This window comes from Microcebus murinus, chromosome 1 (genome assembly GCF_040939455.1).
Source record: "Microcebus murinus isolate Inina chromosome 1, M.murinus_Inina_mat1.0, whole genome shotgun sequence".
Taxonomy (NCBI): domain Eukaryota; kingdom Metazoa; phylum Chordata; class Mammalia; order Primates; family Cheirogaleidae; genus Microcebus; species Microcebus murinus.
This window is the reverse complement of record NC_134104.1, coordinates 131668649-131740737: the sequence shown is the minus strand read 5'-3', so window position 1 is coordinate 131740737 and position 72089 is coordinate 131668649. Positions and strand designations below refer to the sequence as shown.

The 72089-nt window shown below is 38.2% G+C and overlaps 1 long non-coding RNA gene and 1 pseudogene across 1 annotated transcript; one reads left to right on the top strand and one right to left on the bottom strand.

The window, feature by feature from the left end:
• Nucleotides 1–8117: 8117 nt before the first annotated feature.
• On the bottom strand, nucleotides 8118–8647 carry LOC105860530 (small nuclear ribonucleoprotein Sm D3 pseudogene; annotated as a pseudogene).
• Nucleotides 8648–16573: 7926 nt separating this feature from the next.
• LOC142861120 (uncharacterized) lies at nucleotides 16574–59239 on the top strand. The gene is made up of 3 exons (XR_012912500.1): nucleotides 16574–16785; nucleotides 58648–58708; nucleotides 59183–59239. It is a non-coding gene; the product is annotated as an uncharacterized LOC142861120 (long non-coding RNA).
• Nucleotides 59240–72089: the final 12850 nt, after the last annotated feature.

The following is a 72089-nucleotide window of genomic DNA, read 5'->3' as shown; positions in this document are numbered from 1 at the left end:
TCTTTTTTTCACCATTGTGCAGGCATTCCTCCATTGTATCTAGTGTCCAGCATTGCCTGCTTATAGGAAAATCTGATTCAGTTCACATTACTGCTCTTTTGTATAAAATTATTTCTTTGTATACTGTTGCTTTGTCTCCCTTCTCTTTCCCTTTCTTCCCCTCCCTCTCTTTTTTCCTTCCTTGCTCCCTTCCTTCATTCTTTCCTTCCTCTCTCAGAAAGCTTTCAGAATTCTCACAGCATGGCAGCATTTGCCACATAGGGACATTCTTCATTTAATATGGGACTGGGCTAAATAAGTGGATTCCAGGGGATAAGGATGACTGGAGGCCATCTTGGAAAAATGCTACCACACTGACTTCCAGTTCCGTTTCCTCTTTTTAACCTTATATCTTACTCCTACTTTCTGTTGTAACTTAGTTTCCAATTCCAAGCCTTTCTCCGGTTTTGTCAAGAAGTAAGGCAACTTCGTGTCCTTGTTTCTGTAGCTGCCTCTATGTACATATTTTGCTGTGACTCCTTCCCTAAGCATTGTTCTTTCCATCTTGACTCCTTCCCTAAGCATTGTTCTTTCCATCTTTCAGAATTTTCTTGAAATCTCCTGTCTGCCAATGGATTCCCTTCTGTTCTCTTGCTTGTGATTGGTGTGTGTGTATGTGTTATATTTCTTATATTTCTTCACTATCATAAGTAGGGTCAGGAGGAAGAAGAGGGAAATTTATTCGATCAGTGTGTCATTGTTAACTTGAGCACAGAAATTATACTTTTTAATGCAGCTCCCAGAGTAGGACATAATTTTATTTCATAGACTAGTTTTCTGATTATCTCTATGAATAAATTGCCTTTTCCTAATAGCCAGGAACATCTACTTAATCTAATTGATATTGAGGAATTTTTTAAAACTTCAGTTTTTTTATAAGACATAAATAATAGTATGTGTAGTATGCTACTTGACACTTAAATTTAGTCTTATTTTGATATTAATGTAAAATTAGGACTGCAAGTTATAATGGGTTTTATGCTGCAAGGTTGACACTATATTTTAGAAGCTGGAAAAAAAAAGATGAGTTTGATGACTGGTGATCCTGTCATTTTGTGGCTGAAGCAACTCTATAATATACATTTTTAAAATATATATCATAAGAAACATCTCTGTTCCTCACAAAATACAATTCTCTTATAAATATTTATAGCTCTCCATTCCCCTGGCTTTTTATTACAGAAGCCCTCATTTACCTTGATGCAGAACTCTATCTAGTTTTCTTGGTTAATAAAGGGCACACATTTTTCTTTTGAAAGCAGTAAGAAACCAAATTGAAAAGGGCCAAAAATATCTGATGTTAGAGTTACTTTTACATTAAAAAAACTTTCCTTTTTTTCCCTTAAAAATCCCCCACCAACTACCAAATAATAATTCATGCTTATTGTTTAAAAAATTGGAAAACACATACAGCCAGGAATAAAAGTAATAAATAAAATATCACCCATAATTTCTTGATAATTTCATCAAAATTTTCATAATTCATCATAATTTCAAAATAAAAATCACCCATAATTTCATGACTTCCTCTAGGTATCTATCCCTTTTGATTTGTTTTTTGTACATATATTATTCTGTATTAATTTTGTCATTTAATCATGACTATCTTTCCTTATTAAGAACTATAAGCCTAAATACTCAATTTTAATGTTAGCATACTATTCCAATTTGCAAATATAATATGTTTAACCAGCTCCCTACTAATGGACATTTAGGTTGTTATGAAATTTTTATTATAATAAACAATACTGTGATGAATATTCGTATCTATATATATACACACACACATATATATCTACATACACACACACATATATATACACACATGCTGGTTCATTGACTATTTCTGAATGATAGATCCTTTGAAGTAGAATTCTGGGTCGTAGGATACTGACATTTCATATTGTCAACTTGACCTTCAGAAGGGTGGAACTATTTCCACAACCACAAACATGTATTCAAATCACCAGTTCTCCACACCCTCTCCAGATAAATCATTCTTTTAATATTTGCCAATGACAAGTTTTCCATCTCCACCCCCAGATACACACTCCCCACCCTTCCCCACCCTGCTCTTTGGAGCGCCAGTGGGCCTCTTGCCCTCTGGCTTCCTCCTGAGTCAGCCAGCAGAGCCATTGGCAGGAGGTGGACTGATGGGAGCAGAGTGAGGTCAAGGCCTTTATTCCTCTGCTCCCTCTCTGCAAAGTTGATGGTGGGTGGCCTGCAGCCTTCTACCAAAGGCTATGGCTCCTATCTGGTGGTCTCTATTCATCGTAGGTTCTAGTAACTGCTCCCTACCTAGTGCTTTCTGACCTAGGATGGGAAATGGATCCCTTCTGGGCTGTTGCTAGCCCTGGGGCACTTCACCACTCTTGGTTGATTTCCCTTAGCCTTGTCTACACTTTTGTAAAAAGTCCTTTTATTAAACTCCCCCAGTCATCCTGCTTGAGCTTGCCATCTGTTTTCTGCTAGGACCCTAATAGATGTGACAAACATCTCGTTTATATGGTCACACTTTGCCTCATATATTACAATTTCCCCTGGCTCCATTTTTGATCATTTAATCTTGTTTTCAGCATTGTTGCAGTTCACTGTTAAAACAGCTTTATGCAGTCAGATTTATTGACCTTTTCCAGGTTATGTCATCTTTAGAAAGTTTTTCCCTGCCCTGATTATGGGGAATTTTTTTCCTATATACTTATAATTACATTTTAAATATTTATATCTTTAACTTACTTGGATTTTATTCTGAATGAAGGTATGGATTAGGGTTAAAGTTTTCCATTCCTGTTTAGCTATAGATTATGCTCCAGTTTCCCAGCCACATTTACTGAATACCTACCATCTTACCACTGAGGCACCATCCCCACTCAAATCATCATTAACCACTTATTTATTCTGCTCTGTTTCATTGATTTTCATGTCTGTGCTAGCTCCCTTGTCAAGACCTTTCATTTTTGTTACTTTAAAATATATTTAAAAATCTTGTAGAGTTAGTTTCATCTCATTATTCTTCTTTTTCAGAAAATTTTCAGTATTCATGTTTTTATTCTTCCAAACAAACTAGGGATTATTTTTTTCAAGACCTCTTTCCTCCAAAATTATCTTACGATTTCACTTGGTATATAGTATATTCACATTTTATTTTGTAGAGAATTAGCATCTTTTCAATTTTGAATCTTCCAATCCAGAAATACAGTAAATGTATATTTACAGAAATCATGTAATGTCATAATGTCACAGTAAAATTTCTTCACACATGTCTTGTAAAATTCTTGTATGTGCTTAAAAATAAATTGTCATTGCCATTGTGGAACTTTTATTCTTGTTATAGAAATATATGATGAGGAAGATACAGAATTATTCGTATTTGTATTTTGAAAAATCACTAGCAAATTTAAATTGAAACTCATTATAAGGTACTTTGCAAAGCGTTTCAATTTTTTTTCTAACATTTGTACTCATAGTAACTGAACCAGCAATTTAACATCAATCTATAGTATAATTGTTAATTCATAAATGTATAATGGGCTTCCCCTTCTAAGACCATGTAGTACCTTAATATTTATACTTTAAATCTTACCAAACATTTGTGGCATCCCACAATATCCTTAAGAGGAAAGAAATCCATACATACAAATTAATTATTTGTAAAACTAAAAACTCCACGTACACACATACAGTAGAGCAACACCAATGCTAAAAAGTTGTGTGCAGTTTGAATAGCCCTAGATTTTCCAAAGCTCTCGCTAGATGTGAATATTTTTACTGCAATAAGATGAATACTAAACATTAGCTCTAGAGAATTTAAACACACTTAATATATAACTTTTAAAAAGCTACCTCTAATTCACTTTGAAGATGAATTTAGAATTGTTGTAGAAAATTATTATTACAGACTCTTTATAGATACCCCAAACTAAATTTCTCAGCAGTTTGTTAAGCTTTTTATAGAGCACCTAAATTTTGTACACATTGTTTTGAATTCCTGAATTTAGTTAATGAACTTCTCTTCTTATTGCTAATGCAGGATGGAACATATGTATTCTCAGTATTTGGCAAATTGGTAAACTGAGATATGGGAAGATTAAGTGGCTTCTAATATACATTTGATCATTGCCTTAGTTCAGGTTCTTTACACCTTTGATTTTTACAATTGCGAGAGTCTTCTTGCCAGTCTGTCATCTCTCCAAATCATTGATCTTGGTCCTTTGTGCAGTGACCTCTTTAAGAACATGTCAGAGCATGTCATTCTTGCTCAGAGGTTTCAAAGAAAAATGAGAACCTTCAAAGCTTCTTACCCTTATGGAGTTGAGTTCACAGTGTCTGAATTTGTATTCAGATTCCTTATGTCTGTCCCTTTTGTAACCCCAGGCTTTAGTTGAAACTATCTTTTCTTCTCCTGTTTTCCTATTGTGCACATATCATTCCATCCACTTCTCTACTTTTTGATACCCTACTCAAGGCCTCAGTAGAGGCTCAAACACTCGCTCTTTCATTATGTTTTTGTTCATTTTCCTCATCTGAAATAAACTCTTCAGTTTTTCATAATATTTTCTTTGTGCCACTTTTATATGCTTTATAATTTTTAGTGCATATGTTTTAAGAATCCTTCTACTTAATAAACTACCCGAATGGCAAGTATTAATAGAATGTCTTGTTTATTTTTATATGCCTCACAGTGCCTAGCATAGTTCAGTGCTTATACATAGCAATTTGTAGAACTGAGTGGTGTTTTCCAATGCTAAAATTCATTGTACAATGTTGACATTAACCATAAATGGATTGTTGTATTGAAATTGAACATGTACAAATAAAGTTGTAGGTTAATACGATTAACTTTATTTGGTAGAAGGGTAAAAATGATTTTTCTTTTTTGAGTCAGAGCTTTGCTCTGTCTTGCAGGCTAGAGTGCAGTAGTGTCATCACTCTCCCTGCAACTTTAACCTCCTGGGCTTGAGTGATCCTTCTGCCTCCGCCTCCCAAGTAGATGGATTATAGGCGTGCACCACCATGCCTGGATAATTTTTCTATTTTTTGTAGAGACAGGGTCTCAATTTTGCTCAGGCTGGTCTTGAACTCTTGGCCTCAAGTGATTTTCCCATCTTGGCCTCTGAAAGTGCTAGGATTACTGCTGTGAGCCACCATACCTGGCCTAAAAATGATTTTTTAAAATAAATATTTCATCTTTTACTTAACCACAGTAAATGCTCTTTGAAAATATATGAAATACAAAAAGGTAATTTTCCTGGTTTTCATTTCAGTAGAATAGAATATATTACATAATGTCATTTTATGAGTGTTATTTTTAGTATGTCTGAGTATGGCTGTTATTTCATTTATTTATTATTTAATTTCGGGAAATTATGGGGGTACAAACATTTTGGTTACATGTCATGACTTTGCCACACCCTAACCCTGATTCAAGACATGCTGTTTCCCCTGCTACAACACTCACCACGTCCATTAGTTGTGAGTTTACCCACCCCCAACCCTGCTACCCCCAAAGAATATTACTACTGTGTGAGCACCTTAGTGTTGATCAGTCAGTGCCACTTTGATAGCAAGTATGTGTGGTACCTATTCTTCCATTCTTGTGATACCTCACTTCAGAGGATAGGCTCAACCTCTATCTGGGGAAATATAAGAGGTGCTAAATCACCATCATCATAATTGAGTACTATTCCATTGTATACATATACCATAATTGATTAATCCACTTATGGATTGATGGGCACTTGTGTTGTTTCCACATCTTTGCAAAAGTGAATTGTGCTGCCATAAACATTCGAATGCAGATGTCTTTATTATAGAATGACTTCTGTTCCTTTGGATAGATGCCTAATAGTGGTATTGCTAGTGGATCAAATGGAAGTTCTGCTTGTAGCTCTTTGAGGTATCTCCAAATTCTTTTCTGCAACAGTTGCACTAATTTGCACTCCCACCAGCAGTGTAAGAGTGTTCTTATCTCTCCACATCCTCACCAGCATTTGTTCCTTTGGGATTTTTGATATAGGCCAATCTTACTGGAGTTAGGTGATATCTCATTGTGGTTTTGATTTGCATTTCCCTAATGATTAGAGATGTTGAGCATTTTTTATGTCTGCTGGCCATTATTCTTTTGAAAAGTTTCTGTTCATGTCCTTTGCCCATTTATTGATGGGGTTATTTGATTTTTTTCCTGTTGATTTTTTTTTTTTTTGAGTTCTAGATAGATTCTTGTTATCAGCCCTTTATTGGATTGTAGAGAGAAAATGTTTTCTCCCATTCTGTAAGTTGTCTGTTTGCTCTAATGATAGTTTCCCTGGCTGTACAAAAGCTTTTTAATTTGATCAGGTCCCATTTGTTTATTTTTGTAGCTGCTGTGATTGCTTTGGGGGTCTTTTTCATAAGTTCTTTACCTAGGACAATGTCTGAAAGAGTCTTCCCTACATTTTCTTCTAGGATTCTTAAGGTTTCATGCCTTAGGTTTAAGTCTGTTGTCCATCTAGAATTGATTTTTGTTAAAGGTGAGAGGTGGGGATCCAGTTTCAATCTTCTGCACGTAGCTATCCAGTTTTCCCAGTAAGATTTATTGAAAAGGGATTCTTTTTCCCAGTGTATATTTTTGTCTGATTTGTCAAAGATTAGATGACAATATGCCAATGGTTTTACCTCTGGATTTTCAGTCCTGTTCCAAAGGTCTATGTCTCTATTCTTGTGCCCATACCATGCTGTTTTAAGTATTATAGCCTTGTAGTACAGCTTAAAGTCTGATAGACTGATACCTCACAGTTTGTTCTTTTTGCTTAAGATTGCTCTGGCTATATAAGGTCTTCTCTGGTTACATACAAAGTGTAGAATTATTTTTTCTAAATCTTTAAAGAAAGATGCTGGTACTTTGATGGGGATCGCATTAATTTTATAGATCATTTTAGGTAGTATGCGCATTTTAACAATGTTGATTCTACCAATCCATGAGCAGGGTAGATTTTTCCATCTGTTTACATCTTCTACAATTTCTTTTCTTAGTGTTTCATAGTTCTCCCTGTATGTCTCTCAACTCTTTTGTTAAATATATATTTAGATATTTGATTTTCTTTGAGGCTATTGGAAAAGGTACTGCATTTTTGATTTGAGTTTCAGCTTGACTGTTATTGGTGTATACAAAGCCTCTGATTTGGGTATCCTGAGACTTTTCTGAATTATTAATTTTGTATCCTGAGACTTTTCTGAATTCATTTATCAATTCCAAGAGTCTCTTGGTTGAATCCTTGGGGTTTTCTAGCTATAACAACATATCATCAGCAAACAGTGACAGTTTGATCTCTTCTGCCCCCATTTAGACACCCCTAATTCCCCTCACTAATCTAATTACTCTAGCAAGGACTTCCAGCACTATGTTGAATAGAAGTGGGGATAGTGGACATCCTTGTCTGGTTCCAGATCTAAATGGGAATGGTTTCGATTTTTTTCCCATTCAGAATGATATTGGCTGTGGGTTTGTAATATATGGCTTTGCTAATTTTAAGGTATGTCCTGTCTATGCTTATTTTGCTAAGAGTTTTTATCATAAAGATGTGCTAGACTTTGTCAAATGCTTTTTCTGCATCAGTTGAGAGAATCATATGGTCTTTGTTCTTGCTTTTATCTATGAGGTGAATTGCGTTGATAGATTTGCATATGTTGAGCCAGCCTTGCATCTCTGGTATAAAGCCCACCTGGTCCTGGTGAATTATTTTTTAATGTGCTGTGGTATTCAATTTACTAAAATTTTGTTGAGGTTTTTTTCATCAATATTCATGAGGGATATTGGTCTGTAGTTTTCTTTTTTTGTTGTGTCCTTTCCTGGTTTTGATATCAAGGTGATGTTGGCTTCATATAATGAGTTAGGGAGGATACCATCTTCCTCAATGTTGTGGAAAAATTTCTTTAGGTATGAGTTGTTCTTTGAATGTTTGGTAGAACTCAGAAGTGTAGCTGTCTGGTCCGGGACTTTTCCTTTCTGGAAGGTTTTAAATTTTTAAATATTTTACTCTTTTAATGACAGTTTAATGTTTATTTAGGAGTAGTTTAGCTATTCTAATTAGAGAAGGGAATTTTTTTTATTTACTTTAGTTTAACATTTCCCCTGATCTAAAGAAAAAGATGTCAAAAGAAAACCTAGGGCATACACACAAACATCCATCCCCACAAACCCAGATAACCTAAAAGAAAAAAGGGCAAAGTTCTGTTCAACAGAGAAAATTATCTTCGCTTCTGGAAGATGTTTCCACGTCTCATTCCACGTCCTCTTCCTCTTGCAGCCATTTGGGCCTTCAGAAATAGCAGCTTTACCTCAGCTGGCCCCTGCGCCTTGATATTTATTTTTCATGCTCTTTAACATGGGTGCATTTTTCAGCATGTCAGGCAAGATTAGAAAACGGATCTTGCTGCCATGGATGTACACCTGCTCCAGCTGTGCCACTCGGCCATCTCTGTATGTGACTGTGATGTTGGACATCTAGCAGTTCCTATTATCTTCAGCTTCAATGAGCTTCCCCCAGTATACCTCGCTGGTGTTTGTCTCACATGTTACGATGTGGCCTTCGGCCTTGTGCAGGACTTTAATCGGTACGCCAATAGACATCTTGGCAGGATTAGAGTTTGGTTCTGGCTTTCTCTTTACTCTCTTTGGTGCCACAGAGAACAAGAGAAGGGAATTTTACCAGTTTAAATTTAGTGAAGACACTCACCAAGAATATTTCTGTGGATGAGTGTCATGGGAAATCATCAATGATTTAATTTGGACAATTTTTATTTTTGCATGATTTCAGAAAAGCAAACTTTGTGTAATCATTTGTAGCTGTCATTTCGGAGGATTGACATTGGCTCCAGCTCTTGTGTTCACTAGGGGGAATAATTTTATTGGAGACTTTCCAGTAGGTGATAAAATAATTTGGTTGGTTAATAAATTTTTTTTTCTATTGTGAGAAAAAGGCAATTCTACAAGACAGGATATGACTTATCACTTTTCACATTAAACTTAGTCTAAATGAGGAAGTATCTCCAGAAGGATTCTGAACATGAATTTCATCTACTTTCAGATGGTGTGTGTAAGTGCAAGCATGCTGGAAAGCCCTTAACTGCTAGGCATGGTCCAATTTATTTTCATATAGTAAGAGAGAAAATGATAAAAACACCAAAACTGCAGTGGATCAATAGGAAGGGAACATTCAGGCTTCCTTAGGAGTTAGTGAACATAGAGGAAAATTTTGTCTGTTTTTCAATAAAATTCCACTTGAATGTCTGCCTGATTTCCAAATGATTGAGAAAGAAAAAATGGTGAAATTTAAAAGCCAGATAGCAGTAGAGTATTATCAATATCCTTTTTATCCCAAAGGTAGAAAGCATTCTTTTTAGTAATTTTGCATTTCCCTTACTAGTTTAGTTAAATTGTATGTAATTGTTTTGAATTGATTTAATGATTACAAAACGAATTAAGCCTACTTTTCCATGTCAATGAATACCTAGTTTGTGTGCTGTCAAAAATATCATTTTATATACAAGGCAGAATAGTGTAGAAAATATATACATATTGAAAGTCAGACCTGAGTCCCAAATCTTCCTCTGCCCCTTAATAAATGGGAAGCCTTGGCAAAGTTACTTCACCCAAGCCTCAATTTTCTCTTCTGTAAAATCAGGCTAATGCCTGCTTTCTATACTTGTTCTATGAATAAGAAATACTATACATAGAAAATTCTTACTGCTGCCTGGCACATAGTAGGAGTTTAAAACATGGTAGCATTTACATGGCTAAAAATACTCATATAATTACTATATATTTAAAAAACTAACAACATAGATGTTGTTAGGAAATTTGTTGAGTGAGGAATGGCTGAAGAAAAGCAAGGAAGTAGGCTTACTTCATGTCTTGGGCAAAATGGAGAAATTACAGAAAAGAGAGAGTTTCCTTTGAGCCAAACAAAACAAAACAGCAAGACAACTAAACATTTCTTAGTGGATGGAGGATTTCTGTGTAAGGAGTAGTCCTTGTCTCCATCTTTTGGGTGGTACTAGTTTTACCATCTTCCTGGTTCCACAGGAAATGATTTTCCCATCAACCTTGGATATGTGATATCATTCACTTTTTTCTTGCTCAAATAAATCCTTTTCCAACAGGACAATATGCGTATTGCTCCAAATGCATTTTTCATTCCAAAATTGGCAAGAATTCTCCATGCTCTTGGGTACGATGACATCTGTTAGTATTGATTAGTATCAAGTTGTCTATATTTATGCATCTACTCAAATACTAGACAATCTTTGTAGCAGAATATCTGTATTTATTTTTGCTTTCTACTGTTACCACATTTTCCTGTAAAACACATTCACAGTAGTTTAAATAATGTCCTGGGGGAGTTAATGTGGATAAGTCATCCTTCTTTTTTTGGTGCTTCAGTTTCCCTTTGGCTCTCATGGAATGCCTGCTTTTGCCCTTTGAGTGTTTAAAGACTACATGTTGTACCCCCAGTGTTCTTTCTAATTTAAGAATTGACATAAGAGAAACTAAAAGTGTGTAAGCAGTAGAGAACAGAGTCATAAAGGAGAGACTCTAGAGCAGAGAGATATCAAAGAGTTTAACTGGGTATTCAAGAAAATTAAGGAATAACTTATCAGGACCTTATTGATATGGACTTAAGTGGTAACTGACCAATTGATATAGCACAGACTGAAAAAATTGGCTATATTTGGAAAAAGAATAGTATGGCCAAAACAATGAGGGGGAAAATTATTATAAATACAGCATTCACCATGGTATTCTTGTTAAAAGCCAACCAAGAGAGAAGAAGAACACGCTAGGAAAATTTTAAAAATCTACATGGAAATGTTGAAATGTAAAGAAGAAAGAAAATTTAATGATTAACACAGAGTGAAGAAAGGCATGTAGAATGTCAATGAAAAATGTTGCTGTTTGAGTAAAAAATGTTGCAGTTTGAGTAGAAAATGCTTGCAGCTTGAGAGGAGAAATGACTAATTTTTTTCTCCTGTTGAAATAATAGAGATGATGTAACACATAGAAGAGCTATACTAAAATTGATGCACAATAATTTTTGTAAGTAGAAAGGGGCAGAAAACAAGAGTTTTTAGATGGCATAGTATAAAAAGAGACATTTACTACCGTTAATGAACGAGTAGTCTTAAAAGAGAATGACAATACTTCTTTCACATTCAGAAAACAGAGGCTCCATATATCTGAATTAGTTAAAAATCACTTGAATGCTCAAAGGTAGGAAATTGGTTAGCTTCCATATATTGGAAACCTCTGCTGCATTCAAATGAAGATGAAGATAAGCAATTTCTGCCATAGAAAGATGTTTATGCCATATTTTAGGTGAACACAAGTAGATAATAAAAGTACACATAGTACAATCCTTTTATTTTGATAAAGAACATGTATGTGCTCTCGTAGGAAAAATTCTGAATGCATTCACCAAAAAGTTAAAGTGGCTACTTAGCAAAATTATGCATGCATGCATTCATTCATTCATTTGATGTTTATTGAACGTATATTATATGCCAGGCACTATGCAGGGCTCTGAGTAGGTGTTTATAAATGGAACAGACGTGCTCCCTGTTCCATTGGCACTTCAATTCTAGAGGAAAAAGAAATACTTAAGAAGCAAATAGATAAATAAGAGTAAATAGACATTGGTAAGTGCTCAGAAGGAGATAAGCAGGATATGAGAATGCTATGGCACAGGCTAATGGGGTAGAGGCAGGGGCTGCTTAGGCAGGCTGGTAGGTTGAGCAAAGCCTCTCTCCGGAGGTGATAGTTAACCTGGCACGTGGAAGGGAAGGAGCTAGCCCTTTGAACAGCCAGAAGGAGAATGTGAGAGGTGTGGAAATAAAATGGATATGTACAGACAACAAACATTTTTTTGAACTCAAGGGGCTTAGGGATGTGAATTCAGGGAATAGTTCTGTAAAAATGGAATATACTAGAGTAGGTTTGCGATTTTTTTTTTTTTTAATACTTGCACCACAGAAATCTTAAGAACAGTTATTCTGCTATTTGGACATCATTTTGTAATCAGGAACAAAAAGCAATGAAGGTTAGGAAAAAGACGTCCAAGCTGCAGAATGGCAAAAGGTTGAGGTCTCTAGACTTGGCAAAGCGAAAGTTGTTACAAATACAAAGAAGGCAGTTTTCATACAGAAAACAAGGTGGGAGTTTGAGAAAGTCAAAGGTGGAAATAAACAAGCAGCAATGACACGGTATGTTGTCAGCTCGTAGATTTTGGTGGATGAAAAATATAGAGCAATGGAAAGGTAAGATGCGACTGTGAACTAATGCCAGATTTTCATGAATTACTCATTGAATTCATCTTATCTCATCATTTGAAAATCACATATTACAGAAAAAGAAACAACTCCTCCCCAACCCTGCAAGACTCAGCTCATGTCCCACTCCCTTCATGGAACTGTCCTGATGATTCCAGCACAGTTGGTGTTTATTTTCTGAATTTTCATAGCATTTATAATAAACACTATAATTTACAATGCTGTAGTCAATACTAGCACTTGATTGGAGCTAATGATTTCATTTTCATAAAATTCACCCATTATGTATTATCTATAGTTTTTAATTTCTTAGGCAAGATGCTAAAGACATCATCTGAGAAATATGAGAATGAATTCTTTTAGCATTTTACCCTTTTTCTCTAGTTTTTTAAAAGTTGTTATACCCAGACTGGATTCAACTCTAGTATTTTTAAGAGACTTGTCTTTATTACAACTTTCCAAAAGTATTCAGCTGAGATTTCATAGAAACAACTCTTTATTCTCATACTTATCAGTTGATTATTACATTAAATTACATAATAATAAAAAAAAGTTCAACTTAACTGACTCTGGTTAAAGTATAACTCAATTGGTATAATCCCTGTCATTAAGTAGGGTGTATGTGTGCATACTGGTCACAAGGGCCAGCATAATGTTGGCATCAGTTGGTACATTTTCTGGAGGGATTGGAAGAGCCTCCGTTAATCTGTGATTGGGTGTGTGAGTGGAAGATAGCTTTGAAAGTTCCTTCTATATTAACTTTCTATATTCATTTTTTTTCATTTCAGTCTTCTAGCTTAGATGGTAGTTTGACCATCATGGGTTGTTGAAACAACTACTGCATTCAAGAATAGCCACTAAAGTGTTTACATCAAATAGTAGTGTTTCATAGGAAGGTTAGAATATAGCTGGACATGATGGCTTGCACTTGTAGACCTGGCTACTCAGAAGGTTGAGGCAGGATGATGGCTTGAGCCTAGGAGCTCGAGACCAGCTTGGGCAACATAGCAGGACTGTGTCTCTTTAGAAAAAAAGATATCAGCTAGGGCTGTAGGATTTGCCACCAGGGAATCCCATAAGCTCCTTGTGCCAAGGGTGCTTGAATATCCCTACAACATGGCAGCTAGCTTCTCTCAGAGTGAGTGATCCATGAGAATCCTCCTTGCATTAAATAAGGAAATGCATGTAAAGGGGTTAGCACAGTGTATGGCCCACGATACATGTACAGCTGTTATTAGCTGAATTTTAATATATATATTTTTTTGCAGACTAATGAGAAAGTTAAGGCAGTTTCAGGAGCTAGCTGTCTTTGGGATAATCTATGATGGGGATGGAAGGTGTTCTTTTCCTGAGGGATATTTGGGATCGTTTGTTTTTTTAGGGACAAACATTAACTTTCTGGGATAGAGGGACAGAGTTGGATGTTGTTTTAAAAGAGGGTTCCCTATGCTTTTATCCCTGAGTCCTATCATAGCTGAAAATTGGGAAGGTGAGGCAATTCTCTGTGCATCTCAATGAAAGGTCCAAAGAGATCTTTATCCATTACTGGCTTAAAGAGACAACAGCTGCCACGAGGAAAGTATTTTTTGACCCAGAAAACATTTAGTGCCATGTACTCGATATCTGATTTAGCTCCTGCATAACCATGAGATGACATCAACTCATTTATATCTCTTGTGGCTTTATGTATAGTAATAGTTCTCAGCCTGGGGAGTCCTGGGGAGGGAGTTCCCTGAAATCTTTTCAGGGGGTCCATGACATCAAAACTATTTTCTTAATAATACTAAGGTGTTACTTGCCTTTTCACTTTTGTTTTCTCATGAGTGAACAGTGGGATTTTTTAGAGGCTAAATGATGTGTGATATTGTAACAGAGTGAATATAGAAGTAGATAGGATAATCCAGTTGCCATTGATTGAGCCAAACATTAAAGAGATTTGCAAAAATGTAAAGCAGTGATATTCTCTCATTAATTTTTTTGTTTTGGAAAATATACTATTTATGATAATATAATGAGTTTATTATTATTTATAAATGGATATTTAAAAATTTTCTGTTTTAATTTCAAATATAGATAAATATTGATAAATATCACCCATGTAAACAAAAAGCTCTTTGGGATTTTTGATAACTTTTACAAGCATAAAGAAATCCTGAGACCAAAAAGTTTTAGAACCAGTGATATAGAAGAGAGGAACTGTACCCTAAAAATGGTATAGTCAAGAGATTTAAAATTTCTAATGACCAACTAGAATTTACAGCTTATATTATTATGGATACTTTATTCTAAACATTTTTAAAGGGAAATAAATTTTAAGAGCACTTAAAAGTTTTGCCTCAAAGCTTTGAAGCAAAGCCAGACACAATGTTGAATTAATGAAAAGGAAAAAACAGACAAATATTTCTAAAAGAATCTCCTAGCAGAAGAGGAATTGATGTGAGATAAATAAATTATCATGACTGTGTAATGGCACAGTTTTAAAAAATAAATGGAAAAAGTTAGAATTTAACTAGTGAGCCTTGACACTAAAATATTCCTATTTTTATTTTCTTTATTAAAAAAGGGGGAAAATTTTCTGAAATTGCAGTATAGCTAAATGTTTTAGTCTGCTTGGACTGCTATAACTAAGAACCGTGGACTGGGAAACTTATAAACAATAGGAATTTATTTCTCATAATTCTAGAGGCTGAAAGTCTGAGAGCAGGATGCCAGCATGGTCAGGTCCTGGTGAGGGCCCTCTTCTGGGTTGCATACTGCCAACTTCTCATTGTATCTTCACGTTTTTGAAAGCCAGCTAGCTAGCTCTCTGGCCTCTTCTTATAAGGGCACTAATCCCATTCGTGAGGGCTCCATAGTATTTATGACCTAATTACCTTCCAAAAGCTCTGCCTTCTCACATCATCACACTGGGGGTTAGGAATTTAACATACAAATTTTGGGGGGACAAAAAAGATTCAGTCTACAGTATTAAATTACTCATACTTGGTTAATTTTCTTTATTAATGATGTTCATTGTTACATGTGCTGGCGATTATAATGCATGATTTTAACTGACACAAAGAAGAAATAGCTGCTCAAATGCCAAGCCAATGTAGTAATCATTTGTAAGAAATACTTAGATTCTTAAAATAGTGGGGATAATTTTATATGTAGATCGATAGTATGTTTAACTACAGTCTTTTAGTGGCTTGCATTATATGCTGTGATTCATCTTTGTGAGTCATGATTAACAACATGACCTATTTGTACATATTTAGTTTTTGAGAACTGGGTAACAATAGGTGATATATTTCAGTGATATCATTAAGATTCAAGAGCCGCTACAAAGGCGGGTCCTTGGAATAACATTTCATTAATTGCCCACATAGTTTTCAATCAGTAGCTAACCCCTAATTATTCTGAAAGTTCATCCTTGAGCATGCATTCCTTAAAATAACATTTATCATTTTTTTTCACATTGCAAAAGGAATATGTATTCATGATAGAAACTATAGAGAACATGGAGAAGCAAAAAGAATTAAATAAAAATCATGGGCAAGTTTTTCTCATGAAGATTACTCAACCTGTTTACATTTTGATAAATAGCCTTTCAGTCTTTTTTGATGTGTAAATATATATATATATTTTTTTCTTTTGCAAAAATAGGACCATAGTATAGATACCATTTTGTAATTTGCTTGTTCCCCCAACATTATTTCATAAACATCTCTCTTTCAGATATATATTTTATCGGTATTCACATTCTCTGAAGTTCTCCAGACATTTTTATCAACATTATCTTAGATTATGAGAATATATTATGGTAACTTGAAGGTTGTATTCCTTAAGTTCTTGGCTGCAAATAACAGTAGATGACTGGCTAAATTTCACCAAAAAAGGAGTTTACTGAAAAGTATTGTCAGCTCCCGAATGGAGGAAAGTAGGGGCAGGGGAGAGGGTGGGGAGAAAATGGGCCAACCTGGTTCAGAAAACGGAAAACAAATGCCTACTACAATGAAACACTAGAATTTTCTGCCTAAATATCTGTACATTTAAAAATGAGGCCTGCCTGCTTGACTCTTCAGAATCTATTGCATTCACTTAGATTTGGAGCTAAGAGAAAATAGGTATGGGCTGGAGGCCAAAATGGTAAAAGATTAACAACCCAGACACTGATATAAATCGGAAGGACTCATGCAGCTCAGGACCAGAGGGGTTATTATATAATGAGACTAGCATACTAAAGATCCCTGGGCTTGCTGCGCTGAGATCACATGTAGGACAGGCAGGTTTGCCTTTTTCACTTATTGCTGTTTATGGAGCACACATTTTTGTTATTTATTTGAATGATGGGAAATGACCACAGTGGGCTGCCCTGAGGACTGTGAGAGTCAGCTGGGAACAGAGGCCGGACGCCCCGAATGTGAAACGCTGAGTGTGTGTGGACGTGGAACAACTGCGGAGGTGAGCCCAGGACGTGCAGGAATCCTAAAGATTTAAGGGCTGTGCTATATCATAGTGGCAAATCAAGCCCTTTCATCCCTCTCTCCCCCTTCTCCCTCCCCTAAATTGCTAAATCTGTGACCATGTGTTAATCTGACTGATATAACAGCTTGAAACTAGGCCATTTGAAATATAGGATGACTTGTTGGGGATAAGCGAGAAAATATGCCATTTTGAAAAGCCGTCTTCTACTCAAATCATTGCATAATGGCATTCCGCAGCATTAAAAATGACATGGAGAAGAAATAGAGCTTCGAGAATAGAATTGCTCTTAGCTTTCTTTAGCGTTCTGAGGAGGTTTCACAGAATGTACCCTTGGTTAATTCGGTAAAACTAGATCTCCAGCGACTGTTCCAACTGGGAGAGGCTGGTCTGTGTATAGCACTAGGTGGACTCTTCGTGGTGACACAAAACAATTCTTTGTTGTCCTCTACTCCCCCAACCCCCAAAAGAAAAAGCCCTAGTGGTGTTTGATTCTTAAAAGGTGACATTGCTGAGAAAATTAATGACCCAGTACATGCAACTTTATTTTTTTTCATCCTTGTCTTTTCTCAGAAAATAAGGAGGCAAAGGGTTGGCAAGGGGAGGAAGGGTCAAGGAATGGGAAGTAAAAGGAGAAAGGAAAAGGAGGGAACACCTATCTGTTAGAACCTACCAGTCCTAGTTACTTCACACATATCTTCTCAGTTAATTCTCTCAACCACTCTGTGAGTGACTGTATTAGTATTTCCATCTTACAGAGGAGTTAGCTGAGGCACAGAGAGGATAGGAGATTTGCCCACAACCACAGATGCTAAGTAGAAAAACCATATTCAAACTAATTTCTTCCACTTAATACTTTTTTCATCATAATACTTGAGGGTAAGGAAAAGGAAAGAAGTAAAGGACCTTGCATTGATGGGGAGAGGGGAGAAGGAAAACAAGGCGAGTTTATGACATTTGTTAATGTTGACATCTGTGTTGGTAGTTGATTACAATATAGTATGTAATACAAAAATTATGCAAGTGTGATTTAAATGTAAAGAACTGATTATGAACTCAATTTAAAGACATAGTAGCTAACCACTAATTAATAAGAAAGCTCCGTCTGTTCCTTACATATCCATGTTCTTTGCATTATCAGGAGCATTTTTGTGATAATTCATTCCAATGTATGGCAAGTTTTGTAAATGGCTCTATCTATTGTCCAATCATTCATCCATCCATTTTTTCTCATATGTATACCTACTATATATATTAACATACACATACACAAATATACACTAAGGGTTTTTCTTAGAGCATCTTTAGGTTTTTACATTATTTACAGTAATATGACATTTTCTTATTATAAAAATATTTGCTCATTGAATGAAAATTTTAAAATGTGATGAAAATAAAAATCACCCAAATCTTATAAATCAGTGGAAATGGCTATTGGCATTTTGTTCTATTTCCCTCTATTCTAAACTGCGTATGTATAGAAAAATATTTTCTATTGAGATAATTATAGATATACAGGATGTTACAAAAATAGCAGAGTTGTTCTGTGTATACTTCACCCAGTTATACCCAATGGTTATAATTTATATTACTATAGTACAATATCAGAAGCCAGGAAACTGCCATTAGTACAATGGATGTATATATAATAGTTTTATGTCATTTTTATCACGTGTGTATTTGTGTAACTAGCACCATAATATATTAAAAATTGGGATCATTCTGTACAATTTGCTTTATAATGTTTTTCTTTTAACAATATACCATATTAAGAATGTGTTTCAATACAATTATTATCTCTCGTAAAATGGTAACATTTTTATGTCTGTCTAGTATTCCATTGTATAGACATAAGTCTTTGTGTGTGCATCTCTGATAATTTCTTTAAAGTAAATAGAAAAAAAGTGGAATTAGGCGGTCCTGGCTATGGACATTGTAAAGATTATTTACCATATACTACCCCTGGAATTGCCCCTGGAAATGTATTGGTTTCTACTCATGTGACCAAAGTGAATGATGATGTCCATTAACCAGTGACTTAGCCAACATGGCTGTTAGCATTAAAAAAAAATCAATACGTATTTGATAGGTGAAAAATATTGTATTGTGCTTTAATTCACATATATTTAATTTCTAGTAAGGGTGAATACTTTTTATGTTTGTTGAACATTTATATGTCTTTTTATAAATTTTTTCTTCCTATACGTTACCCCAATTTTTCTATCGGGCATATTTTTCCTTTATTTATTTATAAATGTCTTTTATGTGTGAAGGATAGTATCCTATTGTCCCATATGTAGTGACATTTTTTGTATGTTTGTTCCAGTTTGTTGTTCGGTTTTAAATTTTGTTTATAAAGATTCTTCTTAGTAGAAGTTAAGAATTTTTGTGTTGTCAAACTTATCAATCTTTTTAAAGTAGTTTCTGCCTTTGGAGAGCCCTTTTCTACATTGAAATAATTAGGTTATATTTTCTTTTTTTCTTTTAGGATTTCTTTTTTATATTAACTCTTTAAACCATCTGCTATCTATTTTAGTGTATAGGTAAGCATCTAATTTGATTTTATTCTTACTTGTTAGCTATCCCACCAACAGTTATTAAAAATAAAGCCCTTTTCATTAATTTGAAATATCTTATTTATCATATATTGAAGTCACATGTATACTGCACAAAGGGTAGAAAGTGGATTTGAACTCCTTCATACATTTACTCATTCATTCATTCACTCCTTCATTCTTCCATTCACTCATTCCACAAACATTTGTTTGGTACCCACTGTGTACTTTAGATGCAGTGGTTAAAATAGTGTACAAGATGGACAAGGTGTCCTCATAGGACTTTCTTTCAGGATTGGGTTGGGGAGTGGAAAAAGGTTATAGCAAATAAATAAAAAAGGATGGAAATTTTAGGTAGAAGTTCTGTAAGAAAGAGAAACTATGACTGCTTCTCATGACCTCATATCCTACTGCAAGTCACCACAATCTCTTGCTTGGATTATTGCAGTGGTTTTTTAGCCAGGCTCCTTGATTCAGTGCTTTCTTTTTTATGGTCTATTCTCCATCAGGATTGTCAGACAGTCCTTCTAAAACAAATCAGATCATATCACTCCTCTCCTCTAAAGCCTCCATGTCTCCCTCTTCATTATCTATTGTTAGGTAACAAATTATCGCAAGTTAGTGGTTTAAAACAATACACATTTGTTATCCCACAGTTTCAGTGGGTCAGGAGTTGGGAATAATTGGCTGTCCTCTTAGACTCTATCTGCCATCCCTCACCCCACATCACTGAGATAAGGAGGCAAAGCCCTTAAATGGCCCTGGAAGCTTCAGTAATCCACCCCCTGTCCTTCACATCTCTCTGAACCCAGCTCCCTTTCCCCATCTTCTCCCTCTTTGGGGTCCCTTCACTGCAGCCCAGCGGCCCCTCCGATGTCCTCAAACTGGCCAGGCGCACACTGGCCTGGGTGCTGTTCTCACTGCATGGAGCATTCTTCCTACCCACCGCTCTGACTCCCTTGCCTCCTTCAACTCTTTGTTAAAGTCAATTCTCAGTGTTCATGTACTGCCACCCCTCATATAATGATGCAAACCTCTTCTCCCCACCCATGCTCCTGCACTCCCCATCTCCCTTACTCTGCTCTCTATTTTCTTTCTTCCACAGCACGACTGCTTGTGACATGTTACATTTGCTGTGGTTATTACTTACTGTCTGTCTCACCCCTCTAGAAAGTAACCTCCGTTAAACTCCATGAGGGCAAGAGTCTTTGTTTTCTTCATGACATGTGCTCAGCACCCAAAACAGTACCTGGTGCAAAGCAATGTTTAATAAATATAGAATGAATGAACAGGGTTGGAAACTACTTAATGAAGAGGTGGAGGTGAGGACATTTGAGCCAAGTTCTGAATGATAGGAGGTCTCCTCGGAAAAGATATAGGGGAAGATCATTTTGGGCAGATAATTTAAAGAGAATTTATACAGAAGCTCTTCTGAGCACTTTTCAAACATTAATTCATTTAATCCTCTAACAATCATATGATACAGGTACAGTTATTATTCCTATGATACAGATGAGGAAACTGAGGCACAGGGGAATTAAGTAACTTACCTGAGTATCGTAGCTAATATTTAAACAGGCAGGCAAGAAGCTGCACCATATGAAGCCAGAGTCTGCACACTTAACCACTATGCTACCTTTTAAGGCATAGCCAGTACAAAGGGCCTGAGGCTGGGGCAAACTTGGGGTTTTGGAAGGATGGCAGCAAGACCAGTGTGGCTGGTGTTTATTTAGAGATGAGAAACATGATCACAGGAACAGAGTCCATGGAGGTAGGCAAAGGTGAGAATGGAGAGGCTCTTTCAACCTGGGGAAAAGAGGAGGTATAGATGATTCCCATTGCTGGAGGCTTTCAATAGTAGGGATGGGATCTGTTTTAGGTTTTAAAATTAATTTCTCTGGATCATGGATGGAGAAGGAACTTTATGAGGGTGAAGAAGGAGGAAAATTAAAAAATATCCTCAAAAACAATTCTGTTTCCTAGGGATATATTTTTTATATAGTTATATTAGTTTATATACACCTCTTGGATTCCATGTTTTATTAATTAATGGAATGTCTTTATATTTTTATTATATTATTTTTTGTATAGTGAGCTTTAATTTCTGAAAATGCAGAGGACACAACATTGGAGTTTTTGAGACGACAAACAGAAAGGAATCATGTGCACTGATGTCAAGCTACAACCAATCTGTAATAGCCTGGCTCATTTTCAAAATTCAATCTTATTTTTTTAACAGCTTTATTGAGGCATAATTTACACACCATAAACTTCATCTAGTTTAAGTGAATAACTTTATGGGTTTTAGCATATTTACAGGATTGTGGAACCATTATCACATTCTAATTTTAGAACATGCCCATCACACCAATAAGAAACTTCATACCGATTAGCAGTCACTTCCCATTCTCCTCTCAGCCTTGGCAACCATTAATCTACTTTCTGTCTTTATGAATTTAGCTTTTCTGAACATTTTGTGTAAATGGAATCATACAGTATGTGATTGTTCATGTCCAGTTTCTTTCACTTAGCATAATGTTTTTGAGGCTCATCCAAGTGTTAGTATGTATAAGTACCTCATTGCTTTTTATTGCTTAATAGTATTCCATTGTATGGTTATGCTGTTTTATGTTTTGCTTCTTGTTCAACAGTTGATGGACATGTGAGTTATTTCTACTTTTGGCTGTTATAAATAAGGCTGCTTTAGACATTCTTGTATAAGTCTTTGTGTGGACATATGTTTTAATTTCTCTTGGGTGAACATTTCTTTTGGGAGGAATGCAATTGCTGGTATTTTTTTGGGTAAATCTATATTTACATTAATTTTCAGTCTTATAAACCAGAACAACTTACACTATGACTTTATTTTGATGAATTGTCATCCCCAAATTATTTTGATTATCTTGCTATTAGATATAGATTTATAAAATTAGCTCTTGTGGTATACTTGAAATTTTAGCCTACTTAATAAGGAATGTCTTTGCATTTCATGTTTTAAAATATGGAGACATAATTTCTGTGTGCTCATAGATTTTTCTCTTGGTCCTCAATTTGTGATTTGATTAAAAGTGTCCTTAAAATGAAGATGTTCTCTAAATTTTTGTTTTAGCATGCATAACATATGGAGTTATTTCTCTGTCTTTAAAATTTTCTGTAGAACAGGAGGTTTGAAAATCATGGAGTGAATATCTTTCTTCTTTGTTATTTTAGGTGCTGACATTTTTAATTCAATTTAGCAGTGGCCTTATATTTTTAAAGTTAATGAAGTGGATTTCAGGTTCAGTTAGCAGTAATTTAAGATGACAATTCAATCATTAGTGAAACTAATTATTAAATGGAAAACTCACTGTAATACTCAAGCTCATAATGAAATAAAACCTTAGGTCCACAGTTTTGCTATTCAAAAACTGTGAGCTGGTTGGTGTGTAGCTCTTTTAACAAAGCAGCACAATAGTAAGGTTGAGAGATGGCAGTCTTGTACATGATATTATTTTCAGTGGACTGACATTAAATATTTAGATTCATTTCTAGTCATGGTTTTATTTAGCTAAATCACAGCACATAAAGAACTTTGTTTCATAGTATCTCCAGCAGTGTTTCTAAAAGGAAATGTATTCATTATGTTTATCCCTGTGACAGGTATAGTAATTACCATGTTTATGCAATAAAAACAAAATAGGAATGATGCTATTATGAATACTTTTATAGCTTTATTTTGGTAAGCAAGTGTATGCATTTCTTTTGGTATATACCTGAAGCAAACTTGCTGGATCATAAAAAATGTGGTGTTTAACTTTGATAGTTAAACCATTTTGAGAGCCAAATCATTTTCCAAAGTGTTTGAACTACCTGCTAATCCTACCAGCAGTGCTTGAGAGTGTCTGTGATTCTATCTTATTTGAATAGGTAGAACTGGCAACAGTGCATGTCTATCAAGAGTAAAATGGAAGAATAAGTGGTGATGTCCTAGTCAATTTGGTCTATAGTCAGCTACTATAACAAAAATATTAATACCTAGATTGACTGGCTTTAACAACAGTTATTTGCTTCTCACAGTTTTGGAGTCCATGAAGTCCAAGATTAAGGTACTAGAAGATTTGGTGTCTAGGAAAGTTCCATTTCCTGGTTCATAGATGTCTTCTCACTGCATCTTCACATGGCAGAAGGGGTGAGGGAGCTCTTTGGAATCTCTTTTATAAGGGAGCTAATCCCATTCATCAACATTCTGTGTTCATGACCTATTCACCTCTCAAAGGCCTCTCCTCCTAATAACGTCACATTTTTCCATGGTAGAAATTGGGTTGGGATTTTAACATGTGACTTTTAGGAGGCACAAACAGTCTATAACATGTGGTATATGTATACATTGGAATACCACATAAGAATGAATATGAACTATACTGTTCTGGTAACAACATGAGTGAACCTCAAAGATACAATGTTAAAGAATAAAATATACTATATGACCTCTATTTTTATAAAGTTCAAAGAAGACAAAATTAAGCTGTGGTGTCAGAAGTCAGATAGTGGTTAATTTTGGGGAGTAAAGGGAGCTAGTCATTGGGAAGGGGCACTAGTCATTCTGAGCACTGGTAATGTTCTGTTCCTTCACCTGGATTTCTTCACTTTGTGGTATTTCTTTGAGCTGTGTACTTAATGATCTATATACCTTCTGAATGCATGCTAAACTTCAATAAGAAGTAAAAGACAAACAGGCATTAACTTAAAAAAAATGCTAATTTTATCTTCTTTTGATTTTAATTATAACATTGATTTGGACTTAAACAGAATCATGAAAGTAAAATTTATTTTAAAAATCTCTTTTATAACCAATAAAATTCTTTAATCTATACTTGGAATTTCCTACCCTAACAGAGTATTTTTTGCCCTTTATTTTTGTGGTTTTTTTTCCTATGGCTGTCTTTGTATTTTTGTTCCTTTTCCAAAACCTTAACATTCTGCTGTCTTATAATACATTTTAATTTCTGACAATGTTACTCTTGAATTTGTTTCAAAACAATTTTAACTTTTTCCTAATATAATTATTTAGTAAATTTTCAAAAAACTAACCAGGATTTTGATTTGGATTACTTTAAGCACACAGGTTAACCTAGGAGTCACTGATATCTTTATACATTATATTTTTTTCATCCGGGTCTATGATGCCTTTCCTTTTATTTAAGTCTTTTCTCATGTCATGGAGTATTTATAAATTTTTCTTTTAAAAACTCAGTTATGACCACATAATTAATATAGGAATACATTCTTGTTAAAAAATTAAAGCGTTACAAATCAGTCTGTAATCCCAAATTCAGATATACCTTTTTCCATAGGGCTATCCATAGTTATGAATTTGGAGTGTTTCTCTTCAAACTTTTCTTTGTATCTACATATGTGTAAATATACCCAGAGAAGACATGGTATCTTGATTTTTTTATGACTTTGTTTACATAGATACTGTCATACAATCTGTATTTTTTGGTGTGTGTGTGTGTGCGCTTGTGTGTTTTGTCTCCCCCCTGTCCCCCTGCCAACAATATGACTTAGAGATATTTCCATGCTAGGACATTAGAATTCCCTCATTCTTTTAAATTGCTGATTAGTATGCACTAGCATGCATGTATTATGGGTGGTTTATCTATTCCACTGATGGACATATAGATTGTTTCAATTTTTTGTGATTATAAATAATGCTAAACTACATCTACAAATTCATAATTTATTAATGTACAGGAAATAGGAAGTGTCACAAGGTCCAGACATGCCCTCCCACTGTCACTTTCTGTCTGTGTATATCCAACATCAAAAGCCAAATTATTTGAATGTCAGCTAATCTAAGGTTTTAGAAAATACACTACATGGCAGTCCATTTTTTTATACTTCCAGGTTTTTCTCTAAGTAGATTTTGAGATGTGGAATTGGTCAAAGGGTATGTGCCTATTAAATCTTAATAAATACTGCTTAGTCTTCTCTACAAATATTTTTCCTAATCGGCATTTCCATTAAGAATGTATAAAAGTATCCATCTATACTTCATATATTAAAAACGATGGGATGGTAAAAATGAATGATTACTGCTCTCATGGACATTACAATTGAATGTGATCAAGTATATGAATTGTTGTAATATAAGGCAATAAAGCTAATGCCTTAAAAGTAGCTGAACTTGTAGAAGTAATAGCTTATAGTGCATGGCAATGGGAAGAGGTATTTACCCTACTTCCAGGATGTCTTGGTGAATTCTTCCCAGCTGAAATGGCAGGCTCATAATAAACACAATTTGTTGGCTCACTGAATGCATTCACTTTTTGGAAATAGTTTCACAATAACCAAATGCACAGAACCTGAGGTAAAAAAAACAAAAGCAAAAAAACACAAGAACAAAAAAACCCATTTATTAATGCACAGGAAAAAAGAAGTGCCAGAGGGTCCAGACATGCTCTCCCACTGTCACTTTCTGTGCACGTATATCTGACATTGAAAGCCAAATTATCCTTTGAATGTCAACTAATGTAGGGTTTTAGAAAGTATACTACATGGAAGTCCATTTTTCATGTAGCCTCTGGGTAGCCTTTCAATTGGGAAAACCAATTTATAATCCTGATCAATGAGCATGGAATGAGAGAGGAAAGAGTGGGGTTAGTTGTAGGAGTTACCAACTCCACAATATGGGATTTACCTTCCTATGGTCAGAGAGGAAGTCTCCTAGGCAAAGACACCTTAGCTCTTGGACACTACTGGAATGGGTCCAGCCAATATTTGTACCTAGCATTCTCTCTTTCCTGGACTTTCAAAAATGGATAATTCTCTTGATGGGTACATTATTTGCCATTATAATCAAGTATTATTCTCTGGGAGCGATCTGTGTTATTTAATTCCAATAACAAAATCAATAATTACAGTCAGTTATGTTTATTTAGGGCTTATGATGTGTCAGGCACAGTTCCAAGGGCTTTAAATACATTGACTCATTTAATCCTCTTTAAAGTGTCTTTCTCTATCTCCATTTTTGTCCATCACAGTTAATTTGATAGTTTATCTGTTTGAGGGAGCAAACTCATTAATTTTATTTTTATGTTATTAAAGTAACCCCGTGATACAGGCACAATATATGGAAACATGATTAAAATACCGCAAGAATTCTAAGTAGGAAGAGATTCTTTCTGATTAGGTAAATAAGGGAAACTTCTCATGAAGGAAGAAAAAGAGTTTTAAAGTATGAGTAGAATTTTTATTGGCAGAGGTAGAAGAAAATTCCAACTTTTTAATAACAATTTTCTTCCTTAAAAGGTTAAGTTTCATTTACCAAGACAGTTTGCTTACATGAAATACCTCACTTTCTTAATAATGTCTGATAAAAGAGATATGTTTTATTAATATAAAGAATTTGTTGTGGGGTGGGGTGGGTTCAAAGAGAATATGGATGTTTTCCTATAAAATTTTTGTCTGATTTAACTAAGTGGACATAAAATAAAATTGTCACTGGCTTCATAAGCCTTTTTTCTTCTAATTACATTTTTCACATATTTGTACAATTTATATCTTATTGAATATGAGACTCAAGAGATTTTCTTAAAATCCAGGAGGGGAAATTAGGATGTATTGCCCTTGATTGCAGCATTTGTTATTTTCGAGGCAAAAAGCATTGGTGGTCACTTATAAATTGTGAGTCTGACCTACATTGCAGAACTAGCAAATTTCCCTGGGAACCTGATCAATAACACACTGTTAAAAAAGGACCTTGCTAACAGCCTTTCCTTAGAAAGAGCTAAGGTTGACAGTCAAGAAAACAATTTGTTCAATTTCATCTATTCTCCTAGAATTCCCATCAGGTAAAATTGCTCCCTATTTCATAGTCACAAAGGCATTTTATTTAAAATAATCATGTTGATTTCATTGCATTTTTAATATAAAAGTTATACATAGAAACGTCTGGGTAATTATGGTAGCAGGCTAGTTGTGTCTGATACCCCTTCTCCCAACTTGCACAGAAAAGATCCAATTTGGCAATGGAAGGGGAAGCTGAAGGAAAAACAGCAAGTCAAATTTTGGATAAAATTTCTAGTAACTATTCATTGGTGAAGATGGATTGAGAATCTTATTATTGGACTACACACCACCTGCCCATTTTTTACTCCTCACTGTGTAAAGCAGCTCAAAGATAATAGAAAGAATTTTAAGTCAACCCCTATTTTAAAGGTAGCTATCCTCTTAGGATTCTCAACCCTGGCACTATTGACATTTGGGATCTGATAATTTGTTGTCATAGGGGGGCTGACCTGTGTGTTATGGGATATTTAGCAGCATCCTAGTCTCTACCCACTAGATGCCGGTAGTACTCCCATCCTCACCCCTAGTTGTGACAATCAAAAATGTCTCCAGGCATTGCCACATAGTCCTTGAGGAACAGAATGACCCCCAGTTTATAACCACAGCCCTAAATGACTGGAGTAACTAGAGTCTGGAGCTTTTTTTTTGGTCCCATCTCTCTTTTGTCACCCTTGGACCCTCTCTTCTCACTTTTTATGACATGAAGTCAAGAGGAACCGATTGTAATGCCCTGCAAATTGGGGTACTTTATGCCCCCCAAAATTTAAGAAAGAGTATTAGGACTAAAATTCAATAGTGCTAGAAGTTGAAGTAATGGTTACCTTTGAAGGAGGAGATATCAGAGAAGGGCCATAACACAGACCTCTCCAGTGATAGAAATGTTATACATCTTGATCTATGTGGTGGTTACATATGTGTGTTAAAATTCACAGAGTGGAACTGTTCAGCTGGGTGCACTTGACTAAATTAAAGTTTTATCTCAATTAATAGCAATAAATAAAGAAAGGCTCAGGAGAAAGAGAAACAAACACAGGGTATATTAGAAGGAAAAAGACAAAGGACCTAAAGATGAATAGGAAGAACGTATCTCTTAAAAGATACAAATATGTAAGAATACATGTGCTTGTATCATGGAGTTCAGTCTGGGAAGGCTAAGGGATTCTTGTGTAGCCCATACCAGTGGTCCTCCATAATCCCTAAGAAGCAAAGGGAAAATTAGTATTAAAAGCTGGGGCTGTTATTCAACATATTCCAGAATCTTGGAACTATTTCAGCACTATACGAGGATAATGGATCTGCTTGAAAAATGTAATAGATGGTCCATCCAAGTTGTGCCAGCAGAAACAGCCTCCACATGCTCACTAGAAAGTTGGGGGGTGGGGGGAGAAGCTCCATCCCAGCCACTTATCTGTCTCCTTGAATGCAAGGATCACATGTTAACCAGTGTTCTGTGCAGCTCTTCTACTGCATAGGCACTACTTTTTAAGGCAGAGAGTTCTTTGCTCCCCATCCCCATAGTGACACCAATTCTTCTACTTCTAAATCTGGAGGCAATATCACAAAACGCTATGGTTGGGGGAGGGTGCAAGGGGCCAGTAATGGCTCATTGTTTTGGGGAATGAAGTTCACACAAGTAGGGCATTGTATCCAGAGTAGTAACAGTGAGCAGGAGCTATGCACTGGGTCAGGCTTGATGTGTGTATCGAGCAGTCAGAATTCCAGAATGAGTCAGTGTTACAGTGGCAGATCTGGCATGTGAATCACCTATCATCTATGTAACAATGGTGTGCACACTACGTTTCATGACAATTCCTCTGGTCTCCACTTCTAATCAGGTTTCCACCTCTAATGCTTCCCTGCGTAGTGATTTGGAGGCTGCCACTGCTGTCAAAGCATCGGTATGCCCAGAGTGGTCAGTGCATTGGCACGAGTTCACAGGTTCTGGCAGGTCCGTATTTTGAATGTGATCATTCTGTCCAGAGTGGTAAGTGTGTCTGAAATGGTTAGTGTGTTGAGTGTAATTAATCTCTTAGGCCTTGTGTGTTTGTTCAGGCCAATGGGGTCTGCACTATTTTTTTGTAGTTCTCTATCCTCTCCTCTAAGCCTAGATGAAATCTAGCATTTTTAGGAGGGAAAGTGGTCTGAGGACATACATGGCTGGGATCTGGGGATGGCCTATGGCCAAGAGGCAAATACTCGTGGGAGGAAATCTGGCATCGGGATTTGGGTTCTGGCACTCTGGGATATGGGTTCTCACTGCTCCAGAACTGTTTCCCTGGGTTGGCTGTTCAGCCTCTGAAATAGCTATTTTCTCCCCTTAAAGAAGGTGGAACCATACTTACCCTGCCCCATCCTAGCTCTGGCCACACTCCACCAGGGATATTCAACATTCCATGAGACTGGCTGGTTATATCTTGTCCAAACTTCAGCCTGGGACCCAGAAGGCCTGGGCAGCAGGATTTCTTTCCCCTTAGCCCTTTCTCCAGTCTCTCACTATCACCCAACACTGCCAAGAACTAAAAGACCCCCTGACAATGGCCTCAACATACCTCACCTCCTGGCTTTCTGTAGTAAAAGCCATTATTCATTGATTCGCTCATTTTTTAGTTGATGCATTCATTCAGCAGACTTTTATTTAGCATCTATTGTGTTCTAGGTATTACTTTATGGGTGAGAACTATAGCAGCTCATGAAGTAGACAACATCCTTATTCTCTTAGAGCTTATTTCTCAATGGAGAAAACAGACTAAGTGAATAAACAATCAAACAAGTATATATTAGTCAGTGGTGTAAGTAAAATCAGAACATGACATATTGACTGGGGTGGGTATAAGGAATACTGAGAAGGTATAGTTTTTGCCTATGTAAATGAGAGTGCCAAAGACCTAGGAAAGTCTTAAAATAACCCCAAGGTTATTAAATACAGTGGAGGATTGATGGTCTACTGGCATTCATTTCTCCCTTGTTCCTTCCTAAACAAACCACTTCCCAAGTGTCTGAGTATCTCAGGAAAGGCTGCGTGACCCAGCTTCAAAGCTTGGCCCTGGTTAATATCACCCAGTCATTGTAACACCATCCTTTTGTCAGTGATTGGTCTAAGAATCTGGGCATAAGACAATCAGCACATAGTATTTTCCTGTTGACAAGGATTGGTTCAGGAATGGGCACATGATCTAAATGGCTAATGGGTACATGAGCCAATGAGATATGAGGGCAGTTTTCTGGAAATGCCTGGGAAGTTTTCTGCTCTTAACAGGAAGAGATGGTCTCCCCCACTAGGTGTGAACAAGGAAGCAAGCAGATCTAGTTGTTCCTGGCGGCTGGCCTATGACCAACAGGCAAATACTTGTGAGAGGAAATCTGGCGCTGGGGTAGCTGAGTGTAAAGAAGGAAATTGTCTGGTTGTTGAGGAAGTCAGTGAACCTCTAGACTAACTGATTTTGAAAGCCTGCTCGTGGGCACTCAGCATTCTGGTGCAGGCCACAGCTTGTTTATGCACAGAGCGGGCCAGAGAGCCCCCGGGAACAACCTTAAACCAGTGACAGACAGGAGATGATGGACAGCTACCTCAGCTTACTTGTTCCTTGCTTGAGACAACTCTGAGCATGTTATGTGACAGAGAAGCCCTCCCCACATAGGGAACATTTACACTGAGCTGTGAATAACAACAAGAAGTCATCTGTGAGCAGAGTGTTCACAGCTGCAGCAACAAGTTGGCACAGACCCTAATGTGGTATTTGTTTTGGCATGTCCCGAATCAGAAAAAAAGGAGGACAAGTATGGCTGGCCCCCGGTTAGCAAAAGCTGCAGTTCTAGAACCAGGGAGTCTGGTAAAGTCCTTTTCCTCATCTTGCTTGCAGTTTGGCCTGGAGCAAGTTATTTAATCCTTTGGAGGCTTAGGTTTCTCATCTCTAAATGAGCTTAGTAGTAGCACCCATATGACAGGTTTATAATGAAAATCAAATGAGCTCATGAAAGTGAAGTGTTTATCACAGTCCCTGGCCCACAGTAGTTATTCTCTCATCTAGATTAGGTTTGTTTGCCTAATGTTCAATTTGCTATGGATTTTATGTCTTTTCAGGGTCATTGTCGGAATGAGCAGAATAAAATTATACCCAGCTGAACCTTGGAACAATGAAGTACAAACCACCACTGATAAACCCTGAGGAACCATAGCTAAGCTTTTTTTTTTTTTTTTTTTTTTAATAGAGAGATTATCCAGATCTATTCAGAGCTCTAGTTGCCCCCAGAGTTTATCTCTTTGCCACAAAATCTGGAAGCATGTCTTAAAATCTGGCAAAATGTGAGATAAGTGTATCCTCTCAGTAAGAACATATCTCCTTTCCTGTAGCAGCGTCTGCTGGAAACTATCAAAAGATAATCTGTCAGAATCCATGAAGATTGTGGCCCGCAATAAACACTTTGGCCAATTTGTCCATCAAACAAGATTAAAAACATACTGCAGACATGTTATTGAGAAAAGCTGGACGTGCTAATACGGTTCCACTGGAACACACGTAATTAATTACCTGATAGACCTTGACATATATATTGTGGGCTGCTTTGAAAGCCTGTCTCCAGACCATGAACTCTAATGGGATATTATTACTGCAGGGGAAAATCCTGAAGTAGCTCTTACATTGAGGGCCATTGCAAATACTACTGCCTTTTAGCTCATCTCAGCCTGACAAGAAGCACTGCAAAATTGCGTATGTTAATTGCACAGACAAATCTGTGCAGTGATTCCAGAGCTTATCTGCAAGAGGGAAAGATTCCACCCAGGACAGTTTTAGCAGTGCGTTATTGTAAATCCACAGAGAAAGCCATTGGGTTTAATGATGTGTATTTGCTTACAACAACAAAGACCAAGAAAATGTGTGTCACCTCACCTTTTGGTAGTGCTAGTTCCTTTAGAACTTTCTGTCAGAGCACTCTAATGAAATATTAATAATAGAAAGTGCTGTGTTATTTATCTAGGGCAAGTAATATTTTCCCTACCTTTGGTAAGCTCTTAAAGTAATCAAACTCTTCTATATTTAGTCAAAAGCTATTTAGTGACCATTTCTGTCTGCCGTCATATACTAATTTTCTATAATTAAATACTGTTTAAAATGAAATGGAGAGGAGGAGTCAGTTCCTAGCTTTGATACTTATTCATCCTTTTACATTAATAATAATAGTAATAATGATAGCTAATATTTATGACAGCTTACCAGGTCCCAAGCATTATGTTTAGTTAGTACTTAACTGATAATCATTTCATTTAATATTTTCAAAAAGCCTTTGGGAGGGAGATGTGTTATCATTATATCTTTTTTATAGTTCAGAAATAGAGACTTGAAAAGGTTAAGATACTTGTTGAAGGTCATACTCTTAGTTAGATGACTTGGTTGTATTTCAAACTTGGGCTGCCTGACCTTGTATTCACTGTGCATTTTGCCTCTTCTTGGGCTGATTTCCTCCTTGATATTTGTCTTCCTCTCCTAGGTAACTGGGGAGTCCATGGCTCTGCCCAGACTGTTTCCAGACTTGGTGTGGGAGTGAGCGGGGCTGGCTCACAGCTGAGGACGGGGAGCACAGTGTGAGTGGGGCCAGGGCTGCAGGCCGTGGGAGGGCTGGGCAGGAAGCAGGGGAGGTCTGATGTGCCCAGTCCCAGCCCAGTGATCCAAAGTGAAGGGTCAGCTGCAGAGGACCTACAAGACTAAGCAAGAGAGTTGGGAGATAGACTGGAAAAACTACCAGAGTCTGGGGGGGATGCTAGCAATGGGAACTTATTGGAGGATGTTCAGGACAAAGGATGTTGGTGGGGGTGGAGCCGCAAAAGTGACAAGTGCATTCCTGCCATTGATGAAACGGAGGTGATAACAATATCACTTGTACATGGATCTCTCTAAGATCAAGCAAAATAGCCTATGTGCAAAGTACTGTGCAAACTCTAAGGAAGAGTTTTTATTACGAAGGGTTTTTTTTGTGTGTGTTTACACACATAGTAAAGTGAATCTGTGCATCTGTGTTCCTCCCACGGCAGCCTGACCTAGGACACCTCAGCTGGGTTTAGACTAGAAGGAAAGTAGAAGATCGTTTTGCCAAACAAACAGATTAGGTGACTTTCTAGCTTTGTCACATGTTCTGAGGGGAGGCTATTCAAGTGTATCAAGAGAATCAACACCATTGCAATATGATGCTCTAATGTTACAGCTTCTAGGTGATAATATGTGGTATGTTGACAGACTGAGTACAGGGTATAAAATACATGTGGTGGATTTTATTGTGTAGCTGCTGATCAGCATTGGTTAGTGGCAAAGGGAATCTCCAGGGTTTGTGAGTGCTGTCCCCTATCCTAGGAGGAAAGACAGCGGGGCGGGTCGTGGGGTCACATAGAACACACTATTGGGTTTCTGTTCCACTCCTGCAGCCCAGAGAGCTGAAATTAGCACCCTGGGGAGGCAGCTGGTGTCACAAGGCAGCTACAGGGAATGCATCCAACAGGGTGGTAAGGCTTGTGCCTGATTTGGCTGGCAGCAGAACCAAGAAGGGGGTGGTGGGCAGAGGCACAGCTGTTACCTCGCAAGAAGGCCTGGCAAGCAGTGAACCAGAAGTACAAAGCTGGAGGCTTTGTAGCCTCACCAACACCAGGAAGAAGCTGTGCAAAGACATTTCTCTGCTGGAAATGCCCTTGGCTCCTGCTGCATACCATTTACTGCAGGCAGAGTAGGAAATAGACATTTACATCAACCCGTCTCTGGATCATAATCTGAGAGGAGGATTCCAAGGACAGTCAGGAGAAATAAGTAAACCTAGTCTTTCAGTTTGTGAAGGAAACACTAAGCTAGAGTAAGCCTTGCCTTATTCTAGGATGAGTAGGAAAAACCCAGAGGTGCTAATGAAAAGATTCTGAAGCAGAAAAAATGGAGAACACCCAATTCAGGATGTAGAGAAAAAGGACAGAGTGAAAATAATAACAGAAAGCTGAGGAGCAGAGTGTAGTCATTAAACAGAGATAATTGAGGTTTCTAAATAGGAGACCATAGCAAAAAGGATGACAATGACATTCAAATACGTAGTAGAAGAAAACCTGCCTATGCTGTGGGACATCTGAGTCTGTGTGTAGAAGTAGCTAATCTATCTATATTAATGAAAAAATTCAGACATATCCTGATGATATTTTTAAATTTCAAATACTTCCAAAACATTCATTCAGGGAGCAAATCAAGTGGCCTGCTAAGGGTGTGTGTGTGTGGGATCGTATTTCCCTCTGTATCCTCTCAACAACATTACAATTTAGAAAACATAGATTATAGGGATAGATGGGGAAAAGATTTGGCATAGGAGTGGCACAAGAATTTTATTCCAGTAAAGTTATATCTATATATGAAAAACTTTTCATTTATGAAAGGGTAAGTAAAATAGCTAACAAAAAAATTCCCTGGGGAAAAAAATGGCTCAAAAGTGAGTTCTAGCTGGCCTAGAGATAGAGAACTCAATGATGGGAAAATCAGTTTACAAAAGGGCTTGCACTAAGCACAAGTTGTGCATAAATTTAAAGAATTGTAAATAGGGTTTTAAACCAAAGGAAAATGTCAGGAACAGATTTTGAAAGAAACATACCTAATAATAAAATTGGCAGGGTTGGTTATGTGTGGTTGTCCAAAGTACTTAACACACAGTACATGGTTATAAATATTTGCTGAATGAGGATAGGGCTTTCATCATATATGTAAAAAGAAGTTGAAGAAATGGGGATGGCCAGTACTTAGAAGAAGCTAAGTCATTTCCTCCTTCCAAGGGTAAAGCAGAAAATTTAAGAGAGTAAAGTGGGAGTTTTGTTCCCTTTCTGCTTAAGAAACATATTTTTTTGTTATTGCCGACCAGAATTCAAGTTCATTATTTCCTTGTGGTAATAATTATTGCAGTAATAATTATTATATAGTACAATGGGGCTTGGTAGATTCTCCGAGCAAGTAACTTTTAGGTCATGTATGTAAGAAGTGATGGATATGCTGAGGGAAGACAGGTGCCTTTTACCATATAACAGTAGCCCCATGTCAACAGGCCTAAAGGGACAATGGGCCTCTCCTGGTTTCTGTCAGCTGTGAAATCTAACTCCAAAATGCCACATTCTTCCCTCACCTCCATATTAGTATGATTGACTCTTTCTTAATTTTTCACTTTATTCTCTTGGACTTACATGACTCATTGAATTAAGTTAGCCAGGATTTTCATTTATAGAGAATCGATTGCAGTGATTCATAAGCACAATTCTTTTAAGGCAACTATTTAACAATGAGCCAGCACAATGTTGGCTTTTATAGGTGTCAGCATCTGAAGCTCACTGTTGGGCTGAGCTGTTTCCCCATCTAGAAACAGAGTCTGCTTTAAGACTGCAGGAGACTTAGTTGAAGAATAGATAATGGTTTTGTGTTGTAAATAACACCAAAGTTGTCTGATTCTAGCTATGTTAGAGTGAGTGGAACACTAGCAAGGACGGTTAGAGCAGTTTGTGCCAGAAACCCTGGAATGAATGAGATCTGTTCTGGATTAGGGATTGAGGCCAAGACAGATCCAGGACATTCTAAATAGATAGGCTTATTCTGGATTTGAGTCATTGCAGAATCAATTTTATCACAAATCCTGGTGATGGTAGTATTTCTACCCATGGCCTGATCATAACACACATTTTGGATCATCTTTTAGATAATAAGATGTTCTCTAATTTGGGTGTGAAGTCGAGAGAAAGTATGTATCTTTGCTTTGGGAAATAAGTTTCATAAAGTATCAAGGGTGGATGATTTACTTCTCTCCTGAATTTGACCTTGGCTCATAAAAAATATGGCAGTGGGTTGGGGATTTCCTGGGAATTTCTTTGCCCTGCTCTAAATGTGTCAAAGACATGCAGGCCTGTTCTGTATCCTCCATTGTCTGTTGTATCCACAGAACATTTAATTCTGTTTGAAGAATGCTGAAGCTGGATTATTTTTCCTGCATATTATCTATTTTGTCAATTGTCAGGGATGAATTTTAGACCACTTTTTCCAAGTATAAACATGTGCTAGAAAATGCAAACTCATTTCAATACTAGTAGAAATTAGTATAATACAACTACGGGTTGGCTGCAACATATGATATAATGTGTTTTGAAGCCAAATGAAAATATTTTTATATTATTCATTTCTTTATTGTCAGTGCCTTTATTAAGTGAATAATTTTGACTTTATATTACTACTGCTTAATAGGTAAAATAAAGCACAAACACATGAAGCAGAATTATCCTTTACAAAGATTTCAAATGAAAAGTTTATGTCTGTGTAATTTTAATTCTGATTTATTATATTTTTAATGTTGCTATGACCTAAGAGTTTACAGAATATTCTCACTAACATATATGTATGTATGTGTGTATGTGTGTGTGTATATATATATATATATATATATATATATATATATAAAATATATACGTATATCTTTGAAATATCACCTGGTTTGATTCTGTTATATTAGCACCCAAAGAAACTTAATTTATCATGTATCCCTGGTCCTATTGCAGGTGAATAGTTCATGTAGTGGCAAGGCTGCTAAAAGGAAGAAAAATCGTCAGCTAGTCAATCTGCTAGCTCGTTCTTGGTGCTACTGATGTACATTAGAGTGGTTGGTGGTGGGGTATAAGGAAAAAGGAGACTTAGGTCATAAAAGCAGGGGAGAGAAGAGTCAATGCAGGAAGGTGAGGAGTGGGCAAGGGAAGAATTTTCAGTGGGGGAGGCTGAGGAAGACATGAGAGACACTAAGAGTTTGAGGGCTGGAGGATGGATTTTAAGAAGTGTTGGGGGTCTGTGCCGGATACCCTTTGGCATTCGTTCAGAGTTTCCATTAGGGTTGGAATTTCTCTCTTTGCTTTAGGCTGCTGGTTAGTGTTTCCTCAAGCGGAGCCTGCTCTCACGGAACTTACACATCAGGAGGGGAGCTGGCAGGAACCAGATGACCGCCAGAATACCATTCATCCATTCAAAAACTATTTGTTAAGCATCTACAACGTGCTAGGCAATATTTTAAGTTCTTGGGATTCCGATCCATTAGTAAAACAAACAGATAACATTATCCCTGCCTGTAGTGGCTTTATACTGTGCCAACCTTTCTAAGCTGGAACTGCATTTCCCAGAATTTCCTTCTGTAGAAGGTTGAGGGTTAGGGATGGCCACAAGAGAAATTTGCATATGCTCTGGAAGGCAGGGGCAAAGCAGCAGCCAGGGCAGCAGGCTGATCTGCTGGACCATGTGCTGGGGGTGACCTGCCTGTCCTGCTGGATCTCCCCCTGCTGCTTCTCTGAGGCCTGGGCCTGGTGCAGGGCAACTCCATGGAAAAGGAACCAGCTTCTCCTGGAGGTTCCCTATAGCCGTGAAGCTGGTGTCGCTGAGAGGAAGATTAGGTTCCAGTTTGTCTGCAGTTATCCTTGTATACTCTGCTTTGCCCCTGCTGGAATGGTTGACTTATGGTGACTTCAGGCAACAGCCCATACAGCCTGCCCTACCTGCCCCTCAAACCACATGGTAACCAATCCCTACCATAAATCCTTTACTGTCTCTCTCATAGTGCTTCTGCTGCTCTGACTGAGCCCTGACAGATATGCTGCCCTTGCAGAGTTTACATTCTAGACAGACAGTAGACAGTTGAATAAATACGGTAAGTAAATTGTAAGTATGCTTAAAAGTGAAAGGAGCTATGGAAAAAAAGAAAATTACAGAAGGGAAGGTAAGGGGGCTTAGCTGCCATGCAGGGTGGGGTAGGATGCAGGGTCCTGCATTAACTAGGGTGGCCATGATGGCCCTTACTGAGAAGGAAAGATCTGGACACATACCTGAAGGAGGGGAGGGGTTGGCCCAGGGAAAATGTGCATGGGCAGTGGGAGCAGAGAACACACTGGAGTGTGCCAGGAGCTCCAGGGAGCCCTGTGTGACTGGAAAGGAGACAGCAAGGAGGAGGGCAGGAGTCAGGCTGCAACTGTGGCAGGATCTGATCTGCACCGCAGGGGTTGGCAAACTGTGGCCTGTGGGCCACTTCTAGCCCCTCCGCCTGTTTTTGTGCAGAAAGTCTTACTGGAACATGGCCATACTTCATTTACATATAGACTATGGCTATTCTCCCACTGTAATGGCAGAGTTGATGGTCATGATGGGGACCTTATGGCCTATGTGACCTGATATATTCACTGAAAAATTTGCCAACCCCTGGCATAGAGCCTTGGAGGTTTTGGCTTTTGCTCTGAATGAGATGGGAGCCACCTTAGGGTTCTGAGCATGGAAATAACAGGATTGGCTTTATCTTGTGTGAGAATTACTCCTGTTGCTGTTTTGAGAACAGCGTGCAGGGAGATGGGATAGAAGCAGAGAGATTCATTAGGAAGCTCTTGCAACAATCCAAGCAAGAGATGATAGGGGCTTGCAGTGTGGGTGGTGAGAGCTGGTCAGATTCTTATTATCTTTTTAAGGTTGAGCCAACCTGACAGATTGGATTTGGGGTACGAGAAACATAGAGGAGTCAATAAACGTATAATTACAACCTGTCTTAAGTGCTGGTATAAAAGAATTCCTTAGAGGTATCTCAGGGACCAGTGGAGATGGAAGAGGTGCCAATCTTCCTCCTCACTGGAGTAGCTCTGTTTTATGTATTGGGCTGTCTGCAAATATAGTTGTTCTCAACTTTGCAGATCAGAATCATCTGGGAAGCTTTTGAAAGGTACTGATGCCTGGGTCCCACCCCTCCAAATTCTTCTCCAATTGCTTTGGGTTTTGGCCTGAGTGTTAGGATTCATAAAAGCTCCCCAGGTGATATTTTCATCAGCCAAAGTTGAGAACCACTGCTCTAATATTTTTTTCTTTCTTTTTAAAAATGTAAGCAACACTTTAGTCCTGCTTTTCCAGTACTTTATTAGCAAAGTCCTAGATTGTTGTCATTTTCATTTGCTTGCTTTCATTCTTCTCCTTTTTTTGTCTCTTTTTTGAGACAAGATCTTGCTATGTTGCCCAGGCTGGTCTCACATTCCTGGGCTCAAGTGATCCTCCTGCCTCAGCCTCCTTGGTAGCTGGGATTATAGCTACCGTGCCTGGCTAGTATTTTCTTTGAATAAACTTTCCATGCTTTTTGTATGACGGACAAGGGCTGATTTCAGATCTAGAAATGTGTGGTAGAATTTGTCTTTTTAATTTTTATCTTCTCAGCACCTTCATAATAGCTCCTTAATTTCTTCTGAAGGAATTTCTTCTGACCTTTGTTCATAGCCTTAGTGGTAGAAGCGTCTGTCCTCTTACCAATTAAGGTGATCTTCTTGGATCTTTTTTTCTCCCTTCCCCTGGTATAGGCAGATGGCATCTATTAGATGGGAGCCGAAGCAGCTGGACACACAAATGTGAATGTTGGAGATGGTTGCAAGTGACGTCGTAGGAATGTACTATTATAGTTCTGCCTGGGATTGTCCCACCATGAAATGATTGCTGAGTTGTTTCCTACTTCTCAGCCTTCAGAACCGCCTTGGTCTTTTCAATCCATTCCTGAGCCTGGTGCTCTGGCTTCCTGTCGATTCTGTCAGTCTTCCTCCCTCTACTCTCTATCGTGTTGACAAATTAGGTGCCCTGTCTGTTGCTGAAGTTAGCTATAGCATGTAATCAAGAAACCTATTGAATCAGAATGCCTGGGTGGCATTCTTTGCTCTATTTGCATCCTGACAATATTCCAGTCTACTCATTTGGCAACTGTGGACTGCGATTTCTTTGTTGGAAAAGAGCAAACAAGAATAACAATCTATTGAGCTGTGCTTATTCAATAGGGAACAGACAGATATGAATTGGTGCCAGCACTTCTGAAGGTTATAACAATCATTTATAACACTAGCAGAGCTGTTGATAATAACAACAATTTATTAATCATCTACTTCTTGAAAGTCAAAAATTTGATTTACTATTTCTACAGATGCCAAGTATTTGGTTAGAAAATGTTATATACGTAAAATCCAGACTAAAATTGGTAGGTCTCAATCCTGGGGCATGTTTTAGATCTCCGAAGGAAAAGGAGTTTGTGTCCTCCAGGAAGCAGACACCAAGACAGAATTAGAACTGTAAGAGATTTATTGTAGTAAATACTTGTGAAAGATAAAGGAAAAGATGACAGAAGCAGTAGGAGAGAACCTTCAGACCATCCTGCAGGTTGGAACACTGTGAAAGGGGCAGTAAGAAGGACTTGTAGAAGAACCTCACATTGCAATGCAGCTCTGAGAAAGTCTAGACCAGGCTGATGGGGAGATTTGGTGCAAAAATTTCCAATCAGAAAAGCCTTGTGTTGGATAGGAATCTCCCAACTCTAGTAGCCCTGTGAGCTCAGTCATTGGCTGGGAGGAGACTGAGAAAAGGGTGGCCTCAATGTGTATCCTGGGATGGATCCCCAAGATGCAGCATGTGAAGGCACTAAGCTAACTACATTCTTTGTAGCAAGTTCTCTCTAAAAATGTTTGCATGCTATAGCCCCATAGAGACCACAGAAAACCACAGGAGGCAAGGGAGGAGGAATTTGCTTTTCAAAAATCAAGGTCACCCTCCCCTACCTGCCAAGACCATTATTGAAGATCACATAGCATATGAAAACTGAATATATGGGGAGAGGGTTATTTGTGTATGTTATCATTGTGGTTTTTGTGTGTGGAAGTCTTAGTAGGAAGTCTTTCTATTTGTTGTTTGGGAAGGGTGAGACTTCATGAAACAAGAATGCATTTTGCTTCCCCTAGGGAAGGGTCAGAGGTGGGCTGCTTGGGAGAACAGGCATTATGGCTCTAAGAACTAGGTCCTTGGGGAAGAGTAAGTGCATTCTGAAAGATCTAGATCCTATCTCTTCTTGCCTACTCGAGTTATGGTCATTCTGTTCTCTCCTCTCTTTCATGTACCATATATTGTTCCTTCTCTACTGAGTAAGTCCTATCATTATGGAAACATTTTCTTTAAGAATTTCCTCTAGTCCCAAATTCCTCTCCAATCACCTTCCTATTATTCTGCCCCTATTCAAGGGCAAGCACATGGATTGTCTCCTCTTCCTTTACATCCATTCATCCTTTGCCCCACATTAATCTGACTTCACTCTCACCTCTCCTCAGGAGTTCCATACGTCAAGGGCAAGTGACTTCGTGGAGCAAACCCAGTAGCCAGTTCTCTGTTTTTCTCTGTGATCTTAATGCATCAAACACTGCTGACCCCTCCTTTTTGGAATACTTACCTTGGTTTCTATTCATCATGTTCTCTTGGTTTCTTCCTATTTCACACTGGCATTTCCCTCTCAACAACATTAGCTGACTCCTCTTTCTCAACCAAATCTAAACTTTGGACTTATTCTTGTTTTGGTTTTAACTGAACATTTTTTTCTCTCTCCTAGTAGTCCTTGGTCAACTTACCATGGCTATTTTGGGCAGGGCAATTCTTTGTTAAGTGGGATGTTCTTTGCATTGAAGATCTTTTAACATCCCTGGTCTCCAGGCAACTAAATTCCATCTAGTCCTTGGGGTTTTCATCAGTTCCCCTTTCAGCAAACCCTGGAAGGAGAACTTACTGAGGAGAAGCTCCTAGGAGAATTGGAAAGGGTATGGGGGAAGTAGTGCAGAATAGGAGAAGATACCAAAAAGAGTAGTAATATTTTAGAGTTTGTCCTGGCTTGAGACAGGAAGCTAAGCTTTTGTATTCTTGCTTCCATCAGTCATTGCTAAGGACTGCTCTGTGTTTGTGTGTGTGTGTGTGTGTGTGTGTGTGTGTGTGTGTGTGTCTGTGTGGCGGTGGCAGGAGCATTTGGGGTGAGTGGGTGAGTTATGAATTTGAAAGTACTTTCAGCTCTTCGTGCTTGCAGCCAAAGCAGTCCAGTAGCTCAAAAGAAACATCTGAACAAAGTTGCAGGTACAGGCCCTTCAAAATAAAGCAGGCTGGGCACAGTGGCTCACACATGTAATCCCAGCACATTGGGAGGCTGAGGCAGGACAATCACTTGCGCCCAGGAGTTTGAGACCAGCCTGGGTAACATAATGAGACTCCATCTCTACAAAAAAGAAATAGAAAAATTAGCTAGGTGTAGTGGCACATGCCTGTAGTCTCAGCTGTTCAGGGGGCTGAGGCAGGAGGATTGCTTGAGTCCAGAAGTTCAAGGCTGCTGCAGTGATCTATGATTATGCTACCACACTCCATCCTGAGTAAAAGAACAAGACCCTGTTTCAAAAAAAAAACGGCACCCAGAAGTGGGAGAATGGACACCCAAAACTAGTAAGTAGGATTTCAGGGGACCTGCGTGAAGCACAGTGTCTGTAATGGGAACATGGATGGAACAGGTGGGTGCAGGCTGTGTAAGGAGGAGAAGAGAGAGTGAGTCTGACTGATCATACCCCTGCATCCCATTCATGAGAGTGGTCCCTTGCAGATCTGTTTTCTGGAATGTCCTCTGAAGGGTGGCTAGGAGAAAGCAACTGTAGGAGTTACTGTGTGAGTTCATAGGCGCCATATTGGCACAGAGTCCTGCTTCCAGCCTCTCGGTCCGGGAATTACTTTCTGGCATTAGCTGTACCTTGCTTGTACTCAGAGTCCTGGCCTAAAATGCCCTTCACTGCACGTGTCGTCTCCTCCCAGCAACACAACAGGACTCTCACGAACATAACAAGGTGCCTTGTGCAGTTGGGTGTTCTCCCCGCTACCAGCAATGAACAGGAATTCTGTTTTTCTATGTCCTTTGGATTGAGGTTTTATAACTGAAACAATCACAAATTTGAAAATTTTAAAATAGAAAGAAGAAATTATCCTGTTTTAGGAAACTCTTGAATAAAGGATAGCACTTGTAAGTTTTAAAAGAGCATTACATGCAGGGTGCATATCAGTATACTTCAAGCGGGAAATAGAGGAAAGTAGATGCTCTCTTGAGTGGAAATATTGAAAAGTAGAGAGAAGAATACTAACTTTCAATTCTAACCCACAAAGGCAACTGATTTAACATTTTAATTTTAATTCTTTTTAATATTTTAGTATTTTTCTATGTCTATTTTTCATATAAGGCTTTCCCACATAATGTTATAATAGAAGCACGTGGTTTTAAAGTATGTCTAAAATTTCTGTGATACTCCTTTCATCTAGAAATGGCTCTTAATGTACCTCCTCTTATAGGAGATGGGCTTAGGGGCTCACTTCTAATAAATAGACGATGGCAGAAATAATAGTGTGTGACTTTGGAGACTAGGTCATGAAAAGCAATTACTTCTTGTTTTCCCTTGGAACACTTGCTCTGGGGAAGCCAGCTGACGTGTTGTGAGGATGCTCACACAGCCCTGTGGAGAGATCCATGTAATGACTTCTGCCAACAGCCTCCACCAGGGTCTCTGTCCAATAGCCAGACATGTGAGTGATTTTGGAAGCATATCCTATAGCCTCAGGTAAGCCTTTAGATGATGGCAGTCCTGGCCAACATATTGACTAGAACCTCATAAGAAGCCCTGAAGTCACCCAGGTAAACTCTAAAATTTCCAATCCACAGAAACTATGAGATAAAACAATGTCTGTTGTGGCTGGGTGTGGTGGCTCACACATGTAATCCTAACACTCTGGGAGGCCAAGGTGGGCAGATTGCTTGAGCCCAGCATTTGAGACCAACCTGAGCAACATAGCGAGACCCTGTCTCTACAAAAAACAGAAAAATTACCCAGGTGAGGTGATGCACGCCTGTAGTTCCAGCTACTTGGAAGGCTCAGGCAGGAAGACCCCTGGAAACCCAGGAGTTTGAGGTTGCTGTGAGCTGTGATGACACCACTGCACTCTAGCCTGGGTGCAGCAGAAAACCTGTTGCTTTGAGATAATATTTAATATAGCAATAGATAACTAATAAGAAGCTCTTGATATATTCATGTTGCCTTTTAAAAGATTATACAAATTTATTCACTCATCAAAAATAGATAAGAATGGCTGTTTCACTATGCCCTTTTCAACTGAATTTTTATGACTAAACGAAAGAATCTTTGCTAATGTAGAAATAAATTATTATGTCCTAGATTCTTTCATTCTGCTTTGATTAAAATTAGAGTTGAAATAATTTCACTGTCACTTTAAGTAAAGGAACCATTAACACAAGGACTTTAGAAGATGCAAAACATGATTTAGTTATTGGCCTTTATTGAGACAGGATGAGAAAGGGTACAAAATATGCACATCATTTATCATATTTGTTAATTTTGTTCTTTATCTTATCATAAAGTTGAGTTTCTGTCTAAAATATGTTTACTAAGAATGACAAATGTTTTCTGTAATCTTGGTAGTTTTTCTTTAGTAGATCCAAAGACCATTGATCTGAAACCTTAAGACTACTAATGTTTCATATAGGCAGTCATATCTGCTAGAACTTTTTGGTAGAGAATAGTATCTTTTATTTAAAGTTGTCTCTTTTTTAAAGAAGGTGGCTCTTCTCCTCAACATTGTGATAATTAACTACTAACTGGCTGTGGCCTCACAAATCTGGTTATAATCATCTCAAGCCATTTTCAAAAGCCTTAAAGCAGGGAAATATTTATAAGCTTTCCATATTACATAAGCCATACAAGTAAAAATGATCCTTATAATATTATAATGGAATCAGCTCTTAAACAAAAAATGAAGCTTCAACTTCCTATCTATACTCTTTTGATAAAATATTAAAAATAGGGATGAGTTCTTGTATCAAAACATGAAGAAGACCTTGAATAAAATGTAACATTTGTAGTTTTCAAATAGCCTTATATGTGGGAATATGCACAATACAATCAACTACCTTGTTATTTCTGTTTTTGAAGGTTCATTCATTTCTTTCAATCATTATTTTGAATTTGTAGATGCTTTACTGCTTTGATGCTGCTTCTGTGAGTGAAATCGGAGCAAGCAATATTGCCTGTTCAATCATAGAAGTCTGAAGCTGGCTATAATATTGTTGCACTTCCAGGATATGATTAGCTGCTAATTGAACGTGTGGCAGCATATACCTGAAACAGCAAGAGAGAGCATAGAGGGAAAAACATGGAACTGAAATGAATGATACTTATTAGCACTAACATTTTAATGTAATACTCCTAAAAAACAATAGAATAATGTATATCCCTGAATTTGCTCTTGTGTAGTGTGTTTTTCTGGGAACTTCTGGAGAGGTCTTTTGTGTCTCTTGATCTGTCTGGTTTTTGAGTACACTCATGAAATCTGCTATTTGACTCCCTATACTATATGATTTTCATTCTAAATGTTCAAGTGGAAAGATAGTATCTCATGCAATTATATGTAATATCCGTGAAAGCATAAAGTTAGGTGACTGCTTTCTTATTTAAAACTATATTTTAAGTAAATATCTTAAAATATAAATATTTTTATTTAAATATATTTTGAATGCATCAATGCTGCACCTTAACTACATAGTTCAGGAAGATGGCATAGCACTTAGCTTTGTTTTGCTCACTTGAACAAGCCACTTCCAGTTCTTCTCAGATAGAGGCATACTTAAACAAACATATAAACAAATAAATAAATGCTAGCTTAAACAATAATAGGCATTTTGACCATGTTCTGACATTATGACACAATGAATGTTATCTTGCTCAGAGAGAGTTTATTTCTATGTGTATCAATGACTCCTGAAGAATTGCAAGAAACTCTCAAGTTTATAATAATTGAGAAAAATGTGATATTTTCCCCTTGCCCTCAGGTCCTTTCAAACTTTGATTTTATAAATAAATTGGCTTGGCCATGTTTATTTCTGGTATCATAGAAGAATTTGATTTTATGAAGTAATGTATAGTCCCTGTATTTGGCAGAAACATGACTCCGTCTTAATAATGAGGGGAGAAAATCCTACAGCCCCTTCTGAATGTATCTTTCAGCACTTCGTGCCATAAAGTCACTGCCATACTGTTTATTGCTTGGTGCAGAACTCAGTCTGGGTTTTTCCTCACAGTGTTGGCCTTGAACCAACAACCCTGCCTCCTACCTCTTGTCTGCACACCTAGACCCTTCCTATCTGGTGTGGGGCTTGGGCTGGATTCCATCCTGGTTGTGCATGCAGCCCTTCCTGACATCTCCACTAATCCCTGATGCTGGACCTGGGTGTCTGGCACCCACTGCCCTTCCTGGCTGGGCACTTGGTGCTCTGGGCCCTCAGTAATCTAGGAGTATGGCTTGGACACCTGCAGAGACTGTTACTTCTATGCATGATGATTTAGAAAACAGAGTAAAAATTTGCTAGGCATTGCCACTTCTACTGAGTGTCCGTTTCACACAATTATATGTTTTAAAATTATAGAAAAGGAGACAAAGCAGGTGTTAAAACATTAGCTAAAAGTACAGTGCATTCTTTCTAAAAATATTTCCCTAGCATTTTGGGTGGCTTTGAAAAAAGAAATAAAACAAAACAGACTATCATTGGAACTATTTGTATTTCCTGTGGCAATAGTTCACATTAGCTTTAATTTCAAAATTTTTTTTGGTAAGAAAACAAGACAAGGCAAAAACAAACCAGACAAATTCAGCATTCTTATGTGTTTGTGTTAGCTCCTAAACAGCCCCCTGAATCTGGTGTCGAGGATCCTAAGTAATCTTGTTGGACCCTGTCTCTAGGACTGCCAATTAACTCCTCCACTTCATGCTCCACTATTCCCACAGGGTTTTTAAAAGAGTGCAAATCTGATTATGATGCTCTTCTTGAAAATAAAGCAAATCTTCATTAACAAAAATGTCTACTTTAAACTCATGGGAAAATACCATCACTAGTCCAGTCCAAACTCCTTGTAGAGTCCAAACTCCAGTGCATGTTCTCTCTTTCTCCAGTGATTGTTCTCCACTGTCTGCTTTGTAACCTCCAGTTCCCCCCATGACCCACCTCTAACATCTCCACCTTCTAACATCCCCTTTCATCTCCCTCAGGTTGAGTTGATCCTACTTGATGCCACGACTTTATATTGAATATAACACTACATCTCAACACTGGTTTATAGTTATTTATCCTTCTATTCCAGACTTTAAGTTCCTTGAACATAGAAATCTTATCTCTTTTGAGACCACCGAATCTGGATGCTCCTGAAATGTGTGTGGAAGGAATGAATGATGTTGAGATGCAACGGAAAGCCAGATCCAGCCATTGACTGAAAATATTAAGATGTGATATGGCCACCAGACTCTATGACACAAATTGTTTCATCTTTCCTTAAAAATATTAACTTCAGTCTGTGGAAGTTTGGACCATGCCCAACTCTGATGTATGAAAGCAAATTTGACAGGGTCTCAATAATATTCCTTCACTCCAGCTGGCTAAAGGAATGCTAAGTCAATGTTTTTCTCTACGCAACCAATACATTTTTATTTGGTTTGTCATTTATTAACCTCTGAATAACTTGTTATAGGTCAAGTGACAGAGTTGAGAGAGGCATTTCTTTGAGACAGGCTGGCTGGCTGCCCAGGCAGGCTCTCTCTTGAGATCCATCATCCCAAAAGTGCTGGTTCTTTGCCTTCCACAACCTTGACATTTCATTCAACACAGAAATGATCATGTAACAAGCCCACAAGGCTGAGGTGTATTAATCAAGATTCTAGTCTATTAAAATATAACTGGCAAGCAGATGAGAAGTTCATATTAGTTGAATAGTGTGTTCTATCTAACTTCTTTAGTAAAACGAGTATGGGAAACCAATGTTAAATCTTAAGTTGCTCAGTGGATCTAGATGAAGAGAAAGGGGATAAGTGTCATTGAGTCATGAGGGTTGCATGCTCCACTTTCCTCTTGGCCCCAGCTGCCAAGCATACTGGATATTTTCACTCAGGGGCTGCAGTAATCTTTCCCTGGGTGGAAGACCCACTGAAAAGTCCTTGCCTTTTGACTTCCCACTTACAAGATCCCAATGTAGTCAGTTCCTGCTATTAGCAGGATTTCTTCAGGCAAAACGAAATACAACTATCTATTTTAACATATAATTTCTGTGTTATAATACAGTAAGACTACTGTCACACTGCACATCCTGGACACCTTGATTGGACTTGAGTATTTTCAAAATTTTCTGTAGCCCAACATTTTTCTTGAATTAATTCCTACATTTAGCTAATCTCATCCATCATGTATTAACTCTTACTATTTTCGTTCTTAGGAATTTGCAACCTTATTTATAGGTTTTAGGGGCCCAGAGCTTTGCTTCTAATATTGATAACACAGTTTTTGGGCACTTGGCTCACTGCCACACTCCCTGTAAATACTACTTGATGATTATTGTGTTAGCAGGGTCTTTCAGACCAGTAGTGCCATGCTGTATGTCATAAAATTAAATTTGTGGGTTCTCACCAGCAGCTTAAAAATGAAAGAAAATATTGGAATGCATGGCACATAGTAAGGTAAAGATTGCTTTATATGCATTCTCTGTATTAGGTTGTGATGTAAAATGTTTTTTATTTCTGAGTCATAGTTAAAAGAATTTATAAAGCATGCCCTAGAACCCTCATTCTCTGCCTTAGAGAGCAAGATGTTCTTTGTGTGTGATACTGTCAGAAAATGTATTTACATAAAACCTTGGTCATGAAGAGTCCTGTTATTGAGAGGACACTATACACTCTGGGTCAGAGGCTTGCAGAAATGTCTATACCGGCGCGAGTGTGGCAGAAGAAATGGGTAAAAAGCGGTACAAAGCTCACTGCACTATGATCACGCCACTAGCCGGGTGACAGAATGAAACTCTGTCTCAAAAAAATAAAAAAGAGGTGCGAAGCAGGCAATGCCCAATGTGGGATGGTGGGATGAGAAGTCAGCTTGGAAAAGAGGTCACTACTTCTCTGTTGCTCAAGTCTTTCTTTTGCACTAGAGCTTGGGCTCCTGACTGTCAGAGCAGAGCTGCACCAAATTTACCAAATTCCAGATGAGACAGGTCCACAGTGACCCCCAGTCAGAGTCAGCCAGTCAGAATAAGTGGATCTATTTTCATATGAAATTCAAATTTTCTTTGGAAATTGATTTCATAAGCATAAAAATGTAGCATATATTTGGATACTCAAAGATAAGTGTTTGGCAAACTCTTAGAGGTACAAGTACATTTTGATTTCTTTTTTCTGGGGTCAGCTTATTTCCTGTAGCTAATGTGCCTGTGGACTGGTGGTGCTGAGTATTTGAAAATGTCAGACTGTATTATCCATCCTTTCATTTATTCTTCCATCTCTCTATCCATCCATCTGTTCATCTGTCCTTCCATCCCCTGTGGAGCACCTGTGTACTCTGTGCAATTTGCCCTAACATTGTGTATTTTCAGGAAATCTCAGGTTGGAAGGGAATTTAAACGTTGTTTGACTCAGGATGAAGATGGCTGACTAAATGCAGCCCTCTCCATGAAGAGGAACTAGAATAGTAAGCTGAGACATTTTGAACAGATAGTCTAGGAGAGAACACTAGGATTCACCACAGAAGTGACAAAATGCACCAAAAATAAGTGAAGAGTGGGTTCAAGGCAGATTGCCCCAATGGGGACTGGCCGAGAACTGGGAGAAATTCCTAGATATGGTGAAATAGTAAGAAGTCTGCAGGGTTTTACACTTTGAAACAGGTTTTACAATCCTGGCTAAGGGAGAACCCCTTAACCTATGGCCTAACATAATGTAGATTGCACAGAGGTGTTGCACAGAAAGGGAACCCACATGGAATTCTACAAGCATCCAATCCTAGAACAACTGGTGATATTTTGAGAGCCTAGTTACCAGGGATCTACAGACATGGCTCCCACCATTGCACTGCTCCAAGGAGGGAGATGGGAGACTGGGCATCTCCCATGCAAACCTATGGAAGTCCCCACTGCTCTGCTGCAGCCTGCTTTTGAGACTGAGACATGAGTGGACTGCACTCCCCAGAACTTCTTGCCTACGCTGCTTGCCTGGGAGGGACCCCACCCTCCTTGATTGCAGGTCCAAAGTGCCATTTTGAGGGTTTAATGCTGGTCTGTGTCCTGCTTTCAGGCTGAGTTTGGCCTGATGCAGCTGCAGTTGCTGCCTGGCTGGAGAGGGACAGGTAAACCAGGCTCATCTACAAATACATAGGACAATACTTACCACCTTAAAATGGGCTACTGTGAGACTGGACCGTAGACACATAGATCAATGGAACAGAAGAGAGAACTGAGAAGTAAAGCTGCATACTTATAAAGCTGCAACTGATCTTTGACAAAGTTAACAAGAACATACACTGAGGAAAGGACATCTTTGTCAATAAATTGTGCTGTGAAAATTGTATTGCCATTCGCTGAAGGATGAAACTGGGCCCCTATCTCTCACCATATACAAAAATCAACTCAAGATGGATTGAAACTTGAATGTAAGACTGAAAATTATGCTAGAAGAGAACCTAGGAAAGACTCTTCTGGACACCGTCTAGGTGAAGAATTCATGACTAAGACTTCAAAAAGCACAGGCAACAATAACAGAAACAGATAAATGGGAGTTAATTAAACTACAAAGCATGTGCACAGAAAAATAACAGAGTGAACAGACAACCAGTAGAATGTGAGAAAATATTTGCAAACTATACATCTGACAAGGTAAAATCCATAATTTACAAGGAACTTGAACAACTCAACACCAAAAAAAAAACAAAAACAAAAACAAAAAAACAACAACCAAGAAATAACAACCAAATAACCAATAACCCCATTAAAAAGTAGGCTAAGGACATGGATAGATAATCTTCAAAAGAAGACAAACAAATGGCCAAAAAGCATATGAAAAAATGTTCAGACTCACTAGTCATGAGAAAAATGCAAATTAAAACCACAATGAAAAATCATCTCTCACCAATCAGAATGCCTATTATTAAAAAGGACAGTAACAGATGTTGGTGAGGATACAGAGACTAGTAAACTCTTATACATTGTTGGTGGGAATGAAAATTAATGCAATCTCTATGGAAGACAGTATTTTATCAAAGAACTAAGAATAGAACTGCCACAAAATCCAGCAATCTGACTCCTGGGTATCTACCCAAAGGAAAAGAAACAAATATATTTGTTTATTTGTTATTATCTTTACTTATTATAAAGATGCCTGTACTAATGTTTATCACAGCACTATTAACAATAGCAATGATATGAAAGCAACCTAAGTGTCCATCAACAGAGGATTGGATAAAGAAAATGTGGTATATATACACAACAGAATGCTATTCAGCCACAAAAAAGAATGAAATCATGTCTTTTGCAGCAACTTATGGATGGAACTGGAAGCTATTATCTCATGTGAAATAAGTCATACACAGAAAGACAAATGCCACATGTTCTCACTTATAAGTGGGAGCTAAATAATGTATACACATTGAAAAAAAGTGGAGAATTATGGACTTTGGAGACTTGGAGGGGTGTAAAAGATGAGGGGTGAGGATAATTGGAGGTTACTTGGTAGGTACAATGTGTGTTGCTCCAGTGATGGATTCACTGGAGGCCCTGACTTCACTACAATACAGTATATCAATGTAGGAAAATTGCACTTCTACCCGATGAATATACACAAATAAAAAAATTTTAAAAAGTTATTTGATGTTATTATCAGATGGGTGCATCTTCTCTGTAGATGCCCTGGCAGGTGGTAATTCAGCCTTTTGCAATTATGAGAATATACTTCTCATGTTCTTCCTTGTATTAAAACTCATTTTCCTCTAGCTCCTCTCCAAAGCCTCTTGTCTTAGCTACATGGAACCAAGGATACTAAAGAGCTACCCACTTATCCATTCTAGTTTCCTAGCCATTTCCTCAAATGGCTGACTTTTGAGCCAATCCCAAACCAGTCTGAAGGCACATTAGGATTTGCATTTTCATCAGGTTATGGGATCATGACCATATCTGATGTCTGGGACGTCTAAGGTGTTTTCTCATTCCAAACTATGCCATTCAAGCCCCTAGTCTGGTGCATAGTCCTTGTGCCTTTGCATTTCTCTGATTTTAGGTGGTCATTCCAGGATGGCTCTGGGTTTGGTATCCCACTCTGAGTTTTATCTTAACTGGGGTCTTGAAAGCCTTCCGTCCTTTTCCTGCCCCTCTATTCCTAGCCATTGGATGCACAGGGTTTTATTCAATCTGAATGGTCTTCTCTCTGGTACTATTATGCCCACATTTGCCAGCAGATAAAACGCATGGGAATTGATGCCATGTGAAATTGAGCTGAGCTAATCATATACCCTTTGAGCTTTCTAATCTAGATTCTTGGCTTATTTCCTTGAGGCCAGTTCTAATGCCAGATGAGTTCCACAGCTCTGGCACTCTCTTCTGGGTTTCTCTGCCTGGTCTTGTCTTTAATGCTCTAGCCTGCCTCTCAGTGCAGCTCTCCAAGTTATGCATATTGATCTCAATTCTCCATAATGGTCCTAATTCTATCCCATGGGCCATGTATATGATACCTTCATTTATTTGAATGTGGTTACTGTTTCAGTTATCTGTTGCTGCATAACAAACCACCCCAACACTTAGTGGCTTATTACAATAATTCATTTACTAACAATTTTGCATACAACCCAGTAGGGAATGCTCGTTTTTGCTTCATATGGCGTTAACTGGGGTGGCTTATTAAATAAGGATCCACTTCCAAGTGGCTCACTTACATGGGTTGGCAAGTTGGTGCCACCTATTGGCAGGGAGCTCAACTTGGTTTGTGGGCTGGGTGCCTCAATTCTGCCACATGTGGGCCTGTCCTTGTAGCTGCTTGGGCTTCCCTCTAATATGGTGAATAGGTTCGAAGAAGGAGGAATTGGAAGTTGCCAGTCTTCTTAAAAACTGGGCCTGGAACTGGCATAATATCACTTTCCCTTCATTCTTTTATTCAAAGTAGTCATAGATTCATCCCAGATTCAAGGGGTGGGATGTATAACCCCACTTCTTGATGAAAGAAAGTGACAAAGATTTTGCACCATAGGCACATCTTATGCAATTATCCTTTCTTCACCCTTCCTTCTCACTCTGTCAGTCTTCTCTAGGTTAAAAAGCCCTGTTACTCCCCTCCTACTTACATGACATCAAGTCTTATCAGTATATAAACACCATTTACTTTGTAAACAAGAATTATGGTTATGCCAGGAATCGAGATGGGTGCTAGTGATGCTGAGATGACTATGGATCCTATCTTTAAGGAACTCATAGATTAAAGGCATGCTATTTTTCCTCCTCTGATCTTAGTCTAATCTTCCCCCTCCAAGCATCTCACTAAAATATTTTTAAATGTAAGCTCATTATGGAGAATAAAACGAGACTTTCACCTTCTTTCTATTAAAGCTCATATCTTTTTGATGCAACCCAAGGCCATGTTACATTTCATTGTTGATTGACACTGAGCTTGTTGCTGATTATGACCCTAAGGTTGCCTTTTCTAATGTCCTGCTGGTATGGCATAGTTCCTCTATCTTGTACTTATAAAACTAAATTTTAGACTCAATTTGGCTGTTTAATAGTTGTCCTTGTAAAGTTTTGCCATATTATATCTAAACTGCTCTACCCTGTCCACATGATTTAGATGCTCATCTCTCATCCAACATACCAATGTTTAGCCAACACAAAAGGAATGTGCTATGTTCCAATCAGATCTACTTCATTTTTTATATTCTTATTGACTTAAAAAAAAGGAACAAATCACACTCATTTATATAGATAATTTGATGAATTTTTGCAGAATTATGTACATACCTTTGAAACTACCACCACAGTGGAGACATAGAAGATTTCATCATCATCTGCGGTTTCCTCATGCCCTTTCCTGTCACTCTTTCTCTCTCCATGCTCCAGGCAGCTGTTGATTTCTTCCTGTCAAGAAAGGTTAGTTGTCTTTTCTAGAATTTCATATAAATGGAATTATACAGTATGTACTCTTTTGTGTTTGGCTTCTTTCACTGAATATACTGATTTTTAGATTCATCCATGTTGTTGCTTTGTTGGTATGTTCCCTTTTATTGCTGGGTTATTGCTGAGTGGTATTCTGTTGTAGGGATATAAGATACTTGGCTTACCTATTTCTGTGTTTGTAGACATTTGTTTCTAGTTTTTTGTTTTTGTGAATAAAGCTGCCACGAATATTCATGTATAAGTCTTGGTGTGGACATGTGTTTCCGTTTCTCTTTGGTACCTGGACTACTACTTTTTTTTTTTTCCTTTTTAACCAGACTCTTCCTGCCTCAAATTAACATAAGTCTCACCATCCTTCAGTTTCTAAAACCTAACTTATGCCCTATTTTGAAAATAGCAGCAAAAGTTATCCACCTCCAACCTTCTGGCATATCTTGATATTCCTCAAAAATTTTCCATTTACAAGTTCTCTCAATTCTCAGAATATATTTCATCTCTTTAGAGAATTAATTCTCTTTTAGCTAGCAGGTTTCGGGATAAATATTATTTAATACTTAAACTATGTGTCAGACTAAGCACTTTATGTATATTAATTTCCTACTTGTAACAATCACACAAGAGAGATGCTATTTTTATTTTACTTCTTAACAGATGAAGAAACAGAAGCCTAGAGAGATGAAACAACTTACCTAAATTCTGACAGCTGGGGAGCTAAGTTTTGAAGCTACATGTTTCTTTTTGAAGTTGGAATCCAAACCATTTAACAATATAAAATAAATTATGGTGATTATGATAAGAGAACTGGGCATGAAATATGGTGAGTATTTCTAGGAAAGAAAGATGACTCCAAGTAAGGAAAATCAGGAACTTACTTGCCAAGGAGGTGATAGTGAAAGTAGGTCTTGAAAACTGGGATGAATCGGACATGGTGTAAAGTTCAAATGGAGCGGCAGCATGAACTAAGGTCCGGTGATAGGATTGGGAGAACCATTCAGCTGCCTTATGCAAGGATCTGTAAACTGGTGGGAAGCCAGGTAAAAGGGGGCCCTGAGAGTGGGTACAACAGAGGACGGATTGTAGTCAGACCAACACCGACCTTTGAGTGCCAGGTTAGGAAGCTGAACCTGACTGTAATTGTGATAAATAGCATGAAATGCTCAGGCTGTGCTTTAAGATCAATATGGTCTTTAAAAGGGGTAAAATTAGGAGAGCCAATGAGAAATCTGCTGTACTTAAAAAGGTAGCAAGGGCCTGGATCATAGTGGTGGTAATGGTAAGGTTTGGACTGGAAGAGTCAAAGAAACTCTGCAGAATATTAGAAATTCAAATGATTTTTGTATCATTTACTGTTTTTGGCTGATCATGTAACTGCTTCTCTGCATTAATATAAATTAACTTTAAGCACTTAATTGTATTTATGCACATTGATAGTTTTCTAATTTTTCTAATTTATAAACGCAGAGCTCTTAAATTATGCCATTTGAATGTAGAAAGGATTAAAATGTAAATCAGTTAATATTATCCATTTATTTTACTCATTAAATATGCTGCTTGTTATCCTCACTTGGTTAATATTGGGCTAGTAACTCAGGTGACATCTCTTTTGGCTTATATTTAAAAGACTTCATAATGTTTTACAGTTATATAAGCAGTTAATAAAGGTGGTGGATTTAATAAAGTTTAAGTATAAAATTGAAGAGCTTACAGGACACTCATATGTATGTTATTTATTGAGGTATAATTTAGATGCAGATCTTAAATGTACAGATGCTAAATGTACAGTTTTTATACTCAAAAATCGTAAGGATGGTAAATTATATATGTATACTTTATCTCAATAGAAAAAATTTAAAATGTATAATTTGATTAGTTTGACAAGTATATACATGCACATAAGATCACCACAATGAGTTACAGAACATTTCATCACTCCAGAAAGTGCTCTTATGTCCCTACCAGACAATCCCTGCCCCACTTGAATTTATATTACCATAGATTGGTTTTGACTGCCCTAGAATTTTACATAAATGGAATCACACAATATGTACTGTTTTGCATTCTAGCTACTTTCACTGCACATAATGTTTTGGGATTTGCCAATGATTCTTGAGTGGCTATGTGGCTCTTGCCTTTTTATTGCTGAGTGAGTGGTGGTGTAGTGTATAAATATGCCATCGTTTGTTTAGCTATTCTCTTTTTGATTTGGGTTGTTTCTAGTTTGGGGCCATTATCAATAGAATTGCTATGGATATTTTTGTGTAGGTCTTTTTTGTGGACATATGGTTCCATTTCTTAGACAAATATCTAGGAGAGGAATTGATGGATTATATGATAGGTATATGTTTAACCTTTAAAGAAACTGCCATACTGTTTCCCAAAGTGTTTATCTTTTATAGTATATTTTAGGATTGTATGGTTCTGGACTTCTTGTTTGTATCAAATGTACCATAAGACTTGATTAAGAATGCAATATTAACATTAGGCTTACAATGATACTTCCTCTGACAATGAGAACTTTGCAATTACAGATGGCTATCTTAGCCATCAGCACCATTTCCTCCATAATTATGCTGTAAATTAGGGGTGACCCCTGAGCCTCTTCTAGTAAGAACTTCAGTAACTAGAAGGTGAACATGAAACCCCCAAAGGTCTTTTTAAGTGTTGCCTAAAGGAAAAACATGCGAAAATGTCACATAAGTTAATAATTTTAAAGAGCCTATAGGCCTGGCAGTGGAATTAAATGCTTAACAATAATTCAGAATGGCTTACAGAAACTTAAAAATGTGAATCATTTAGTGAGGCTGAAATTATGCTTCTGACATATATGTGTGACACACGAGAGCACTTACCTGGGAATTTATTACCAGCTTCTGCGCAAACAAAGCCTGACCTACATTTGACTAAAGTCAGATGTCTTTGGTTAATCCTATGGGCTTCTTTTTATTAATGTCACAATTGCTAATGTGGTATAACATTGTCATTACTGAATAGCACAGCGGGATGAGCTGCAGCTGTTATTTCTCTTTCTGAACCTACTGAGTCATTAAATCTGAGTTTGGGGGAATACAAGTTGTAAAGATTATTCAAATTCTGATTGAGAAATAGGACTACTGGGAAATTGTAGGTACATAAAGTAAAACTTTGAATCAATCAAGGTTCTTTTTTTTTTGTAAGGTTTGAATGTTCAAAATTGTTCCTTATGTTTAATTTGAAATCTAATGTCAAGGAAATAGAGGGTGAACTTAAGAAAATAAAAGCACAATAATAATTAGATGTTACTTTTTTCTGATGGAAAAGTGATGTGTTCTTACTGGGAAAATATTAAGAAGATAATTTTCCTTCTAAAGATCAGAACCTTTTATTTTAAGAATCCTAACATCAATTTAAGAATGATATGCTTTTGTTCTAATAAGCCAGAGAATAGCTGATTTCTCTCTAATATCTAAGGTGAATTTTGTTGTATTGTTTATACCTATTCTTTGTAAAAGTTTGTATCTTCTTTTAGAATTCTTACTTTGCCTTTGGTGGCCATTAGTACTTGGTAAAGAGTATGATCCTACAGTTCCCATACTGAGCCATGGTAGCTTGGGGTGCCGCTGAAATTTTTCAGTTTTTGAGGGAAATACAGAGTTATTCAATATTTGTTGGATACCACCTAAACTATTAGCCCAATATAGCCCCAATTTCTTCAATACATGTACTATCTTCCTTTCAGTGGTGTCATATTTTTGAAGCTGGGTTCTTGACAGTTGTTATGATAAATATTAATAGCAATTACCACACTAAAAGCAATGCACAAAGGGAAATGAGGGTGGTGGTATCCAGTCTGATTCCAATGTTTGAGAAGTTGTGTGGTGCCAAATAGATTCACACATCCTAATAAGTAAGCACTTGTAGTTACTTAAGGATGAAATAAAAACATTTTTCTTTCAGCTTATGTGTATTATTTTTTCAAGTGGCTGCTTAGTTGTTAGGACAAAAAAACTCACTAAGTCAATAAGGACCTAGCTACTTAATAAACAGAACAATTGGATATTTCTTTTGAATTAGGTACTGTGAAAAGATAATGGAGGCAGGGCCGGGCGGGGTGGCTCACGCCTGTAATCCTAGCTCTCTGGGAGGCCGAGGCGGGCGGATTGCTCAAGGTCAGGAGTTCAAAACCAGCCTGAGCAAGAGCAAGACCCCGTCTCTACTATAAATAGAAAGAAATTAATTGGCCAACTGATATATATATATATATAAAAAAAAATTAGCCGGGCATGGTGGCGCATGCCTGTAGTCCCAGCTACTCGGGAGGCTGAGGCAGAAGGATCGCTCGAGCCCAGGAGTTTGAGGTTGCTGTGAGCTAGGCTGATGCCACGGGCACTCACTGTAGCCTGGACAACAAAGCAAGACTCTGTCTCAAAAAAAAAAAAAAAAAAAAAAAGATAATGGAGGCAGTAAGGGCTCAGTGAAGCGAGACTTTTTGGGAACCCCTGGTGTAATCTGATGGTCATTTAAGATAATTCCCGATATTACATTTATTCAATTCCTGTGCTTTTGAACTTATTTTTTAAAAAGTTGGGAGCAACAGAGCTCAGGGCAATCCATGAGCATTTTTGAAATTCTTTTTTCTAGGTGTTATTTTGGAAGTCGGCCTTCTGCAGTGGTGTTAGATTATTGACTTCAAGCAAAAACGGTAAGTCAAAAAAGCCTGTGTTTCGTATCATACCCATCAGGCATAGAAGTCCCTGCTCTCACTGCTCTTTTCAGAGTGTGGTCTGTGGACCAGCAGCTCGTGAGGAAGGCAGAATCTCAGACCTCACCCCCAGACCTGCTGAATCACAATCCATTTTGTAACAAGACTTCAGGTGACTCAGGGGCATGCTAAAGTTTGAGAAGCCCCACCTCTCACATCACATCACACCTTAACTGCTCTAGGTGGAAGTCCCCCATTCCCTTCAAATGTGTCTTTAGAAATTACTTTTCCTGTGTCCTACTTGTTTGGGGCCTTACTAAACCTTCCAAATGAATTAATGTCTGATATTAGTTGAAATGTGCTATCGTTTCCCAGGTAAACTAGGAATTTTGGAAGAAGCTGTGTATAAATAATTAACCCAGGGTTTTCAAGGTATCTGACTGTTATGGTCTGAATATTTGTTATCTCCCCCAGATCCATCAGTTGAAGCCCCCAATGTGACGGTATTTGGAGATGAAGCCTTTGGAAGGTACTTAGGGTTAGATGTAGTCATGAGGGTGGGGACATAAGGAATGGGCGTGCCCTTACAAGAAGATACAAAAGAGAGCTCAACCGCCCTGCCCCACAGAAAACCAAGAAGAGGTCATGTGAGCACATAGGGGAGATGGTGGCTACCTACGAGCCAAAAAGAGGGGCCTCAGCATAAAATCTACCTTGCCAGCACCTTGATCTTAAACTTAGAACTGTGAACTGTGAGAAATAAATTTCTGCTTTAGAAGCCACCCAGCCAATGGTATTTTGTTGTGGCAGCCTGAGCACATACCTACACACCCACACTGACCATAACCAGCACCCGGCACTCTTGAGAGGCCCTGTGTTTTCTGACTTGGTGGCCCAGAAATGTGTGTGTGTGTGTGTATATATATATATAGCACACCCAGTTAGTGTTATGATCATTTTATTAACCACTATTTTCCTAACAACCTGATTATAAGAACCTCCTAAGGATTTGTTGTGAATTCCTAGGACTGCCTTTGGAGCATTTGATTTAGTATTTAGAATCTGTGTTTTTAACAAGCACCCCAAATGATTCTGACCATTAGGTAATTTTGGGAAAATTTTTCTAACCCAAGGAATAAAATTAATGGAATTTTGGACACTTGTAGAATGCCAAGAAAATACTAGTGGGCCTCTTCATTTAGGGGATTTTCCTACTGAAGTAGCTCCAGGAAAAACTATGAAGCTGGTAATGTTTATTATTCAGGCACTTTCAGCTTCCCTTTCAGTATTCCTGTCTCTCTTCCAGGTGACCAGAGCTATTATCAGCCCCCTGCATTCAGGTATGCTCTTGGATTCTGGACCACTTTGAGGGCATTCAATAAGAGAACTCACACTAAGGCATATATGACAAGTTATAGCTTAATGCAATATTCTTCCCGGGTGTGCTTACAATTCAATATGGGGCAATTCTTTTTTATCTAATAAATGAAGGGCAGTGTGGGTGTGTGGGTATGTGTAGAGTAGCAATGAGGGATAATAATTTCAAGGCAAGAGAACCTTCTTCATGAGCCTCTTATGATTTCTCATAAGAGGTCATCTAAGCACAGGTAAATTGATTCCTTGTTTTTGCTATTGTTTCTAACCGAGGCTGGTTCTGAAAAAAAATCTCAGCATAAGTATCTAAAAATCTGCACAAGGAAGATTTTCTAAATGCACAGACTTTGAAAATCCATAACATTGAGTTGTTATTTTTGTCTTGTAAATGTCTTCAGCATTCATCAGTGCAGCCACCTCACCTTTCTCTCTTGTCTGTTAGCTTTAGTTTTGAGGGTAGGCTCATTGTGCACCCTGAAATGGGTTTTCCTGGTGTGGAGCAGAAGGCACACATGGCAGGCATGTGTGATGGGAACATGGGAGGTTAAGAGTGGGAAAGGACCACTTGACAGAAGCAGGAACTAAGGCACAGCGGGGAATGACTGCTCTGTGTTCCAGAGTCAGTTAGTAGCAGGGCTGGGAATGAAACTCAGGCCTCCTGATTCAGGTTCTGCTTTTTCAAGTTGTCAAAGTGGTCACAGCAAACATTTATTGAATTCTTATTATGTCCCCGGCACTGTCCTATGATCACATGTTGCCATGTTAATCTTAATATATACACCACATACGAAGCAGGTGTTATTACTGTCCTCATTGTACAGCTAAGGAAACAGAGCTAGAGGGCATTGCAGCTTGAGTCCATGTGTCTTTTATTTTCTGAGTATTGGCTCTTTGTGCTAGTCAGGAATCCTTTGTCTCTTAGCTCCAAATTTCTCCTTCATTATCTGTCCTGTGAGAATGAACTTTTAAAGCATTTCTCCTTCTCAGTGATCATTTCAAGCTTTGTCACCTGGCTTGCTTTGTGCTCTGAAGAGTAGCTGCTGTTTGCACAACAGCTGTGGACTAGCCCCGGCCCAGAGAAACCAGTAATCTTCTTCACCATCTAGTGGGGTGCAACCGTACCTTTGATGAGGTCTGAACTTCAGGCTTGAAGAGGGGGCTCCATTCAAAGTCTGCCCTTCCTTGGATACTCTCCCTTGGTCCAAGGTATCTTTCAGAGTTTTCTTCACATCGTTATATTCTCCTAGCATAGTTTAATAATTCTTTGTACTAAATTTCTATTTAGTTATTGTGTAGTTTTTGTCTCCTGATTTTCTGATTGGACCCAGAAAAATACAATTCTTCTCCTCCCTGACAATAATCTCTTCAACTGTCCACTTTGCTTTATTTATGGTTTATTTATACAAAGGTATTTTTGTATGACACAAACGCATTGATTGTCCTATCTCTTTGAGCTCAGAGAGTGGACAAGGTGATCTCTAATAACTGATTAACTCAACAATGCATTCATTCGCTAAGATTTTTTATTGTGAATGTATTTTATGCAAGGTGCTGGGGTGTTATGGGCTTGGAGTCCTATAAAGGAGGCAGACATTTAAATAGAAAAATTAGAATCCAAAGTGATAACTATTGAGAAATGAACAGAATTCCCCAGGAACACAATGGCAGAATGACTCATTCTATCTGCGAGTCAAAGCAGCCACATATGAACTGGACTTGAAAGAGGTTACTCAACTGTAAAGTATATGACTGTAGACTAAGTCATCCACATAAACAGCTTTCTTTATTGGAGAGGGAAAATGTTAATATGCTAGTAAAGGTAACACATAAAGAGGGATGTCAAAATATCATCACTGTGCTGGTAGTCACAGGCCAGCCTTCTCATCCATTCTCTGGGGGACCCTGGGCGCTTCACGGAACTGAGTGTCTCTGTCTGTATAACTTGAAGCCATTAGGTTACATAGTCCCTGATGTCTCTTCTAACTCTAAGTGGTGTTTATAATTGAATATAATAAATTTGAATGGCAGATGCAGGATTTATGAAACAAAAAATATTTTAATCAGAAAGCATTCTGAATCTTATTTTTTTAAAAAGTAAGATAATATTTGGTTAAATAATAGAAGATACCTTGGAGGAGATTTCATCAATAGATGTTTTTATCTGGGTGAGTTGGTTAAGTCCATTGTTGTCTTTAAGAAACATTTATAATCATGAAGTGCTGGCTCTGTAAAGGATGCTTTATATTTTCTGAGCAAATGATAAAGTCCATCTTGCCAACAGACTTGATGTTTTGACACATCTCTAATTATACTGGTGGCTATAGATGGGTGTTGCTGAGGATCAAATGGTAAAAGGGCAGATCATCAGATCTCACAGCTTGGACATTTTTCAGAGGCCAGAGAGAGAAGCTGAGAAATAGATTCCTCAATGAGTATCATGGGTGAGAATGAAATGTCCAGAATCTTTGTATATTTATTTAGCAGCACAGAGTTATTAAAGGGTCTGAGAGAGTATTAGTATTTGAAATTATCTTAATTTATAATTCCTCTAACATTAGAGATGGCAAATGGGCTTTTCAACAGATTCTGCTTATTTTGTCTATATGAGCTTAATATTATGACTGAGAAAATGGGCTTTGGAGTGAGTTTGCCTTGTCTGGAACTCTGATTCCAGCATTTAATGGCTGTCAAAGCTTTGGAAGATTAAACTCTCTGAGCCTTAAACTTACAGGTCTACAAATTAAGGACAGCAGTAATGGCACTCACATTCTAGGATAAAAAGGGGTGATTTTTGTCATGAATTGTCATAGTGTCTGGGAAAGAGAAAACAATAAAAGTAAAGATTTATTATAATTGTTAGAGCAAATATCTCGGAAAACAACGTGGAGGGTTTTTAACGGATGTGAAAAGGCGGTGTGCAAGAAATCCTGAGATTTTATTTGTCAGATTAAACTCATTAGTTCTGCGTCCTTCTCTTATGTGATTCTTGTAGGAATCTTAAGAGAATGTGTATGTGAGAGTCCTTCCTTCACGTCATGGGCCAATGGAAATTAGTGCCACGAGGTAGGATGTTCTTTCCCTTTAATGTTCTTTCTTTTCTCCCCCATCCCAGCATATAGAGGGGTCTTCAGTAGGACACAGAAAGACAGAAACTTGTTTAGCATAACGGCACGTCTTGTCCATGGTGTATTCTGTTGACCCTCTGTTTGAGACATCGTGGGCTCTGTCCGCTGCTCTGCCTCCTTTGCTATCATCTTGGTACAAGATACCATCACCCATCGTTGCGGGAAGTGGCCTTTTCATCAGGATCCTGCTTCAACCCCCGACCCCTTTCAAATCATTTCCCACTTGACTTCCAGAGTTACTTTCCTGCTGAAAGCCCTCTAATTTCTTCCCAACACGCTTAGAATAAAATCTACACTGATTTCATCTTCTGTTGCTTTCATACTTCCCACTATGTGCTAGCCCCAAGAGCCTTCCTTCTGTTCTTTAAGAAGGCCAAGTTCACTCTGCCTTGAGAGCATTGGCCTTGCTGTCCTGCGTGCTTAGAATATGCTTCCTCCTGATGGCTTCCCTTGACCTTCCTGCAGCTGACTATTTCTTGTCATTCTGTGCTCTCCTCGGGCCTTTTCTATTGCACTGTCCTATTTTAATTTTCTCCATAGCTTTTATCACCATCTGAAATTTTCTTTGAAGGTTGGCTTCAGAAGAACAGTGTGCTCTTGTCTGTCTTATTTGATGCTTCCTTTCCAGGGCCTAAAAAGTACCTGGCATAGAAAAGGTACTAAAAAAAGTCCATTAGTTGAACATAAAAGTTAGACTTTGAAAGGGATCTGCATTACCAAGGAAATTGCTTGTTATTATTATTTTTTATTGTTTCCCTTAGAAGACTCTAAAGCACCTAAAATCTCCTCCAGGACAGGACCTCACAAGCTTGAATATATATATATATATTTGTCTACTCACCTTATGGAGCCTGGGACATTGCACAGCTTCTAGGAGGATCTAGATAGAGCTTTGTAATAGAACCGGGATCTGGGAAAGACAACAAATAGAGAAAAAAAGACTGAGGGCTCCAAATAAACTGTGTATGTTCACACAATGTAATATAGAAAAGAGAGAACTGCTGTGACGTGCAACAATGTGAAGAAATCTTACAATCATGATGATAAATGCAAGAAGAGACAAAAAACTATGTAGTGTGTGATTCCATGTATGTGAAGTTCATGAGCAGACTAAACTAGTTTATGGAATTAAAATCAGAAAACAGTGGTTACCTTTGAGGGGAGGCTATTGACTGGGAGGGACATGTTGGGAGCCTTTTAGAATGTTGGAAATATTCCATATTTTGATCTGAGTAGTAGTCATGTGGGTATATATATGTAAAAATTAATCCTCTTTTATGTTTAATACAACTCAATAACAATATTTTTAAAAAATCCATGGGTGTAGCCATTGGGAAAAATAGACTGAGGCAGAGGATGGTGGGGGAAAGGAGAGAGAGGGAGATCTGACACGGTGGAGGCTTATTTAATGGGGCTCCTCCATGGACCCATCGCCCTTGCGCTCCATGGTCAGGGGAGATGACCCTGCATTCAGCTTTCTGTTAAGACTTCACCTGTGTATCCTCTAAGATCTAATTGGCCTAACATTGGGTCACAACTCCAGTGCCCAAAGAAAACTCAGGAAACTCAACATTGCTCAAGAGTCAAGATTTTAGTAGCAAAAACAAGCTTAGGAAATGCTGAGCTCTGGAATTGTTTTTAAAAACAGCATGAACAGTGACACACAGTGCATGGAAAATTTGGCTGCATTGACAGTGAAAAAGCAATGAGGCTGACTGCTCCTTGATTTTTTTTTTTAATAGAGCAGATTTTGTTCTATACCATTGTCAAAGAGGCTTCCATGGTACAAAGCAATCAAGGCAAAAGCCTTACTACCTAACTATCTGTTCATACACAAATCCATATTTTTCTCCAGGTTAAAAGTGCAACATCTTTCTCACGTATCATTTTCCCCTGAACTCTGTGTAGGAAGGTCATGGGAATAGGGCCATCTGGGAGGAGACATAGCATTCTGAGGCTCGTATAACCATTTACTTAGATGAAATAACAGTCAGTGTCAACAGACTGTTGCTTGAATGATTTGCATTCTCCATAAATTAGAGGGGGGCGACTTTGCCTTCCTTTTGGCTAAAATTCCCTCTGATTTTTCAGAATGACCAAGTGCTTGAAAATAAATTCTTTGTAGTGTTTTATTTTTAAAGATGTGAGGGGATATGGCTGAAGAGCCAGTTCCTAACATCAAGTCTTTTCACTCTGCACATGAAGTTTGCATTTCCATGAGCATTTGTGGCTGGCATTTTGAAGAACATCATGCTTGCAATTCTTTTTAGAAGACGCAAAGTTGGCTTTAAGAGTTGACTTGAAAAGCACAGCTTGTTTCCTTATTTCAGCAGAACAAAATTGCTCATCCTTTTTGCAATCTGCAGCCATCCAGAACTGGGCAGCATTGCATGAAGTGATGCTTTCATGACTTTTATAGTCCCTGAGGGTTTCCTTGCTGGTCGTCCTGTTTAATCTGACCATGCTTAAGTGTAAGCCTTGTCTCTTCTACCCTTTACCCTGGTTTCTCTAGTCTGTACTTACAAACAGTACTACATTATCAAGAATAAGCTAGTTCCTCTGGCTTTTATTCTTCCTGATCCCATAGGATCTTAGGTCCCTGTGAGGTACCCTTCAAATATTTTTAGGTTTCCCCCAATGAATCTTTCACATGTACTTACAAAGTAGCCAGGCTCATTCTGGGGACCATCATGTCAATAAACAAACATGTATCTGCTACAAGTGAGGCCCAGCTGCCTCACTTTAAGGCCAGTAAGTCTCAAATTTGCCCTTTTGTGATTATTTTCTTGATCTTGTAGGTGTGCTTCATTATTTTTTTATTCTTTATTCTTTTTTCTCTTCTGACTATGTATTTTCAAATAGCCTGTCTTCAAGATTATTAATTCGTTCTTCTGCTTGGTCAATTCTACCATTGAGAGACTCTGATGCATTTCTCATTTTGGCAATTGGATTCTTCATCTCCAGAATTTCTGCTTGACATTTTTTTTATATTTCAATTTCTTTGTTAAATTTCTTGGATAGGCTTCTCTGTGTTATCTTGAAGTTCATTGAGCTTTTTTAGGACAGCTATTTTGAATTACTTGTCTGATAAGTCACATATTTCCATTGCTCCAAGATTGGTCACAAGTACCTTATTTAGTTCATTTGGTGAGATTATGTTTTCCTGGATGTTCTTGATGCTTGTGGATGTTTGTTGATGTCTGGGCATTGAAGAGTTAGGTATTTATTATGATGTTCGCAACCTGGGCTTATTCAAATTCATCCTTCTTGAGAAAGCTTTCTAGATATTTAAAGGGAACTGAGTGTTGTGATCCAAGTCTTTGGTCACTGCAGCCATGTCAGCAATAGCGGTGCTTTAAGCCTGGTAATGCCTTGACTCTTGCAGACTCCTGGTAGTACTAAGAGTCTGTAGACTCCTGGTAGAGTTGGGTAGAATGTGGGAGAATTATCTGGATTACCAGGCAAAGTCTCTCACTCTCTTCTTTCACTGTACTAGGCCCCTGAAGTTGGGGGAGGATTGATGTGGGCACTCCCTCGTGGCTACTGGTGCCAGGTCACACCTGAAGCCAGCTCAGCCTTACCCAAAGGCCATGATGACTGCTGCCTGGCTACCTCTGATGCTTATTCAAAGCCCAAGGGCTTTTTAGTCTGCAAGTGGTGAATCCTGCCAGGACTGGGTCCTTCCCTTCAGAGCAGCATGTTTTCTTTTGGCCCAGCATGGGTCCAGAAATTCCGTTCAGGAACTATGACCTGAACTCAGGGGCTTCAAGAGTCTGCTTGATATTTTATTTTTCTGTGGCTGAGCTGGTACCCACGTTACAAAACAAAATCCTTTCAGCTCTTCCCTTTCCTTTCCACAAGTGGAAGAAGACTCTCCCTGAGCCGCACTGCCTATATTTGGGGGAAGGGTGACACAGGCACTTTTTTGGCCTTTGCAGCTGGTGTCTCATTGGGTCATTGCACCCCAAGTCTACTGGCTCGGAGCCAGCAGTGCCACAGGAATTTCCCCAAAACTGCAGCCTTTGTGGCCTGACTGCCTTACAAATTTAGTCCAGGCCTCAGGCTTCTTTTTGTCAGCAGGTGTTTGGGCTAGCCGGAACTTGGGTTTTGGGGTAAAGGATTTCACTCTGCCTGGGGTGGTCTAAAATGCTCCCTCCATGGGCACTGGCAGATTTATGCCCTATGTTATGCTCCCCTATGCCAGGGCACCCCTGGGTTTCAATGCCAAGTCTCACAATCACTTCACTCTCCCTCCCCTGGGGTGGCACTATCAGACTGCCTGGGGATGGGAGAGAAGTGGCTTGTACAAGGCAAGGTTGTCTTTTCTGCCCTCTTCAGTGCCTCTTTTCTGGATATAATATCAAAACCAGGTAGTAGGATTACTCACGTGATTTTTAGTTCTTCTGAAGGTGTTCCTTGCTTAGAATTGTTGAATTTGTTGGTATTTGTTGAATTTGGTATTTGTGCGGAGGGACTATCACTGACGGTTTCTATTCGTCCATCTTGCTCCACCCCCTCCAATCAGTCTTGTCCCAGAGTTTCTTCTCCTAACAATCTTCACCCCTGTGTCAAGAGGCCTCTGGTGGACACATTCACCGATTTTCCAAATAAACCCAGGGATGACATAGTTCTAGTTTTCCTCAACCTATTAGTACATTTGCTAAACTCTAGTTCAGCACCATCCAAGATGAAATGCAATGATGAAAATGTTCTATTAATGTATCTACCCTCTCTAATAAGGTAGCCACCAGCTATTTGTAGCTACTGAGCCCTTGAAATGCTGCTGGTGCATGAAGGAACTGAATTTTTAATATTTTTTACTTTTAACTACCTTAAATTTAAATAGCCATATGTTGTTAGCAGCTACTGTATTAGACAGCACCATTCTGTTTTACTTAGTCTTAATAATACTGTATTTATGAGGTTAATAGTCTAATCAAGGTGAACTGCCCAGCTGAATTGTTATTTTAGAGTCTTTCGTCTGTTGGGATATGCAGTGAGACCTGCCTATCTTTCCTGTTGTCTTTGAAGGCTTCACTCCCAAAGTTGAAGGAAGTTCTTCAAGTAAGAACATGCATTTCTCCCCAGAACTGAGCAGGAATATGCAGTCAGAGTCTAGTAATAACCATAATAGATAAGAATAGCTTTAATTTATTTAGTTCCTACTATGAATAGTGCACTAAGCACTTAATTAAATAATTTATTTGTGCATTTATGAAATAATTATTTATTAAGCACCTACTACATGACAGGCATTGCTCCAGGCACTGGGGATACAGCAGTGAACAAAGTCCTTGCTATCTATTAGGGGGAGACAGCTGATACACAAATGCTTAGTATATCAGGAGATATTCAATGCAAAAAGCAATGCAGGGAAAGGGTACAGAGAGTAATTCAGGGTGCTTTATCAAGCGTGCATAGTCTAAGACATCACTGATGTGAAGATATGTGAGCAGAGACCTCAAGGAAGTGAGCAGGTGAGCCCTGCAGCTCTCCAGGAGATGAGAACTTGAGGCAGAGGAGGAGCAAGGATAGCAGCCCTTAGGTGGCAACAGGCGTGTGGAGTTCAAGGAACAGTAAGAAGATTGGAGAGGAGCAAGAAATCGGAGCAAGAAGGGGGCAAAGCCAGAGAAGAGGAGCAGGGGCCAGATGATGATCACAACGTCCATTGAGGCTGTTATTTTATGTGAGAGGGAAAGCCAGTGGAGGGGCTTCAGCAGAACAATGACATACTTTAACTTATGTTATACAAGAGTCATTCTGGTTGCAGTGTGGAGAGTAGATTGTAATAGTACAAGAGTGGAAGGTGGGAGTTTAAGTAGGAGGCCATTGTAATAATCTAGTAGGTGGCTTAGACCGGGGTAGTATACGAAGGTAAAAATAGTAGGATTCAGCAGGACTTAGAGGTGGCCTTGATCAGTCTGCTTATGGTGATGTGGTAGCAATGATCATAAACTTTCTGTCTTACATGGCTTGCTGTAAGTTATATAAAGTTATTTCTTGCTCTGAGAAATGAAACATTTCAAAGATTTCTGGTGAACACGCAGGAGCATTGGCAGTAATGCTTTCTCATGAAATGTCACGCTGGCCACCACAATCCTGTGGGTAATGTGTCAGCACCTGTTAGGGGGCTGATATCTTGAGTTCTCAATCAATTTCACACTGGCCTTAGAAGTGAATCATAAGTATTAGAGGTGGGTGGGGAATTAGGAATTACCGGTCCACTTTCTTCAATCATGGGTAAAAAAAACTGAGGTTTAGGTGGTGTCTTTTTATTCTCGCATTAATAGGCTCTGTGAGACTGAAGTTGTGAATTGTGCAAAATCACAATATGGTGGTAAAATTTGGATTAGAGCCTTCTGTGTGGGGAATCAGTGAATTTGTGATAAATGAATAAATTTAGAAGGACCTAAAAGATGTAGATAGTATGTTCTGGTTGCAGTTCCTCTGCCCGGTCCTTTTGGCATCTCCATCTTGCATCTTCCCCTTACTAGTTACTTACCAGTTGAGTCCTTGGATGAGTTTCAGCTTCTCTAAGCCTTTGTTTCTTCATATTTAGAACGAGGATAACAATACCTCTGTAAGAGAACTGTAATGAGAATTCGATGGCATAACGGGGCGGAAAGACTAGCCATGCCCACTAAGCTTTCTCTCTGCTCTCACACATTTCACAGCAGGTAGGTGGCTCATGTGACTGGTTCTGGCAATAAAGCATGAAAAGACTATGTGTCCTGTATGTTGTTGAATAATTTGCTAGTCTCTTTCTTCCCCTGCTGTGGCAACTGAGAAGGTAGCATGTCACAGGTGGCACAGCCATGAAATGTTAGCGCTTCAGTCTCAGGCTGGGTCCCTGCATGGTTGTACAGAGCAGGGCCCTGGCTACTGTGAACTAGTTAGTAGCATAAATGGGAAATGAACTCTTGCTGTGTCAAGCCCCTGATGATCTGGGTGGTTTGCTGTGGCAGCATAAGCTTAAGTTATTGTGAATAATATCGATCTTATAGGGAGTAGGGGTGCTATTTTAATAAAAACCTAAATTATTTTGTATTGGCTTAATGGTCTGGTCAAAGGTGATGAGGAGAGTGATATCAGAGACCAGAAGAATGTCCGTGTTACATAATGGCGAAATGTTTGATAACACTGTCATCAGCTATAACTTGAGAGGCAGATGATATTCTAATGAACTTTTAGTTCCAGGGGAAAACATTGGAAAACAGAATGTTTTCTAAGAACATGCTTCATGAATAACTATGGATGAAAATGTTGGTCCATGGACTTTTTGGCAAACAAATAGAAAGAAGCCTACTGAATTTTTGAGAAGATCTAAAAAGAAAGCATAAGATGGTAAGGCCTTGGTTGCTCTAGATGTTTGAGGAATTGTAGATTAGAATACCATGCTGCTCCCTGTTGGATGAGAAACATGTATAAGAAACAAAGTTTCAGGTGTTAAATCTTGGAGATTGACAATTGTTTGTCACTGCAATGGAAGCTTGTCTATACTAAATGATAGAGTATATAATAGCTTTAGTTCAGTGTTCAGCTTAGCACATAATGCACACTCAATAAGTGTTACTCAATACCCTTTATTATGATATTTATTATAGTTGTTGCTATAGTGGTTAAGAGTGTGTGATTATGGTGGAGAAAATTAGTCTGATGAAGAAGGAGTATAAAGCTATAGCAAATAGGGTAAAGAGTAGTGTTAAAAAACTTTGGTTTACACAGGGGTTGCAAACTGAAATATAAATAGGAGAAAGAGAGGCTGTAAATTAATGAAGTGGGCTGGGTTTGCCTCGGGAAATTGGAATAGCAGGAGCCTTGTGCTAAGGGTGCAGTCACTCTTGGCTCCTGCTAATACAGATCTAGTTTTTTTCAAGAGAAGCTGTAAAATCAAAATTTTATATGAATTTTTCAAGAGTTTAAAGTATTAGCAATTAATTTAAATACTTAAAAACATACTAGGTGGTTCATGGACCATCGGTTGGTGACCTCCACCATAAGGTAGATCCCAAGGATCAAAATACAACAATGTCCCTAAGGATAACTCTCTTCCTATTCAGTATATCATAATTTGCAGAACCATGAATGTTCAAGATAACTGTTATTTGGATTTACGTTCTACCCATTGAAATTTATATTCTGATTGCAACATCTTAGACAAATTGTCTTCCGGCTAAGAATTGAACATCTCCAAAAGTAGGTGGTCTCTACTTTATGCGGTATAGCCTATTGCATATTTTGTATCTAATTGATAGAAAGGTCTCTCTATATTTGATGTAAAATCTGCCCTTCTATAGCTCCTGCTCCACTTTGTTCTCCCCTTCCTCACCATGGAGCCATATGAGAGTGGGCATATGACCTATAACCACTTTTCTAAAGCTGGTGATCGATTGATCTCATGACACTTTAGTACATACACTGTGTGTGTGTGTGTGTGTGTGTGTGTGTGTGTTTTCATGCTCAGCTACTCCCCCTCTGATATTTTCCTATTCCCTTTTGCTGGCAACAGCACCTCCCTTTGTGTATTCTGTGTATAGGAAGGATACAAATTATTAATACAATATTCTGTTCTTGGCCTCCCAACCTCCACCAGGCTACGCTGGATCCAGAGATAGCCAAATATAATTCCTCATCCACCAGGCTTTGGGAATTGGCGCAGAGGTTTAGGTATGTTCCCTAAACTGGGTCCTTACTGTAGATTTAATGCAGGGTACTGTAGGAGAAAAATGCTCTCTGTCCTCTGGGGATAGGAATGTCTATAGCCAGGTGTTAGTCCATTCAGGCTGCTATAGCAAAATACCACAGACTGAGCATTTTATAAACAGCAGAAATTTATTTCTCACAGTTCTAAGAAGTCCAATATCAAGGCACTGGCAGATTCA